A 72,089-nucleotide genomic window follows, 5' to 3' on the forward strand; every position below is an offset into this window, starting at 1 on the left:
AGTTGGAAGGAAGCTTGAAACAAGTGGTAACTTGGGGGAACATTGGGATATGTGAATTTTAATCTATAGAATATAGAATATAGACTTTTTAAATTTTAATCTATAGACTATAGCCTGGAAGAGGTCTTCAAAATACAGAATGTGAAAGTTGGCCATGAGCTTGGAACTCTTGGGGTTCCATGAGTTTGAGAACTGTGGGGGATCTTTGGATCCATGAGTGTTAAAATAAAAATGCAGATTTAGAACTCGAAATTGGGAGGAAAATGGGACATACACGACATGAGCGCTAAAAGGGATCTCAAAACTTAGTAATGTTAGAACTGGGAGGGTCCTTACAATGCAGGTTATTAGGACAAAGAACACAAAACACGGTATTCAAAGACAGAACATTAAATCTCATCTCTGAAAGAGATTTAGAGATGTCATAATATAATCCACTTATTTATCTATAAAAGGAACCGAAACCTAAATAAGGCTACTATCTTCAATATGGCCTTGGTTGAGAACAGGTTCTGGTTGCCAGATATGGGAGGGGACATCAAAAATTGAATTGAATGGAAATGGTCAATCCACCGAGTTACTTATCAATATGATATCAATATGATAAGTAAGTCAATATGACTGAGATGGGGGAGTTTTCTGGTCAGGACTAGAAATTGGGTGAGAGTCTAAATTGGTAATTGGGGGTCCCAAGGATGGATGCTGGGTCATAGCTGCTGCAGTGAGCTGGAACACTCTTCCCATCAGGAACCCCAATCATGTACATGTTTGACAGAAGGTCTGAATGATTCAGGAAAGGGGAAACAGCTGTCACCCTCACTTGTGTGTGACTCGATATTGGAGTCCTGTCACTTTGACTATAACCTCAAGCCATCTATTTCAAAAATCCCAATAATCACAGAGTGACAGGGCAACAGTTTGGAAGTTGAAGGTTCTTAGTACTCACTAAACATTAATTGAGCACCTACTGTGGGCCAGGTACTGTGCTAGAATAGAAAGACAAAAGCAAAACAGTCTCTGCCCTTGGGGAAATTCAATCTGTGGGACCTGAGCCAGCTGATTCCATTCTTGGAATCCTTCTAAGTAACATGAAGAAGCTGAGACAGGTGACCTTAGGTGACCCATTTCTTATCTTCTGTGTTCTAAGATCCCTCCTACTTCTGATGTTCCATGGGAGGTAGCATGCTCAAAGCTCGGATTTGGGTTAAATCCCTCCTGGGCAGTTACTTACTCCCACTTATAATAATAACAGTAATTGCTCACCTTTAGATAGCACTTACTATGTGTCAGACACTATACAAAGCCTTTAACAATCATTGTCTCATTTGATGTTCACTACAACTCAGGGAGATAAGTGCCATGATTACACCCATTTTACAGATAAGGAAATTGAGGCAAACAGAGGCTAAAGGACTTGCCCCATGTTATCCATGTAACTTCGATTCTTCCTGATTTGCGGTTCTGATCCTAGAGGACTTTAGCCATGTCACCTTCTTGCTCCCTCATCTGTAAAATAGGACACTGGACTGGACGATCTCTGGGGTCCGTTCTAGCTGATGACCCTTAGTCTACACTTCTGTCCTAGTGTTCCAGGCCGGGCTGCAGGGAGTCTCCAGCGGCTCCGGTTCTCGGAGCCCTTGCCTTCGGCTCCCTTCCAGCTGGACAAGTGGAAGGTGCTCGGGGCGTGCTCGTGGGAGTGGGGGGAATTCCACCCGGCCGGCTCCTTGGAAGCAGGGACACGGATGCTCAGGACAATGTGTGTCCGTCCCGCCTCTCACTTTCCGGCCTCCCGAGGGATCAAACGGCCACAGTTTCCTCCATTTCAGTTTCGTTTTTATCCCCAGAATCCCCTTTGCTGCTGGAATTCCTAAAAGTTGAATCACTCTGTTTACTGTTCATCAACCACAATGGAAGTCCTATCAGCCAGAGCCCGCTCCTGGGAAAACCACCTAGAGCCAGACCTCACAGGAGGCCGCTCCGAGAGGGGAGTCCTGCTCCTGAAGGGAGGGGAGAAGGGGGGAAAGGGCCCCGAGCTCCTGGGCTGTAGTGGGGCTCGATCTGCATCTGCCACAAACTCACCCCCCGGCTCTGGGCACTTGCCATGCCCTGTCTGACTTAAAACCCACATCTATGAAATAAAGACATGGTAGCGGACTGAACAGGCTGTGCTCCCAGGTCCCTCCCAGCCCAGACGTTCTCTGTGACAGTCTTTGTTCTAAAATACCTCTCTGACATCCTCTGTTCTCAGGCCCCTCTATTCCTGACATCCCCTGTTCTAAGGTTCTAATACGCTCTGTTCTAAGCCCCCTCCCAGCCCTGACATCCCCTGTTCTCAGCCCCCTCCCAGCTCTGACCTCCCCTGTTCTAAGCCCCCTCCCAGCTCTGACCTCCCCTGTTCTGAGCCCCCTCCCACCTCTGCCATCCTCACCCACCAATCTGAACCTGCCCAGTTTGGATCTGAAAAGGGTCCCTGGGCTCAATTTCTATTTTATGTCACACTGAGACCTCAGAATCAGCCACATGGCCAGCCAGCCTCGGCAGTGACTTTGGTCACACGGTCGGACGGGAGCCCTTCCGTGTTCCCACGTGTGCTGAGCCCTCCCACGGAGCTCTCGCAACCCTCTTGCAACACGCCCGGCCTGGGCAGCTCCCACACCCACCGCCATCAGGTTGCGAATGAGCCGGGAGCCACCCGTTACTGGAAGGTGCAGACCTGTCGCTCTGTTTACACAAACCCAAACTACTTCCAGGAAAGGCCTTATATGGATGAAAACTACCTGCCGCATTAGGGTGCAGCGAGAAGCACCCATGGGCAGGGCCGGAATGAATGAGGGAATGAATGGCTGAATACCCTGGACAGAGGGAGGGTCAGCATCAGACGGCCTCAGAGCCGGTGGGTTAAGGGCAGAGGGGATCTCAGACCACCGGGGAAAATCAAGGGGAAGCAGCCTTAGAGCTGGGGCTTCCAACCCGGCTCCCACCATATCTATAATAGATTATGTTATTATAGATATTAGGGGGTCCAGTAACTTCAGTCACATCTTTATCATCATTCACCTTTAACTAAATGAATTAATTCACTAATTAATGCACCAAATTAATAAATTAACTAAAATTCCTGCAAGTTGGAATTCAGGTAGAAGCAAAACTTGGAGAAGGGCATCAGCTTCCCCACAATGCCTGACAGAGGGACAGCACAGGAAGAGACAAGTAACCCTGCCTTAGAGTAAAGAATCCGGGGTCTCAGAGCCAAAGAGGACCTTTAGGATCTCTAGCTCAACTTTTCCATCTTACAAATGGGGAAACTGAGGCCTGGAGATATGAAGTGACGCACTGAATCACAGAGGTAATGACAAAGCCAGCTTCCCCCTCCCCCCTCCAGCCCAAGACTTATCCCACACTTCAGGAGCTTTGAGCCTTCATTCATTTATTAAGAGAATCCTTATTTTAAGCTGAGCAAGACATTATGGTTCAGTCCTAGAAACACAAAATCTCAAGCAAAATAGTTCCTGATCTCGGACGTATTTCTTTTTTTGCTCTTTTATCATTTTGGTTCTGTAACTTTCTTATTTTTAATAGTATTTTACTTTTCCAAATACATGTAAAGATACTTCTCAGCATTCATATTTGTAAGACTTTGTGTTCCAAATTTGTTCTCCCTCCCCTGTTACCTCCCCCCTCCTCAAGACAGCAAGCAATCTAATATTTATATATATATATATATATATATATATATACAGACATATATATGCACATATATATATATGTTAGACTATATATATGTACAATTCAGGTTTAGGTTATTTTTGTAAGATTTTGTGTTCCAGATTTGTTCTCCCTCCCCTTTTACCTCTCCCCCTCCCCAAGACAGCAAGCAATCTAATATATATAGATATATAATATAAATATTATAAATAATATAATATATTATTATATTATATATAATAAGTAATATAAACATTAATATAAATAAATTTATTATATTATAAAATAAATTATATAAAATATTATACATGTGCAATTCAGGTTTAGTTTCTACTACACATTGACAAAGAGCTCCCAAGTAAGAACTAGAAATAATGATAATAATAATAGTGATGATGATGATAACTAGCACTTATGTTAAAAAAAAAAAAAAAAGCAAGAAAACAAGCATCAATTAACCACCTACTATGTGCTGGACTTTACAGATATGATCTCATTGGTCCTTCCTAATGCTTCTGGGAGAAAGCGGCTATTGTTCTCCTCATTCTGGTGTGGTTCAATGTGTCCTTAATTATCTGCGTGCAGATACCCCCCAGAAGTACCTTGAGGGCAGGGGACTGGGCTGTTTGTTTTCCTTTGCACCCCCAGCACCACATATCAGGAGTGCTTTGCACAAAGTAGGTGTTTAACGAATGCAGACTTGAACTGAATGGGAATCTTTTTTGTCTATTTGTTTGTTTAATTATAGTAAGTTTATTTTTAATACACTTCATGAATCATATAAGAAGAACATTCCCAGTAAGATCAGGGGAGAAACAAGGATGCCCATTATCACTATTATTGTTGAACATTGTACTAGACTTTAGCAATAAGAAAAGAAAAAGAAACTAAAGGAATGAGAAGAGGCAGTGAGGAAATAAAACTATCACTCTTTGCAGGTGACATGCCGAATGGGAATCCTGACAAAAGCTGGCCACATTTTAACAACCGGAGTGCAACTGCCTTGTAGGTAGGGAGCTCCCCATCAGGGAAAGTATCCAGAGGCTAGTTAACCACTGGGTGCAGTGGAAGGCCAAGTACAAGGCCGGGCACTTCCTGGGCATGGGTGGCAGCCCCGGTCTTCTGTCTGGGAACTAAGGGAATTAATCCTGATGTGTCTTTTCCAGGAGCCGGGGCCCTCCCCGCCGCCCTCAGCCCGTTGTGACTAGGAGTGAGTCTCCCAACGAGTTGGCCCACTTTCCCTGCCCTGGCTCCCTGCCTGCCCTGTGTTTCCCAATGCGTGGGGACCTCGTTTTCTCCAGGGAGGCCCGACCAAGCCGGTGCTCGTTGCCGGGCCCAGTCCTGGGCCTATCTAGGAATGGGCTCAGCAATGGCAGCCAGCGGGTTCCCGGCTCATCCGTCAGTGGGCGAGAGCACCATGGGAGGGACTGAGTACCCACATAGGGCAGAGCCAGGGCTCCCACATCCCAGCGGGACGGACGCCATGGTCCAAGGGGGAGAACACTAGCACGAGCTCAGATCCAGGACTCAGGGAGCAGCTTTGCCCTCCTGGGCTCCTGCCATGTTCTCATGTTGAGAGAGCTCGAAGGGATGACCTCAAAGGGACTTTTTCGCACGAGTTATTCAGTGCTGGTTAAATCAGGTCCTGCCCCCTAATCCCTCCCCTCCAAAAGGAGGAAGCTGGACGGGGGGGGGGGGGGGCAAATTGGGCGACTTTGAGGAAATCACTTCCTGTTTCTTGGAGTCACCCCCCAAATGAGGAAGCCGGGCACCGTGTGCCTGGCACCCGGCTAAGCACTTTGTGCACGGTCAGACGCACTTTGTAGTTGAGGAAACTGAGGCAAACAGTCAGAAAACAGCAGGGCCTGAGTTTCAAATCTCCTTAGTGAGGGCCCTCACACCAGCCTGTATGAGACCCAACTTTGCTCAGCTGGGAGTGAGTCCGAACTGAATCCAGGGCCTTCCCACCGACTGTGAGAAGTATCAGCCAACACGGCCCTCGGGAACGCAGCGGATGCTCCCAGCATTCAAGCCAACTCAACACCCATCTCTTAGCCTTCCTGGACCCAGTCTCCTCATCTGTAAAATGGGAGGTTTGTACTCTAGGTTTATGATCAAAGTCCCTACTATGTGCAAAGCACTGAGAAAACAAAATACTCTCTACAATCTAAGAGCTCACATTTTGCCAGAGAGGATACAGGATACATCATTCAGGTTGGAATCCTGGCTCTGCCCTGACACATGCTTCAGCTCGGCCCCCGGAGACCATTTCTCCATCTGCAAAATGGGTGGGACACTACTTACCTCGGGAAATGTCTGGTGGAACCGAGAAGGTCCCGAGTGTAACGTGTCCTGGACCTCTCATTTGCTGTTACTGTTATTTGTGTCGTCATGATTCTCATTGATTTCACTGTTACAGAAGTGCCTTCCTTTTGTCAATCACCTGCTTCTCCTCCTGTCTATTGATTAAGAGCGTGCTGAGGGACAAGGGCCTTGCCCCTCCTTATTCCAAGGTTAAAACAATTTAGAATTAGAGGAGCCAGATTCATACTGACTCTGCTGCTAACTTCCTTAAGATCCAGGACCATGGACAGGAAAGATGCTTCCCTTGTCTGGGGATGTTTCCTTATGTGTAAAATGGGGGAGGGGGGGATTAGACACATTTCCAGATCCAACATCCTGCATAATTAGACCATTCCCAACCCAAATATCATTTGTTCTCAGGCCCCTCCCAGCCCTGATCTCCCCTGTTCTAAGCCCTCTCCCAGCCCTGACATGCCCTGTTCTAAGCTCCCTCCCAGCTCTGACATGCCCTGTTCTAAGGCCCCTCATAGCTCTGACTTCTGTTCCTTTCCTGCTCTGATATTTCCTGATCTAAAGTACTTTCTGGCTCTAGGATTCCTTAGTCTGGGGTCTCTTCTGTCACAGGATCAGCAGTTTAGAACTGAAAAGGACCTGAAGGGTAATCTAGTCCAAACTCCTCGTTTTACAGATGGGGAAACCGAGGCCCAGGAAACTGAACTGATTTGCCCAAGTCACACAGTCCACATGGAAACTCGGCCCCTGTGGCTCCGAATGCCAAGCTCTGCCCCTTGCACTGAGAGTTTGCATCCTTTGCCTTCTCCCTTGAGGTGAGTAAATCCAGGGGAGAAGGGGAGCCTTATTTAATGACTTTTAGAATAGCTGGGACACAAGTTCCTAGAAGGCAAGGAAGCCTAGGAAGGGCAGCTCCTGACTGGCTCTGAGGGGTTTGCGCTGTCTCTGGGACTTTCTCTGACCTAAATCCTGGCTCTGACACCCAAGCACCCAGCAGGGAAATGGGAAACAGCCCCACCCTGAGCATTCACACCCCAACTTGCTCTGATGTCAGCAGACCTCTCCCCAGGTGACTTGTGAGGGAGGTGAAGGATGGGGGAAGGGCGGGAATCAACCCAGTGACCTGCTGGGACAAACCTTCGCTGTGAGGGCCGTTATCACCCTGGTTCGGAGGCACAGACCAGCCCGTTTCCCAGAAGGCCTCTCTTGGGACATGGCCAACGCAGAACATGATCTGGATTCAAATTTATGGCGCCCCTTCACACCCGGGCAAAATCACCTCATCGGGCTGGGCACTGGTCTCGGACTCTGGAACACGGAGCAGCCGACCCTGACATTCTGTGTTCTGAAATCCCATAGTTTAACTATTGGAAATGCTCCCAGTTTTCCCATCTGTGCTGTCCTGAGTTCTAGCTCCTTCTACCTGGAGCTGCCTCTCAAGAGCTGATTGTGAAATTTTCAGCACAAGCATCCGCTCCTTGCGAAGCTGTTTCTGCTACAAATCAGGGCTGGAGTTGCTGTGTTGTTCCTTGCTTAGACTTACGAAAGCGATGGCGAGAGCGTTAATGATGCTAATTAAGCTTCCAGGTATGTCATATACATTTTTTCACAGAGCTGCTTGTTAAAACATTCGCTGCAGCGTTAGCTTGCAATCCTAACATTCAAAACTCTAAGGCCTCTTCCACGTTTACGCTCAATATTCTACATTCCTCGGTTCTAATTTCTGTCTCTTACGTTCTATATTCTATTTTCCAACAATGAGTTCTCAAAGGCCTCTTCCAGTTCTGACGTTCTATGTTCTAGGTCCTCTTCCAGGTTTATTAATTATTATTCAAAAAAATAAAAAAAAATTATTCTGTGTTCTAAAGACTGATTTCTGACAGTCTATATTTTAACAGTGTATGCTTGAAAGTCTCTTCCAGTTCTGACAGTCTATGTTCTAGGTCCTCTTCCAGGTTTATTAATTATTATTCAAAAAAAATAAAAAAATATTATTATTCTATGTTCTAAAGACTGACTTCTGACAGTCTACATTTTAACAGTGTGCTTGAAAGTCTCTTCCAGTTCTGACATTCTATGTTCTAAGTCCTCTTCCAACTTTAACAGTTAATTATTATTCTATGTTCTAAAGACTTCTGACAGTCTACATATTAACAGTGTATGCTTGAAAGTCTCTTCCAGTTCTGATATTCTGTGTTCTAAGTCCTCTTCCAGGTTTATTAATTATGATTCAAAAATTTTTTTAAATTATTATTCTATGTTCTAAGGACCTACTGACAGTCTGCATTTTTAACAGTGGATGTTTGAAAGTCTCTTCCATTTCTGACATTCTATGTTGTAATTCATTTTCTAGGCTTAACAATTAATTTTTACTCTATGTTCCATTTTGACAGTGTATGCTTGAAAGTCTCTTCCAATTCTGACATTCTATGTTCTAAGTCCTCTTCCAAGTTTAACAATTAATTATTATTCTATGTTCTAAAGACCTTCTGACATTCTATATTTTGACAGTGGAGGCTTAAAAGTCTCTTCCAGTTCTGATATTCTATGTTCTAAGTCCTCTTCCAAGGTTAACAATTATTATTTTATATTCTAAGGACTTTCTGACAGCCTACATTTTAACAGTGTATGCTTGAAAGTCTCTTCCAATCCTGACATTCTATATTCTAAGCTCTCTTCCAGGTTTAAAAATCATTATTCTATGTTCTAAGCATCTTTTGATATTCCCTATTTTATTTCCTAACACTGTATGCTCAAAAACTCTTCCAGTTCTATTCTATATTCTCAGGTCCCTTCTGTCTCTCACTTTCTGTGTTCTAAGGTCTAAGACCTCCTGTAGCTCTAACATTTGACTCTTTTGCCATGCTAACATCCTACGTTCTAGCATTCTAGAGTCCCTTATGGTTCGGACAGTCTATGTTCCCCTTTTTTTACGTTTTCTGTTCTAAGATCTCTTCCAGCCCTGATATTCCCTATTTCTCGGACTCCTCCTCAGCACTGTTTTTCCCTTCCCATACACCGTACTCCCAAAGCTCTTCATACTCTCCTTTCATACCCCCTGGAAGAGAGAGATGACAAGATGTTAGACTATGTGACTTATGGGAAGCGAACCCCCAGAGAGCAGGACAAGTAGCAACAGGCTCTCCAGCTTCGAGTTGTCTCTGCCAAGCGAACCATTTAGCAATTAAGCAGACCCTTGGTGCGGGAGCTCCCTGCCAGTCAGTCTCCCCTTCAGAGAACCATTCACACCTGCCAGCTCATCAAGCGCCGAAAGAGCCACTCCGAGGAGTGGGAGGGACGGGTAAATGACGATGAAGTGCTTTCGGACCCCCGGCTCTTTTGGACATTCGAGCACCAAACACCTGGTGAGTGCCAGGCCAGGGACTCCACAATCCCAAACACAACACCTCCATTTCTAGCGACCTTCTCCTCCTCCAAGGCTGACATGTGGCTTATGAGGATGGATTGTGGGTATTTTCCCCAATATCTGTTTCCATTTTAGGTGAAGGAGATTCGTCCAGATGCTATGACCTTGTGTGTTTCAGAAGGTCAGGAGGGAGAAAGAGACCGACAGAGTTCAGGAGTCTGGGAATTAATCCACGCCAGCTTTTGTAAGAGAGCCAGCATTAGTGCCCATGAGGAGGGTCTTGCAGGACCCAGCCCAGCAGGGCAGGGATGAGGGCTCCCATATCCTGGATGTGCTATGTAGACTGCTGTTCGATTGGGGTCCACTCCCCCCCAGGATCCGTGGTGATTCAGGGGAGAGTGTACCCCTGAAGTGCCGGAGGCAATTGTTCCTCCTTTTGAGTCTGCTAAGCCTTCCAAATAAAGGCTACCTGACATTGATATGTTCCATGGAACTCAGAATGGGGCCTTGAGGGAATAGCGATAGGGAAAAAACACCCTAAACACCCTTGGAGGTACCCCTAGAATCCAAAGGGGGAAATTGCAGCCAGTTCCTTCTGGCAGAAAGCTAGAAAAATAGTTACAATGTGTAAAAAGTAAATGACCTTGAAGATGTTTCTTAATTTCTCACCCTATTTGCAGCAGTGTGAGACACTGGACAATCTCTCTGAGCTTCAGTTTCCTCCTCTGTAAAATGGGGTGTAGAAGTACTATAATAGGGTACTATAAGAATAGTACCTACTTCAAAATTAGGATTGCAGTGAGATTCAAATGAGATAATGGGTCCAGTGCTTTGCAAATCTCAAAAGGCTCTATGGATGGGGCAGGGATAGTGTTACCCATGGGAAAGGCCAAGAGGCCGGGATTCTGAGGATCAGATGAGAAAATGGATGTCAAGTGGGCCTGTACCAAGTCAAGCACTGAGCAAGGAGTCAGAAAAATCTGGGTTTAAATCCAGACTCAGATACTCCCTAGGTCCATGACCCTGAGCAAGACACCGGTTCTCCATTATCCCAGTTTCCTCCAACAGAAATGTGAATATGAAAAGCACTTACCTCACGGAATTGGTGTGAGAGTATATTTGTAAAGAGCTTAGCAGAGTTCCTGGCACATAGTAGGTACTGATGAAATTTCAGTTACTATTATTAAAGTCATAGACACTCACTCACTTGTTGACAAGATGTCCCACAGTCTTATTGTAGTTTTGTTATTAAAGTAAATAGTTTATATGCACACGTGCAAAATTATAAGTCAGAGAGAGACAGAGAGACAGAGAGAGGTGAGAGGTGAAAGAATCAGAGAGATGACTTTAAATCTTTTCTATAGTCATGTTTATAGTTTTTGAATGGCCCTATGATGGCCTAAGATCCGAGATCCAGGACTGGACTGGACCTTGGAGACTAGCTCTAATCCACCTCATCATTTTATAAATGAATAAACTGAAGCCCAAGAAAATTGAAGGTCCTGCCCAAAGTCACACAGATAGGGCAGCTGGATGGGGCAGTGGATAGAATGCTGGCCCTGGGGTTGGGAGAACCTGTGTTGAAATCTGCCCTCAGATACTTCATACTTACTAGTTGTCACTTAACCCCAATTACCTCTCAAAAACAAACAGAAAAAAAACTATATAATTTTTAAAAGTCACAGAAATGTGCTGGGGACCCCCAGGACACAAAGTCCCGCCTCCCACCTGAGGCTTAGTTTCTTGGAGCACTGACCTCCCCAGTCACACAGCTAGGAGCTATCAGGAGGCCTGAATCAGATCTTCTTGTATCTGAAGCTGGTTCTCTCTCTACTGCACTACACTGCCCCAGCCCAAAAAAGCCACATCACTTAGTGATTATCAGCACAAGGGTCCTGGAAGCAGCATTGCCATTTTTCCAAAGAGGAAACCGAAACCCAGGGAAGAGTGCTCGGCAGAGAGGGAACAGGAAGGCAGGCTTTCAAACCCAAATCCAGAGCTCTTCCAGGAGCTCCATGGGGACAGAAACGGGGACCCGGAGAAAGGCCAAGGAGCCCTGCCCCTTTATAGGCGGCCTTCCCTTGGGCCCAGCACCAGCCTGGTCCTCCAGGGCTGCCCCCAACAGCTGCAGGGACACAGGGAGGCAGCAATCTTGAAGAGGAAGCCCAGGGCCTTTAAAAAAAAAAAGTCCAAACAATGAATGGTGAGCAAATTGTCCCCTTTCTGGGACCATCCCCAAGTGACTTGCAGTGGAGATTTTTATTGTGGACAGTGGAAAAAGCAGGTATCAAAACAGTAATAGAAACTGACTCTTTTCCCCCAAAGGAAGGGTGGGAAGAACAGCAGCACAGCAAGCAGAAAGAACAGGGGGTTCCAAGTCCGAACCAGTTTGACTAAAATTCTAACGATATATCACGATAACTCACAGTTATACAGAGCATCAAGGAACGACACTGTTCACTTAACCATCCCCATCGGCCCCTCTGTTGGTAAGAACTGCCCATAGCTCCATCCCCGTTTTACACATAAGGAAACTGAGGCTAAAACTTGCCCAGTCAGAGACTAGAGTTGAATTTATTTCTTCCCGACTTTAAACCCGGCACCGTTTGCTTCCTCTCCTGAAAGAGAATCATTGGCCCTTCATGGGCGGTAGTTTCCTGCCCCTTAAACTGAGGGAGCCTTGTGAGGGGAGGGGGAGAAGAAGGGGGGCAAGGGAGAGACTCATTTTACAAGGTATGAGACTGCTCTCCCAGAGGGACCAGGGGCTCGCCTGCACACACATGTACACAGAGAGTTCTGAAAGTCTCGGTCCGGTTCTAAGCTATTCAAGCTTAATATGTGGGTGTGTCTTTATTTCCTTTATGGATGTGTAATATATGTTACACATATGTGTAAGTATTGACATGTGTCTATATGTGTTTATTACAAGGGATACACACCCAAGAGACTTGTAATTAATTTACTGTATCATAATTACTCCATATCCACCCAAAAATAAGTCTATAAGTCTTCATATTATATAAAATGTATGTGCATATATTACATATATATGTGTGTTTTATATATATATATATATATGCCGTGTGAGTGTGTGTATGTGTGTGTGTGTGTGTGTGTGACTCTAAGGCTTACAGAGTACTCCATGCACATTATCTCATTAACATATTATCTCTAAGTCCCCTTAGGCTCCTATTTAGGGCTTGCACTTAACAATGTCCCAAGAACAGATTTCACATCAGAAGGGACACACTTAAAGCTTGAAGCCTTTTACCTCACGGAATTGTCATGAGATTGTATTTGGAAAGAGCTTGGCAGAGTTCCTGGCACACAGTAGGTACTGCTGAAATGACTATTATTACTACTACTATTATCAAAGTCTTCAAACTTTTATACTAAGTATAAAAGTTTCAGTCACTTCACCTCTGTGGCCCTGGGTGGGGGGGGGCGATACCTTGCGGGGGTCCCAGAGCCGGCAGTCCCCACGGCCGAATGCACGCTCCCCCGCTCCTTCCCACACACCCAGGAGGAGAGTCTCCTGGCAATGTGGGAGACGCGGAAAAACTGCCAGGTTTGGGACACCCTGGGCAGGCTGTTCTCCCAATGCTCTCTTCTGGCCACTTGTCAAAAGACAGACAGAGAGACAGGGACGGACAGACGCAGAGATGCAGACAGAGATACATAGAGACAGAGCCGAAGACTGTGGCTGCCCCCAGCCCCAATGCACTTGGATGTTCCTTCCTCTCTGTCTTTTACCTGGGCAGCAAAGACACGATTTAGTGACTCTCACTGATATTCAGAGAAGGAATTCCCTTTGCCCCAAAGAGAAGAGCTTTTCATCTCTGTATCATTCTCTCTGTCTCTCTTTCTCCCTCTCTCTGTCTCCCATCTCTCTGCCTCTGTCTCATTCACTCACTCTCTCTCTCTGTGTCTCTCTTCTCTTTGTCTCTGTCTCCCTGTTTCTCTTTCTCTGTCTGTCTCCCTTCTCTCTGTCTCTCTCTCTGTCTCTGACTCCCTTCTCTCTGTCTCTCTCCCTGTTTCTGTCTCTGTCTCTATGTCTCTGTCTCTGTCTCCCTGTCTTTGTCTCTGTCTCTCTGTCTCTGTCTCCCTGTTTCTGTCTCTGTCCCTACATCTCTGCACGCGTATGTTATCTCCCATTCCAAATACAAGAGCTCTGACAGAGTCTCTCACTCATTTGATCGACATCCATTTACTAAGCACCTACTATGTGTAGGTCTGAACCCAATGGCCGGGGCACAAACCCACAAGTGCAGCAGCACCCTTTGGTGAATAACAGACACTGGAAGGAACTTGATTGGGGTCAGAAAGCCCTGAACATACTAACCTTTCCCCTATGGATGTACAGCCCTGGGCAGAACATTTCATTCTCTCACATGGGCAAATCTTCAGGCAAAAGTTTTATATAAGAATACGTTCCAATTTCATGTGAATGGGGAGTTCCCGGTGCCAGGGCCCCGTTGTTTAGGGAGCCTGGTGCTTGGAGGCATTTACCCGAGGTCTCCAAGGCAGGACTCAAAACTTTCTTGATTCCAAAGTTGGTCCGGCCGCCCCCCCAGCACCACCTCTGAGAGATCGGTACCGTTGGTTATTAAGGGGACTGACCTTTGAAGGATGGCCTGGATTTTCCGAGCCAAAGGCTGAAGGGGAAGGCATCCCCGCAGGAAGGAACAGAGTGAACAAAGCCAAGGAGGGAGTCACCGGGAATGTCTGGAGAGGGTGAGTAATAATGATAACAGCTCACATTTCTATAGCGATCACAATCTGCTCCCCTCCAACTACACAAAGAGAGAGAGGGAGAACAAATATTTATGTTCCCTTTTGGCGGCTGAGAAAACCGAGGCTAGAACAGGTGGAATGGTTCCCCAAGCAGTGGCAGGGCTCAGAAGCAGGGCTCGTTTAGGGGATGCCTCCTGGAATGCTGGGGAAAACCCAGTCCCAGACCAAAAAAAAACCGAATCTAACTTTGTCACTCAATAGTTAGGTGGCTTCAGATAAGGCAACTCCTCAATCTAGGAGCCTCAGTTTCCACATCCGTAAAATGAAATGGGCAAACTGCCCACAATGCTGATAGAAAATAAATGCAAATATTCAGAAAAGAGAGAGATTCTTTGGGAAAAGGGAAGATCTGGGAAGGGAGTGTCAGCGGGAGAATAACTGACTCTGGAGTTTCTGGATGTACTTATGAATTCCACCTCTACTGTTTGCTACTGCTACGACCCAAGGCCCCTCCTTGGGTTACTCCTCAGGAGAATGTTGGGATTGGACTAATGGCTTCCAAGGTCCTTTCTGTTGATTTCTGCCTCCGGTTTCTCTCTCCAGCCCCCAGTGACTGAGTAAATCATCCTTTACCCTGAGAAGTGGAGACAAGGCCATAAAGAAATCCTACTGCTCAGTTAGCCATGATGCCCTTAAATTCAGGAGCAGAACTCAAGGACCATGAAAAGCCACAGCCCAAGCCTTTAAGACCCAAAGAGTCACACGATTAAATAAATAATGGTAGAGTTTAGAAGTCAGTAGTCCCCCATTCTCACTTTATACACAAGCTAGTTGAGGCTGAGATTTGTCTGCTATCGCACAGCCGGCACGTCACCCATAGCAAAGTCCAGTCTCCCTTGACCTTTAACATGCTGCCTCCTTAATGTATGTCACAGATAAACTAAGTCATTTCAAAAGCTACAGGGGGTATGGATTAGGATCTCTCCTTTCTCTCAGGAAGAAGGCCGCTCACCTTTCAAGTCTCCAGCCCTAAGGCCGGGTTTGGCAAGAGTCCCCTGCTCTACCCAAGTCTTCCTGGGTTCAAGGACGGCTCTCCAACAAATCCCCACCGGGATATTCCATCCCCAGCTCTGCGCCCCAAGAGTGGTCAAAGACCAGGATACTCCCAGTCCTCCCCTTCCCTGGCTGTGCGATAGCAGACAAATCTCAGCTTCAACTAGCTTGTGTATAAAGTGAGAATGGGGGACTACTGACTTCTAAACTCTACCATTATTTATTTAATGGTGTGACTCTTCAGGTCTTAATGGCTTGGGCCGTGGCTTTTCATGGTCCTTGAGTTCTGCTCCTGAATTTAAGGGCATCATGGCTGACTGAGCAGGAGGATTTCTGTGGCCTTGTCTCCGCTTCTCAGGTGCAAGTACTTCTCATAATCCATCACCCCCTATATTCGCCTCCCATCCCCAGTTGCACCATTTATATTTATCTGAGTACACAAGGTTCCCTCCCTCCAGGAGACTGTAAGCTCCCTGAAGGCAGAGCCTGTTTGGATTTTGTTTTTAGATCCTCAAATGCTAGAACCTTGGTTTTTTGGGGGAAAGGGGATCTGAACCTGTGTTTTTATGGGAATAGGGAATTCCCAGTGAGGAACCTCCATCTGCTGCTACATATCAGAAACTTAGCCATAATTTAGATTCTTATAGAGCTTCCTAGAGCACAGAGGGTTAAATTGATTGGACCAGAGTCCCATGATTAGGATGGGTCAGAGGTCAGGCCTAAATGAAAGTCCTTCTGGTTTCACTGATACTTCCCCCCACCGATTGCACCATCATACCTTGCACATAATAAGCTCTCCTGGAGTTGGTTGAGTTGAGTTCAGTTCTGGCCTTTGGCAAAATGGACACGATCCAAAGATAAGAACTTGCACCGTTCTGCAAAGTAAAATAGAAGACCACACATTGTCCAGCTTCGGGCATCCAACTGGAGTGACAACGAATTGAGTCACTCTAGCAGCGTGTCAGCCCTGTGAATTCACAGGACCGTGCATTTCGGGGAGGGGAGTGGGGGGCCTTGGATTTCACCGGTCCGATAACCTTACTTTGGAGATGAGAAATTAGGGCTCAGAGGCAGAAAGCAACTGTCCCAGCTCTCCCTGCCAATATATCAGAGACACAATTGAACAGAACTGACTTGAAAGGCCCACTTCTCTCTACACTATCCTTACTGTCTCTCAGCCCATCACTGCATATATCTTGACAAGGAGATCATGTGTGTACAAATGAATGGATGGAGGGATGAAAAATAAAGTAGTTATTAAGTACTTACTCCATGTCAGGCACCATGCTCAGAGATGAGGATTAAAACATATAAATAATAAGCACCCTCTATTTGAGAAACTTACATTTAATGAGGAAGATATAGATAGATAAGGGAGTGGTGGCCAGAGAGGGATATTTGGGATGGGAAGTCACAGAAACAGCAAATAGGATCATGAGGCCATTGAGGTGTCCTTGAGTGGGAGTATTGCCTTAAGTTTCAGGCTCTGTGCTAGGGGCTGATGCTACAAGGACAAAAATGAATGATCCCTGCCCTCAAGAGCTTACATTCTATGAATTTACATCCATAGCCTACTCTAAACAGGAAGAAGAAATTGGGCAAGATTAAATTTGGAAAATCGACCAGTGCTTGCAACGATCCCTTCCTGTTGCAAAACTCATCTTCATCTTCCCACCCTTCTCCCAGAGTCACAGGAGTACAACACGTGGAATACTAGGAAGTTTCGAAGGACTGCAGTTTTACATGGCGGGGTTCGGTGGACAGCAGCAACATTGGGGACAGAAGCAGGCTGCACAACATCCTCACTGAAGCCTTCGTCCCAAGAAGAAAAGATAGAATCAGAGACACGTCTGACTAGAAATGGAGGTGAGTCATCCAGGTAATGATGGAAAAGGACAAAAAGAAGGCCACCTGAGAGCTATGCTGGGATCCACAGAATGATTTAAAAAAAAAAAAAAAAGAGGAAGACTCTGGGAAATATCCCAGAAGAGACCTGACAGAAAGACACAGAACAGAATTGCACAAGCCGAGAAGGCAGTTCATAGCTATGAAAAGCCAACTGCCATCTAAAGAATGGGTCTCCTGAGAGGCAACATAATTGAAGGTTAAATTTGGTATCAGGAAGACTTGAGTTCCAATCCCCACTTCAGCTCCATGAGCAAAGTCCCTTTCTCTCTGTGTCCCTCAGTTTCCTCACCTATAAAATGATAGGGGTGGACTCAGTGCCATCCAAGGTCACAATTCTATGACAAGTACCAAAATAAGTCTAAACTCTACCCATTCAGGATAGAAATCACCTGTTAGTTGGGAAATGCTCTTTTAGTTGAGCATCATAAATAATATCAATTGCCTCATCTTCCCAGAATCTCGCAGTTGGAAGGAAAATAAGGGGCCCGACTCAATTTTATTTGATCAGTGAGGTATATCTGCCCGATCACCTAATTCATGGTGGGTTACCGGGTGGCTAGCTGGGTTCTAGCTAGGTGGAAGATAATTTCGTTCCCTTTTAGTGTGGCTTATTTTTCTACCACATTCAGAACTCCATCCTATGACTGGTCCGAGGTCAAGAATTGGCTCATCTAGAACCAACAGAAGGCCAACATGGAATACTTTCATGCTGTTCTTGGAATCAGAGGATCTAGGGTGAAATCCTGATTTACTCATTTCTACCTATGAATCACTTAAATTAAGTCAATAAATAAGTATTTATCAAGTGTCCGCTATGTGCTGAACATGGTAATAAGTCCTGGGGATACAGGAGAAAGCTAAACCGAAAATGCTTCGAGGAGCTTAGATTCTAGCGGGAAGACAACACCCAAACAACAACACGTCAAATCAGAGATGATCAACAGAGGGTCGGCACTCCCAATGAGGAAGACTGGGAAAGGCTTCCCAAAGAAAATAGGATTTTAGGAGAAATGTGAAGGAAGGCAGGGAAGCCAGGAGAGAGAAGAGGAGGGAGAACATTCTAAACATAGGGGACAGTCAGAAAAAATGCCCAGAGCCCAGAGAAGGAGCATTTGTGGGGAGAAGTGACAAGAAGGTCACTTGGAGTCCGTGGAAGAGAGTAAGGGGTGAAAAGACAACAAAGGCAGGGAGAGACCAGAATATGAAGGGCCGTAAGAGCCAAACAGAGGGTTTTATATTTGATTCTGGACAGAATAGAGAACCATTGGTAAGCCCCAGTTTCTTCATCTGTTAGATAAAGAATTAGATGAGATGGCTTTTGAGGGAGAGGGAGGGAAAGAGAGATTGGAAGAGACAGAGATAGAGGGGGAGGGAAGAAGGGAGAACGAGGATGACAGAGAGATAGGGAGATACAGAGAGACACAGAGATTGAGAATGAGAGAGGAGAGAAAGACAGAAAGGGAGAGAGGGAAAGGGGGAGAAGAGAGAGAGAGAGAGAGAGAGAGAGAGAGAGAGAGAGAGAGAGAGAGAGAGAACTTATATGACTTGTCCAAGGTCACATAGAATTAAGAGACAAAGTCAAGATTCCACATTCAATGCTCATTCCATTACTACGCTCCCTCTAAATGTCAAGTTTATAGTTTAAAGATAAAATTATAGAACCAGATTGAGGCTGGGGAAAGCCCTTAGAGGTCCCCCAGCTCATTTTACAGATGAGGGAACCGACGCTCCTGAGTTGGGAAGTGAAGTGCACAAAATCCCGCAGATACTAAGCACTAGAACTCTGATCTGAACTCAGGGCCTTTCATCCCAAATCCAATTCACTTCAACAAATATTTCCGGTGACTCTAGCACCCTTGAACCCGGCTACCTCCTGCCCTTCCACTCTGAACCACCAGCTCCCTGTCCCTGAACCCAGCCACCTCCTGCCCTTCTCTAAACCACCAGCTCCCTGCCCCTGAACCCGGCCACCTCCTGCCCTTCCACTCTGAACCACCAGCTCCCTGCCCCTGAACCCGGCCACCTCCTGCCCTTCCACTCTGAACCACCAGCTCCCTGCCCCTGAACCCGGCCACCTCCTGCCCTTCCACTCTAAACCACCAGCTCCCTGCTGACCACACCTCTGGAAGGATGCTATGCAAATCAATGAATCAGCCAACTTCCCACTTACCTGCCTGAGGAGCGGAGGGGAAGGAGTGAGTGGGTGAGGAAGGGAAAGCAAAGAAAGGGTGAGTGAGGGGAGGCTGAGTCACAGCTACGAGGCTTTAGTCCTTTGTGTTCCCATCCTGGGAGGGATTACGTTTCACACCTCGGCGTGACTTTTAATTTACTGTGTTGCCAATTTTAAACTTCAGGTGATCTGTTATTGACCAAAAAAACTCCCTTATTAGGTAAAAGTCATCATATTTTCCAAACTCCATCTCTAAGTCACAGAGCGTCTTAGAGGGCTAGAGGCCCGGTCCAGCTGGATCTCCCCCATCAGCCAGGTGATGGGATCAAGCCATCCATCCCTGGGGAATCCGAAAACAAATTAACTCCGAGAAGAGGAGGAGGAGCTGGAACAAGGGACAACAAAAACAAAAGGAGGGAGAGGAGAAAGAAGAGAAGGAGGAGGAGGAGGAGGAGGAGGAGGAGGAGGAGGAGGAGGAGGAGGAGGAGGAGGAGGAGGAGGAAGAGGAGGGAGAAGAGGAGGAAGAGGGAGGAGAAGGAGGAGGAGGAAGAAGAGGAAGAAAAGGAGGGAGAAAGAGGACAAAGAGAGGAGGAGGAGGAGGAGGGAAAAGAGAAGAAAGAGGAGGACTTCATTCTCCCTTTCTGCTTGTAAGTCTCCAGGTTTCACCACAATGACAGCCTCCTCCCATAAGCCTCCTTGTTTTTCAGCTCCTTTTCTGTTATCTTCCCATTAAAATGTATCCTCTTTGAGGGAAGGGATTATCTTTACCCTTAACATTTAGCACAGTGCCTAGAACATATTCAGCACTTAATAAACACTTGTTGCTGGTAATATTAATCATAATGACACTAATTAATAATGAGTATTCTTGCTAATAGTATTAATAACAATGGTTCTCATTTCTCAAGTTCTTACTTTTTCCAAAGCCCTTTCTTCCCCAAACCTCGCAGTATCGGTCCTGCTTTTCAGGCTAATCATCATCCAATCTAAGAAGGGTTTACCAACCAAGAAGTAGCTGCTGTGCTCAAACAGACCCTTTCCTCTCTGCTCTCCTACTCCCAGCCCCAGGGACTCCTCATCACCTCTCACCAGTTGTTTGCATTCAACTACATCCATTTTCTTCTCTTCCCTCACAGAACCTCAGGACTTCATCCCCTCTTGTGTAGAATGGCCTCCTTATCAGTCTCCCTGCCTCCATCCCCTCCCCTCGATAATCCAGAGCTGTCAACCTTGAAACTCCGAGGTACCTGTGTGCAGGCAACACCCCAGAGTTCTGCTGAAACCAGATTAGAATGTCATGGGGAAATGCTTAACAAAATAAATAAAAATACAATCAAACATAGATAGTGTTCATTTGTGGTTTTCTAAGTTAATATACAGCCAAAGGATATTCTTTTCTATCTGAGTTTGATATCACTGCTCTGATCTACTTATCATACAGCTACCCAAGTGTGCGACCTAAAGCCCAGATCCCACCTTGCTCCAAAAGCTGCTGTGGCTCCCTAGTGGCCCCGGGATGGGAACCTAACTTGTCTGTTCGGCATTTAAACTTCTTCATGACACGGTTCTGTCCTAATTTTCCAAGATTGCAGCACATTAGTTCCCTTCATAGTCTCTATTCCAGTCAAACTGTCCCTTTTTCAGTTCCTCATGGAAAATTCATCTCTCATCTCTGCCCCTTTGCAGGCTGTACCCCTGCCTGAAATGGACTTCCTGCCTCGGCCCTTTGGGACTCCAGCTCCCTTTGTGGCTCAGCTCATTTCCTTTCCTGAGCCCTCCAGCTATCTGGTGATAAAAATTACTTGACTTTTACTTAATGAAAAGTTACTGAGTAACTTTAATGAGTTAGTTTATAGCTACCTTGAATATGCTAAGTATTTGAAAGGCAGTGTGGCCTAATGATAGGACTTCAATGGGAAGAGGAGGAACAGCGGGAGGAGAAGGAGAAAGAAAAAGGGAGATGCTGAATACTTCTAAAATGGAAGAGGTGAAATTTAGGTTTAAACTACAGGGAAGAAATTACAGAGCTTCAGAAATAATGGCACATTGGCAAGCACGAGGAAGGTCTGATTTGCCAGGCTTGGAGCACTTGGGTATAGAATCTCTTTCCACCAACTGAGTTTTTGGGTTTTGTCTTTTTGTGGGGTTTGGGGTCTATTTCTCTCTCTCTCTCTCTCTCTCTCTCTCTCTCTCTCTCTCTGTGTGTGTGTGTGTGTGTGTGTGTGAAGTTCACAAATCACACACACACACACTCAGGGTCTTCACATCTTTGAGTAATTTTGAACTGTAATGATTTTATTTCTTCATCCCAATAATATAAAAGCAAATCCCAAAAAGTCTGGGATGGACATTCTCCACCAGAATCTTTTTCCGATGTTTCATCTTGGCTGGGGAAGGGGGGGGACCCTGAGTTCTCAGAGCTTCTGCCAGCAGACCGCTGCCTCCGGCAAGGGTGTGAGAACAATGCTTAGAGAGGCAAGGTAGGGCAGTAGGAAGGGAGCTCAAATGGGAGTCAGAAGCCCAATGTTTATTTAAATTCTAGTCCTACCTCTTATTCGCTAGTGTGTGAGTGTGGGCAAATCATTTCACCTTCTCTGGGAGCCTTGGTTTTCTCCAATACATGGTAACTTTTTGCACTAGTGGTGAAGGGGCTATCAGCAGCTGGGGGATCCTCGGGCTAGGTGATTCTAAATTGACAATCCTATAGAAAGTTTTTGGCCCCAGGAACTCATCAAATCATCTATCAAGGGGACAGAAGAGTGGAAATCTACATTATTGAGGGGAGCACCAACTATGGACTAATCCCTGAGAACAGAAGATAAAAACTAAGTTGTCCCTGACCCAAGAAGGACAGATACTGTGTTAGGGAGAGGGACCGAAAGCTGGGGATGGGTGGGTGGGTGGCAGGAGGCTGCCCAATCTGGAAGGAATCCCCTGACTCTCTGATGATCTCTACCATCCTTTCAAAGCTCAAAGTCGATGGTTTGATGAATTTCTTCAGCCCCCAAAAACTCATCAAGCCATCTAGTTGTCTGTCCAAAAGGCCGGGAAGGTTTTTAGTCTGCTTTATGGAAGGAATGGAAATGTATTGGACCACAGTTATCCTGTGGCCAAGCCCTGTGAACAGAAGTACAAAACCAAGGGATTCTCCGATTCTACACTGGGGAGACAACACATATGGGAGAGTTTTGCCACACGGTAGATGTGTCGATGGCTGGTGGGTCAAAGGGTATAACAACAAAATAGAGTATAAGGCCCAAAAGACCTTAGAGAACAATGACAAAGTAGATGATAAGGGCCAGTGCAAACAATGTGAGCAGCCACATCCCCTAGTGACTGATAACTGTTAGAGAATACTATTGAGACAGGGTAGTTCAGTGCAGAGAGCGCTCGTTCTGGGAAAATGGAAGTGGGAAAGGGAGACAGCATTCCCCCAGAAGGGGCCCAAAAACTAAGCAACAGGGAAGGCTGGGATAGGGGAGAAAAATAAGGAGGACCTGAGGCCAGCTCCCACAGAGGGGGTTGCAGGCAGGGCAGGGCATGGGTGGGGAAGTTCACACCGTGTTTTACATATATTGGGATCTTATTTCAGATCACCTGACACATGAAATATGTCTGGGATAAGCACTTGTCAACAAGGTAAGAAGAAAATGCCCCCACTGTGCAGACGTGGTCGGACTTCAGAAAATGCTGGCGGATTGTGAAATATTTTCCATCGATATGGAAATCCTGCTCTGATCCCTCCGTGTGGTGTGGAGGTGACCCAGGATTCTCAAAGGCAAACAAAGCAAGCTCTGGCAGATCCCACCAAACTGGAAAGCCTTCCAGGGTGCGTTCAGCCCCAGAATACACACAACTCCTGCCTGAGGGACGGCCATGAGACAGCAGGCCAGGTGCCGTGCCCGGATGGCACAGGCTGGCAGGAGCCCGGGAAGCTGTCCACCAGGCCAGCGGCCTCCAAACGCTTTTCTGCCCATGTCCCCAGCAGCTAAAAAAAACTGTCGCTCCGCAATATTTGTGCATTTACAAACAGCATACACATACCACTATTCTCACAACTGTATGCATTATAAAACATATACATGTACCTTCCAAAAAAAAAAAAAAAAAAAAAAGCTTCAAGAGGAGGGGCAGTTAATTGGCTCAGTGGCTAGAGCACCATCCCTGAAATCAGAAGGATCTAAGTTCAAATCTGGCCTCAGACACTTAACACTTCCTGCCTGCATGACCCTGGGCAAGTCACTTAACCCCAATTGCTTCAGGGGGGAAAAAAAAAAAACTTCAAGAAGAGATAAAAATAAAATAATCTTCTGGAGTCTTGAAGCATCATTGGAGTTTGCTGAGAATACTGGTACAATCAGACCTACCCGCACAAAAAGATGATTTTGGAGGCAACTGGGTGGCGCGGTGGATGGAACACCAGTCCTGAAATCAGGAGGACCTGAGTTCAAATCTAGCCTCAGACCTGGCTGGGTGACCCTGGGCAAGCCACTTAACCCCAAGTGCCTCAGGAAAAAAAAAGAACAAAAAATGATTTGGGGCATTGTATGAATGATGGGTTAGGGAGCAGAGAGAAATGAGGGAGACTGATGAGGAGGCTCTGGCCATCATGAATTTGCAAAGTAACATGGCAATAATCCAGGCAAAAGGCAAAGAGGGCCCAAACGAAGGGATGGCTGGGCCACTTGTGTGTCACCGAAATGAGAGAAATAAAATAAACGAATGAATGAACAATTGTTTATTTAAAACCCTTCACAAGATGCAAAGCAGTGTTCTAAATGTTGCAGAGATAGAGAGAAAAGAGAGTCAGCGATCTCAAGGGGTTCACATTTGAACACAGGGGACAACATGGAGAGGATGGTCCAGCTGCAGGGACGATGGAAGCGCTCATTGATTCTCGGGGTATGACCGCAAAAGGGGGGATGAGAAGAAGCCTTTATTAAGCACCTAGTAATTTCCTCCAAATAAAATCACGTCCACTTCTGGCTGAACCATTTGACAGCCCTCGGAGGCCTTTGGTGAGGAACATTTTCTTTTCCACATCTGAGGAGGTGAGGGTTCCAGTGCTTATAGAGGCCACAAAGGTTACTTCCCTGGAGAGGGAGCAGAGGGCGATTGGGGAGCAGAGGGCAAGGGATGCTCTTTCTGGCTCTTCTAGACCTAGAAACTGATGGACTTCATAGAGTGAGTGAGGATGAAGAGCTGAGGTGATTCCAAGGTCACACCCCTGGGTGACAGGAAGGATGCTCTGGCCATAATGGGGAAGTGTGGAAGAGGCAAGTGTCTGAGGGAAGAAGATCACGGAAAGTGATCTCTCGCGGAGACCCCTGCCCATCCTCGGGCCTCATCTTGGGCACTTTCCTCACTTGTCCCACTCAAAGTGAAAAAGCTGAGAGAAGAAACAGGAAGTTAGCCCACAATCCTCCACAGGCCGCAGACTCAGCTTTGGAAACCACCACACTAGGGTAGAGCGGGGTTGCTACACACGAATGTTGTGTGTCTGTGTACGTGTCGTGTGTCCATGCAGATTGCACATATATGACATGTGTCTGGGCCTATAAGACCATGGGTGTGCTACGCTATATGACAGCATATGATGACTTGAGATGAGCTGAGCTGATCTGTCTGCAGAGAGAGAAGAGCCATACCAGAGCGGTTGTGGAGCCTTTTGCTCAGTGGTTGGAAAACTGGATTTTTTGTCAGAAAAACCTGAGTTCAAATCCAGGCTCAGACACTTACTGGTGCAGGACTTTGGACGAGCTATTTAACTCCTCTTTGCTTTAATCCACCGGAAAAAAAAAATGACAGACTCCGTCAGTAACTTTGCCAAGAAAATCCTGCGGACAGCACTACGTGCCGTGTAGCTAGATGCAACTAAATGGCCACAAGAACAAGGATAACCTCGGGAGTGACCCGTGATCTCCTGGGTATAAGGGGCCCCCAGCCTGGGACCTTCTCTCTCTTTCTAGTTGTAATCCACAGCAAACATTTAATAAATACTTGTTGACTGGTGGATTTAAGATAAGAAATAGTATCGTGTCCTAGAGAGAGACTTGGAGAGTTCATGGAGAGACGGAGAGATCGTGCGCGGGTCCCCTGTTTTCTCAGTGCCCGGTCTGAGCCATAAAGATGCTGGAAGCTGAAAAGAATGTGCTGAGAGGGAGTTTCCTCAGCTGGGAACTTGGTATACCTATGATATCACAGGTTCCTTCTTTATCTCGATACCCATCTGGGAGGAGGGGGCAGGAAGCGGGAGGGAAAGGGGGAGGGGAAGAGACCCAGAGAGAGAATGATGGGCAGATGACTGACAGATATAGAAACTGAGCCTGGGTGTACACACCTCTGTGTATGGATCATAGGTTCAGTCTCTCTTGATCTATATTTAACACATATGAATATATCCACAAATGCTCTATCTACCACAACAGTCCCAGTATCAGACACGACAGTCCTGACACTGGATAAAACTGACCTTGGGGAGAGGATATGGGAAGGGGGGGCAGGGGGCGGGTCCAAGTCCTGGCTGCCATGTCCTGGCTGGGTGACCCTGGATTATTCAACAAACCCTCAGGGTCCCCAGGAAACCCTCAGAGGATTATAAATGGCCAAACGTGTGTGGCTCTGCCTCAGGGAAATAAGTTCACTCCATGCGAGTTCCTTGTACCAATAAAATCACAGCTCCAGCTTTTTCTGGGCCCATGGGTGTATCTGTCTCTCTGTTTATCTCTTTCAGTGTCTCCGTATCTCTCCCTCTCTCTCTATAAATATGAATGATAGCCAAATACTCTGATTAGATGACTAAGATCAATGATATCTGCAGTATGAGTGACAATAAAATAAAATGTGTGGGGCATTTTTACACTTACACACACACACACACACACACACACACACACACACACACTTCCTTCTCCTTCCCAAAAAAAGTTTTTAACTATTTGATACTTTTAAGGTTCCACACAGCCATCCTGTCTGTAATTAGCTCATTAGTCTGATTAATCCAGATGACTGTAATTATTATTAGTCTGATTAATCCAGATGACTTTAATTATTTCAAGGATAATTCCTAAAGCAACAATAACCCATAGAAATCATCGTTTCTCAAATCTCCTCCACCAGGTGCCATGGTAGGTGTTGGGCGAATAAACACAAAAGGGAGCTAAATCCTGCCTTCAAAGAGCTAACATTGTCGGGAGTGGGGCCTGAGGAGGAAGAGGAGGATGCACGTTCCCAGATAAGGCAGCCCAGGGCACGCACCAAAGGCCACACACTTACTGTGAGTATGGGTTGTTCCATTACTATAGTGCTGAGCTCTGAACCCATCTCTGGCCCATTTTTATTCAGTTATTTTCAGTCATGTCTTACTCCCCATGACCCCATTTGGGGTTCTCCTGACAGAGATGCTGCAGTGCTTTGCTTTTTTTTTTTTTTTCCTCCAGCTCATTTTATGGAGGAAATGAAGGCAGCTGGGGTGAAGTGACTTGCCCAGACATACACTAGTCAGTGTCTGAGGCTGAATTTGATGAGTCTCCCTGACTCCAATCCCGAGACGCCACTGTGCCATGTAGCTTCTCCATAGCTGGCACATAGTAGGTGCTTGATAACTCTTGTTTATTGGGGAGGGAGGTAACCATAACTGGGAACCTGAGGAAATAACACACTGAGGTGGCCATCACGATTTAAGGTCTGCCAAATGTTTTACCTCTAATAGGCCATTTGAACTTCACAATAATCCTTCCAGGTCCATGCTATCATTAGCCCCACTTTACAGAGGAAGAAATCGAGGTTCAGCAGGGTCAAATGCTCGACAGCATCTCCCGGCTAATAAGCAGTGTCTGAGGTGAGAGTCAGTCAATTACCAGGATACCATTTTCAAGCAGCTCATTAAAAAGAAAAAGGGGTAAATAAAGACTCAATATTTCCTTGAAGAGATCAGAGAAGGGAATGCCAGGCCAAAAGGAGTCTCCATCACTGACCCGATCCCAAGTCCAGGACTCGTTGAGCACCGTGACCAGCTGTGGAGGCCCCAAAGGGGCTTCTCCTGGGTTGTTTCACTGTCATCTGGACACCAAAGTCATCAGAATCATAGAGGGCAAAGTTCACCCTTGACCTTTGACTTTCAGAAGGAGACTCATTGTCTTCCCGCCGATAATTACCATCTTTGACCACCATGAGAAAGAGGTTGGGAGAAAAAAAAAAAGAGTCAGATTTTTCCCCCTCACCAGGCAGGCCTGGGCATCATTACCAGCTTCTCAGAGTGCTGTTAAGCCACCCACCTAGCCTCTGAGTGGGCAGCAATTAGGGTAATTAGTGTGGTGATGAGTATCCTCTGGAGTCATAAACATGCCCCCAGCAGAACTTGAAGGACTTGCTTATACCACCAAGGTCGCCTCTGGTGCTGAAAGCCGGTTTTGTCATGAGGAAGTCCGGACCCCTGAAACCGCGTCCCTGAGAAATGGCAGACCCGAAGAGGGGCACTCTGGGACAGTCACAGTGTTTGTTCCAGGCACGGGACATGGGAAGGCAAAAAGAAATGGCCCCTCCCCTCAAGGAGCTAACGATCCAGGTAGAAGAGAACAGACTGAGGGATGGATGGATAGGGAGGGAGGGAGGGAGGGAGGTGGATGGATGGAAGAATGGAGGGATGGAGGGATAGATACACAGATAAGCAGATGGGGGGAAAGAAAGAGATCTGATATTGATAAGGGAGATATCAGATAATTCACAGGCAATTAGATGGTGTCTTAGGCATTTTCAAGTCATGTGACTCTAGGCAAGTCACTGCTTCTGTTAAAATGGGGATAATCACAGCACCTGCCTTCAAGGGTTGTGATGAGGATCAACTGAGATGATATTCCTGGACCTGGCATACAGTAGGCACTTAATAAATGTTTATTACTTGCTTGATCGATCATCCTTTGGTTGTACAGAAACTCTGTCCTCCAGAACTGAGCAGAGCTAATCTAATCCTTCCCCACCCCACCCCCTACACTGACTGGTGTAGACTGGAATAAAGAAAAGGGCTGGGGTGAATGAGATTGACCTTGGAGTTGGAGGTTCTGGCATTCAATGCCTAATTTAGCCAGTTACTTCCTGCGTGAGCTTGGAACAGGTCAAATCCTCTTAATGAGCTTCAGTTCCCCTCTCTGCAAAACCAAAGGGCTGGTGTAAGTGCCCTCATCTCACTCCTTAACATTTATCAATAATTGATCGATAATCAATTATTTTCACTTCTCCATCATTTAAAGACAAAGTGCATGTCTCAATACAAGCTCGACATGCTCTTAGCCCTATTTTACAGAAAAGGAAAGAGGTCACAGTAAGTGTTTAAGCCTGGATAGCAACCCAGGACCTCTGCTGTTCAACCCAGCATCCTTTGCAAACAACGGATGCCATTTCCACGGTGCCTTAAGGCCTGTGGGGCGCTTCACGTGGATTTTCTCATCTGAGTTTCACAACAATCCTGGGAGCCAAGTGTTGGTTGTGTTCCCTGTCCCACCCCCAGTGTCTGGAATGCTCTCCCTCTTCAGCTCCTCTACCTCCCAGCTTCCTGCCCACCTTCAAGCCTCAGCTAAAATCCCTCCTTTCCTGCTCTTCCTAAACCTCAGTGTCTTCCCTCTGAAGTTACTCCCCATATAACGCCCCTATGTAACACTTGGTGCCTAAAAGTTTGCACAACTATGTCCTGCCTCGGGCAGCCAGGCAGAACTCAAATGTGGTCTCTAGGTCACAGTCTCCATCTGCCTCAGCTTCTTTAACTAGAAATACATGGCACTTGCTTCGCAAGGCTGTCGTGAAGACCCAAATGAGGTGACAATTCTAGAGTCCTTAGCACAGTGCCTGGCACACAGTAGGCATTTAATCAATGATTGCTCCTTCCTTCCTACCATCCCTCCCTGTTACACTATGGTGTCCTGGAAGAGAGGCCAGCTGGGGCTTTCCTTTGGGTCCCTCACTCGTTGCCTTGCCTGACTTTTGAAAGACAACTGGGACTAGTTTGGTGTGGCTCCCTTCCCACCCAGCAACTCTGGAGTACAGCAAAACCAGCGGGCTCCCCCTTCCCAGAGGGCCTCCTTGTAGAGGCAGTCAGAGTGCTTCCCACTGTCCTCCACGGCCCTCCAAAACCAGCCGGCTCCCCCTTCCTAGAGCTGGGACAAAGCCTTCTCAGAAGCTGGGGATTAACCCCAATTCAACGAGGCAGCTAAGTGGAACCATAGTGCATGGAGGTCAGTATGACTCATCTTCCCAAGTTCAAATCCAGTCTCAGGCACTTATTAACTATGTGAATCTGTACAAGTCCCTTCACCCTGTTTGCCTCAGTTTCCTCAAATGCAGAACGAGCTGGAGAAGGAAATGGCACACTGCTCCAGAATGTTCGCCGAGACAATCTCCAATGGGGTCATGAGGAGCCGAGATTGATTGAAATGACAAAATGACTAACTCAATAAACATTTCTTTAGCATCTGTGGGGTAAAAGACATTAAGAAAATGACTTCCCCTGCAAAGGTGAAGCGATGGTGTGGCCAGTGGTAGGTGTGACAGGTGACAGCTGGAGGATGGGGACCTCAGAGTCCCAGGGGAAAAAAGACTCCAATGGGCTGGAGAGCTTTCTCCTCTGGGAGATTATTAGAAAGCCACAGGTCAGCACTGAAAAGATGAGAAAACATCTCGAAAGGGCCTCCACGTTCTCCTCTGGCCCTGGGTCCGAGTTAGAGATCCAAGGTCCGTTGGTCACCCGTCACTCTACTTATTTATCCCCCAGCTTCTTAAACTGGGGGTCACGGCCCCTTTTGGGGATCTCATAATAATGTGGTTATGATTTATGATTGACCAGCAGCAAATGTTTGATAATATGTCTATTTTGTACATGTAGATACTCCGGGTCACGTCCAAAATTTCTCGGGCAAAAAGGGGTCACAAGTGGAAAAAGTTTTAAAAGGCCTGATCATGTCCCAGAGGCCAGAGAGATCCTCGTTCTGGATCTCTCCACAGCCATAGAGGGGGCCTGATGATGTCCCAGAGATCCAGAACCAGGACATAGACGGTACCCCACAAAGGTATCTTTCAGAGGCTCATCTGGGTTCCAAAGGCGACGAGGGAGCCCTCCCCACCTCCCATCGTGATCTCCTGAAGGTACCAAGGCTGCTGGTCTTTGTTGCCAAAATTCCCCCTTAGAAGCCAGTTTGGAGACAGAGGCACAACCTCACCCCCCAGGGGCTGCTGGGATATTTTAGCTGCCTGATGAGCTGATTCACGAGGATTGGGGGGCATTGCTACTGGAGGAAGAAACCTCGAAGGAAAGATGAGTAAGGAAGAGGAGGAGGAAAAGGAAGAGAAATTGCTCTCTCTGTGTGTACCTACTATTCTATACTTAAGTGCCATATATATATATATATATATATATACATACACACATACATATAAATAGTATTCTATAGTATATATATATATATATATATATATATATATATACACTATACTATGTATGTACTATACTATGTGTATATATATATATATATATATATATATACACACACTATATATACTACACTATATATATACACTATGTATATACTATGTGTATATATATATATATACATATATATATATATATATACACACACTATATATACTATACTATATATACCTACACTCTAAGTGCGTGAGGGCAGGGGTCCCATCTTCCCTGAACTTTAAATTCCCCCCGAAAGGAGCGCAGGTCCCCAGACATTTTAGTTGCTGTTTAATAAATGCCCATTTGTCCCTTAAAATCTCCTTTATAAAATGGAGCTAATAATAGCTCCCGTCTCACAGCACTGTTGAAAAGATCCATCAGCGCGCATTTATTAAGTCCTTACTACATATGTTTGGGTACAGTGCTGTGGGGGAGGGGTTCCAAAGAAAGGCAAGATCACCCCGACTCTGAAGGAGTAGACGTCTAATGGGGTGACAGGAAGGCAGCACGGTGCTTTTCTGTAGTAAAGTTTTTTTTTTTTCCCCCCCCTAGGTCATTAAGTCAGAGAGTCTCAGAGCTGGAAGGGGCCCTGCTGTCTATTTTCTGGGACCTGTGTCTTTCAGGCCCCCACGGGTGCTTGTCCAGTCTCTGCTTGGAGACTGCCAACAAGGGGGAACCTCCCTAGGCCCAAAAAAGCCCCAGCCTTCTGGAAACAAGTGGAGCTGTTGGAGTTTGTTTTCTTTGACAGTCGCCTGAAATCTGACTCTGCAGCTCGGCTCCCAATTCTGTCCTTGGCTTTGGGGCCGAACGAAGCTAACCCTTCACCCCTGTGATGGCCTTTAAGACACATAGACACCATACATAGAAATATACACTCCTTCCGGAAGGAAGGAAGGAAGGAAGGAAGGAAGGAAGGAAGGAAGGAAGGAAGGAGGAAAAGGGAAGGAGGAAGGAAAAGGGAAGGAGGAAGGAAAAGGGAAGGAGGGGAGGAGGAAGGGAAGAAGAGGGGAGGGAGGGAGGGAGGGAAGGAGAAGGAAAAGAGGGAGGGAGGAGGGATGGAGGGAGGAAGGGAGGAAAATCAGCAGCCATTCAGTAAGTTCCTCCTACATGCCCGGCCCTGCACTAACTGCTAAGGATCCAAAGAAAGGCAGAAAGCAGCCCCTGCTCTCCCAAAGCTCCTCACCTAAAAGGGGTGACAGCAAGCAAACAGGATGTGGGGCAGAAGGCAAGCAGCAGCATTAAGGCAGCAGGCAAGGCTCCTTGTAAGAAGCTCCCCCATCTCCTCTGGACGCTCTTCAGCCAACATCCTCATGTCCCACCTTAAGTCCCTCTACTTCTCTGCCTCTGTCTCAGGACCCACACCACAGTCATGGCCTCCACACCAGTCATGGCCTCCACCCCACAGCCATGCCCTCTACTATGATGTAGGGAGCTCAAAGCTGACCACGAAGCCTGCTTCCCACACTAGACAACAGCTAGGGGACATCACTGCAGCCTCAGTTTCTTACATTGTTAAGTGTGGCGGTTGGTCTAAATGATCTCCAAAGTTCTCTCTAGCTCCGATAACCCAGAATCCTTTACTTTCACCGGATGAGGAATGAGAGCCGTCCCCTGGAAGAACTCTAAGTTCCCTTGTGACTCAAAATCTGTGACGCTCTCCCATGGTCTCTTGCCCTCCAGCTCTGGACAGGGATCTTCTCAAGAAACAGGATCTAGATGAGTAGGATGGGGAAAGGGCAGTGAGCTGACCACCCCAGTGCCATCTTGACTTATGCCACCACATTGGTGGACACTCTATTTAAAGAACAAAAAAAGCCACGGATAATTGAAGGCGTATATGGCCTAGTTCAGATACATTCTGAATGTGTGACCCTAGATAAGTCACTTACCTGCTCAGTGCTTAGCTGTTCATTCTCAAAATTCTCTATAGATTAAATTCCAATTCTCTAAAGCAGCTGGTTGTTGTTGCTGCTGAGTTATTTCAGGCCTGTCCCGGCATTGCCAATGGAGACACTGGACTGGTTTGGCCATTTCCTACTCCGGCTCATTTTATAAATGAGGAAACTGAGGCTGACAGGGTGCAGGGATTTGCCCAGAGTTACCCACCTCGTAGGTATCTGAGGCAGATGAGTCCTCCCTGTGGCCAGCCTGGCCTTCTTCTCTACTGTGCCACGGAGCTGCCCTCCAGGGAAGGTGCCACCTGCACTAGCAGATTTCCTTCTGCCAGTACCAGGTACATCCCTCTCTCTACATCTTGAAGGTTTCCAAAACATTTTCCATGCACTTATCTGAGCCTCGCAGTAAGACCAGGGGTTCCTGCTATTATTCCCATTTTACAGATGAGTAAAATGAGGCTCAAGGTCACATAGACAGGTAGACTCCAGGATCTGTACAGAATTCTATCCCAGATCTATAGAATCCCAAGATGTTTGGCCTGGGGATGTGGAGCTCACATAGCTCAATACCCATATTTTACAAAAGAGGAAACCAAGGCCCAAGGGAAGGGAGGAGAAGGGACTCACCCAGCATCAGGCAGCTAAGTCAGCGGCAGGCTGAGGATTGGAACCCAGGGCTCCCGACTTCTCCTCTTCCATCCCCCCATCCCAAGTTATCAGCAGGGCCAGAATTGGAACTCCGGTCTTCCCCGGCCAGTCCAGCCAAGCACTCCAGAGTTCCCCTGACCTCTCACCCACTAACCTTTTCTCCTAATCCCAAGGAAAAGGGACCTTGTCCCCTCCGCGCCACACCCCTTTCTGACTCTGACGGTCACTGGGCGCTGTGGGGATGGACACGCCGAAGGCACTTTGCCCACACTTAGAGCTGAGGGCAGTGACAGAGGAAGAGGAGGAGGAGGGAGGTTGGGCAGGGAGCAGCGCCAATGAGAATTCTGGAGCAAGGCGCCCGCCCCAGGGCCAGATTTTCAGGGTTCTGGGCCCGGGTCTGGGCCGCCCCTAACACCAGGGACTGGCTGCCCTCCCAAAAAGGATGAGGTAAGACCCTAGGAAAGAAAGAAAAAGGGTGGATTCCAGGGTGATCTATCAACAGCTGCCGGCTGGGACACAAAGAAAAAGCAAATAATCCCCTGCCCTCCCAGGGCTTACATTTGAATGCGGAGATAAGGCATTTTAATTTTTTTTGGAGGATGGTAGATAACCTTAAAGGGGAAGGACCTAATGGCTGGGTGACTGGGGGGGGGGGGGGGGGGGGGGGGGGGGGAAGAGCAGCATCTGATTCAAATCCAGCTTTGTCACTGATATCACCGCCTGACCTTGATGGAGACTGATTTCCAGTTTCCTTATCTGTAAAATGACAAGATGATAATAAGGTCCTTTATAGTAAGAGGCTGCTTAAAGGGTGCCATAGTGGCTAGAGCATGGGGTCTAGAAGCAGAAGGACTCACCCTCCAAAGTTCATCTCCGACTCGGACATTCGTTAGCTGGATGACCCTGAGCAAGTCACTTCTGCTCTGCCTCAGTTTTCTCATCTGTAAAATGGGCTGAAGGAGAAACATGCCAACCAATACAAAAAAATCCCCCACAAAACCCTACAAAAGGATCCCTGCCAGGTACATATTGACTTGAAAAACCACAAACTGACAAAATGTATTCTGTTTTTAGTTATTCTGCGAAATAGTTCCCCAGTACATTTTAATTTTCATCTGATTTAGGGTTCTATTAGGAAGCATTTAGAAGCACCCACAGCAGACGGGCTCACTCTTGACACCTCTGACCCACAAAACGGGGTGATTGTGAGGATTACACGAGATAACCCATATAAAACACTGACTGTTCCCCCCCCCCCCCCCCCACTCCTGGCATAGTCTTCCTCTTCATCTCTGCCTCCTGGCTTTCTTCACGTCCCAGACCATATCCCATCTTTCTGCCAGAAGCCCTTCCCGATTCCCACTAACGCTCATGCTTTGTTCTGCGGATTATTTCTGATTTATCCTGGCCTGTCCTTTGTTTGTACAGAATCACTTGTATGCTTCTCCCCCATTCAATTGGGAGCTCGTTGAGAGCAAGGACTACTGTGTGGATATTGACACATAGTAGGCACTTATTTTTGACATAGCGTGACTGCAAACTTGAAAGCAAAATATCCAAGCTAGTTGGAAGTTACTGAGAACGATGACAAACTTCCAGTCCCCTCAAACCTGAGGCTTACAGAAACTATCAAAAGGCAGGAAAAGGGGTTCTGCTCCCCCTTTGAGCCACGGGAAAACTGCTACCCAGAAAGGGAAAGTGACTTTCCCCACCTAAGGATCTAGATTTAAAGCCCCAGAGAAACTCAAGGGTCATCTTTGGCCACTTGGAAGACATCCAGGAACTGTCTTTTGCCTCTTTTTCTATCCCAATCAATTGGCACAGTGCCTGGCATACAGGAGGTGCCTAATAAATGTTGAATAATTAAGTGACTTATCCCCGGTCTCTTGTGTATGGAAAACCACCAGGTCTTCTCCCTCCAAAGCCTCTGCTGTTTTGCCTATATTCCTCCGCACCCACTTCCAATCCGGGTTCTTTATTACCGCCATGGATGGGCAACGCTGAATCTCTACTTCCTCCCCTCTCTCCTCTGCAACTAATCTCATTTTTCCTCTCCTCCCCCCAAATATGGGGACCATCAAAAAGACCCAAGTTCAAATCTTGCTTTAGGCACTTCACTAGCTGTTTCATCCTGGGCATTTCAATTTCTATTTGACTCAGTTTCCTTTTAGAGAGAACAATAGCATCTACCTCTCAGCTGGGAGGATCCAATTACCTGCTATTCTTAACTATGCCTTGCGGACTTTAAAGCTCTCTAGAAATGTTAGTTATTAATATTATTATTAATTAACCACTCGATTTTACACAGTAATGCCTTCCATCCCCACAACAACCCAGTGACAAAAGCTCTTTTAAATCCATCCATATTAATATACGTATATGTGGAGTATATATATACTATATATATATAATACTCTATATATTATATATTTTATATATATATATGCATAGGCACATACATTTACACATGCACAAGTGTACATGCACTGTATGTATGTACATGAATGCGCATGTGGATGTACGCATATATTATATTGTATACATACATTACATATACATATTATATTGTATATATGTACACATATATGTTGTGTTTAGATATGTATACATATCTATAATATATATTACATCTATATCTATATATCTATATAAATAATCTATAACATTATATAGATATTACACATAATATCTATAATATATACATTGTATACATATATATTGTATATTGTGTATATATTGTATATACATATATAGATATATCTAGCTATACACAGATAAATCTAGTGTATATAGATACACTTGTAGATATATTGTATATAGTATTATATAGTATATAGTATGTTGTAGTCTATATAGATACACTTCTAGATATATTGTATATATGTGTATCTATCTACATCTATATCTATCGCTCTCTCTACACCTCCTGCCGTCCACACAGACGCCAGAGAAAGAACCCGGAGTACAGAGAGTGCTGGGCTCCTCCGAGTGGGGAATACTCTGGGTTGCAAACCCTCCTCTCCCTCCCCCTCCCTCCGCCCCTCGGAGCTCCCGCAGCCTCGGGCTGTCCTCTCGTGCGGCCGGCCGGTGGGCGGTCAGGAATCCCACGCTTGAGTCAGTCACCCCCGCGGCCCGAGGGCTGAGGCGGCCCCAACGAGGCGCTGTCCATCCCGCCAGCCCGGGTTCTGGAATCGTGAGGCCCGGGTTCTCGGGGCCATGGGACCCACCCGCCCGCGTGGGAACCCGGGCTCGGCCACCGATTGTCCCCGTGCCCCCAGCCGAGCCACTACCCTCTCTCTCGAGGACTCAGTTTCCCCCGCGTAAAAACGAGGCGGATCTTTTTCTGAGCTGAAAGAGATCTCGGAGGCTCTCTCGCCCTCATGTTATAATGTATCCAGGGAAATGAGGTGAAATGCTGATGTTTCATTCGACAATTGATCCTCTGTTGTCAGTCATATTAATAGACGTTATTTAATAGCCACACGTTATCTCATTTAGTCTCCTACGACCCGGCGTTATTAGCTCTCCCCCGTTTCCAGGCCGGGGACTGAGACGGCCAAAGGGTCCCAGCCCGCAGGCAGCCTAGAAGGGATCGGGAGTTGGCCGGGGGCTCACAGGCCGCCGCGCGCCGGCCCTCTCCAGCCTCCTCACATTTCTGCGGACCAAGAAGCCGGCTGGAAAAGCCAGACTTGATTAAGCGCCTGCTGTGTGCGGAGCTACGGCGGCGCTACCAGGCAAGGTAAAGGAGAGCCGGCCCCTCACTCCCTAACTTCACCGGGCTTCCTTTCTAACGCGTTGGGGGGGGCGGGGGGAGGAGGCGGCACACAAAAGGAAACCCAAGGGGGAAGGGCCGAACGTGGTCAAGGCTCCGGCCCGTTTTCTGTATTTCGGGCACACAGTAGGCGCCTGATAAAAGCACACAGTAGGTGCCTGATAAAGCACACGGCGGCCGCCGCCGAGTTGCTCGGAGTCTAAGAGCAGAGCCCCGACCCCATTCCTCCACTCTGGCCACTGCCCGTGGGCTAGCGGCGTGACCCGGGGCGCGTCCCGAACGGTCCCTCCCAGCCCGCGGCCGGGGGGGGGGGGGGGGGGGGGGGGGTAGGGGGAGGAGAGGCCCCCTCCTCCATCCTCCCGGCCTCAGTCTGCCCATCCGCAGAATGGCCCAGCCACCGCCCTCCCCGATCCCCCGGGGCCTGGCTCGGGCGGGGCCGCCGGCTCGCCCCTGTCCCGTCTGCGCGCGCGGAGCCGCTCCCGAGCCCCAACTTCCCCGGGACCCAAGTTTGTTTGTATTCGCTGCGAGAGACGGGGAGCGGATCTCGCGATACCTCTTTCCCCCCACTCCCCCCGCCCCGCTCTCCCTCCGGCTCCCCGCCCCGAGGGACCGAACCACCTTCAGGACGGTACCAATGGATCCCCGGGTGCGGGGGGGAGACGGCGCGAGTACAGGTCCCCGAAAACTTGAGACCCAGCGCAGCGGGGGAAGCCCCGCCGCCAGTGTCCTCCGACACCAGAGCGCGGTTGAGGCTTGGCTGTCTCCGCCCTCCCGCCGGGTAACGACCCTCAGACCCTCGGAGCGTTCCCGCCTTTCCCTATCCCCACCCCCACCGAACCTAGAACTTGAGCCCGCCTCCGCTCGAGCCGCCAGACCGCCGTCACTAGACAGTCCAACCCCAAGACGTCAGCCCACAATGCACCGGGCGGGCCGGGGCGGGCCGGGGAGAGGAGGGGGGAGCGCGGGGAGAAAGAAGGGCCCGACTGTAGGAGGGCAGCGGAGCATTACCTCATCCCGTGAGCCTCCGCGGGGCCCGGGAGAAGAATCTTCTAGGGTGGAGTCTCCATGGCGACGGGCGGGCCCACCCCCCTGAGGGCGACGCAGGCCAATGGGAAGGCGCGGGGGTGACATCATGGGCTATTTTTAGGGGGTGACTGGTAGCAGATAAGTGTTGAGCTCCGAGCTGGAGACGGGCTCAGAGTTGTACTGAGTGTGGCCGAGAGAGCCCGAGCCTGAGCGGCGCGGGACGGGCAGAGAGCGAGACAGTCAGACAGCAGACAGGCAGGGGTCCCAGGCGGCCGCGAGCAGCCCCCGTCGTCCGTCCCGTCCGGCCCGAGCACTCTCGCCCGTGCAGGCTAGTGCAGCGCGCAGTGCGGGGCGCCCCGAGCCGTCCCGCCAGGACCGTCTGGCTCCCTTCTCTTAGCTGCTGCCCGAGAGCTCGAGCTCGGGGGGGAACCCGGGCTTGTGCCCCCGCTCCCGTCGCCGCGCACGGACAGCTCGGCCGAGGGGCTGCTGCCCCGCACACTACTTTTCCCAGAGACACAAGTGGTTCTCGGAGCCGCCGGAACTTTTGGCGAAGCCCAGCCGAGCGCTCTCGGAGCGGGGGAGCCGGGCGGGCGCCCCGATCCGCCGGCAAGCGGAGGAGAGTGAGTTAGGGGCTGCCGCTGCGGCCCCTGAGCCGAACCGCGCTCCGGAGCGCAGCAGCCCGTCCTCCGGTCGCTGCCAGCCCGCGGGAGGCGGGGGCCGCCGCGGTCTAGGATTTCGGGGGGCTCCGGCTGACCTCCCGTCCTCGCTGCCCTCGACCCCGGCCGGGCTTCCTCGCCCGCGCCCGGGACAGCCGCTGTCACCCGCTTGGGCCAGCCGCCGGCCACTCGCCGAGAGAGGGACGCATCCAGCCGGACGCACCGTCCCCGCCGCCGCCACTTTTTAAACGGGAGCCGAGGAGCGCGCGCGGGACCCGAGCGGAGTGAGCGCGCCTCGTGGCCGAGCCGGGAGAGGGGCCAGCGAGGCTCGCGACCCCCTGGCTGAGTCGGGGTGCCGAGCTCTCCCCAGACCGACTCGAGAGCGCGCCGCTAAGCCCGCCTCCTCCCCTGACTAACTTTGTCAGTCGCGGCCGGCGGGCGGACAGACAGCCAGACAGCCCGACGTCCACGCTCGTCCAGCTCGGAGGGGACCTGCTCTGTTCTATGACTACAAAGATGGAAACTACTTTCTACGACGATGCCCTCAACGCCTTCGTGCAGCCCGAGAGCGGCGGCTACGGCTACAGCCACGCCAAGGTGCTAAAGCAGAGTCTGACCCTGAACTTGGCCGACCCGGTGAGCAGCCTCAAGCCCCACCTGCGCAACAAGAACCCGGACCTGCTGACCTCGCCCGACGTGGGGCTGCTCAAGCTCGCCTCCCCGGAGCTCGAGCGCCTCATCATCCAGTCCAGCAACGGGCTCATCACCACCACGCCCACGCCCACTCAGTTCCTGTGCCCCAAGAACGTGACGGACGAGCAGGAGGGCTTCGCCGAGGGCTTCGTGCGCGCCCTGGCCGAGCTGCACAACCAAAACACTCTGCCCGGCGTCCCCCCGGCGGCCGCGGCGCAACCCGGGAACGCCTCCGTGGCCGCGGGCATGGTGGCTCCCCCCGTGGCCGCCCTGGCGGGCAGCGGCGGCGGCGCCGGGGGCTTCGGCGGCCTGCACAGCGAGCCCCCGGTCTACGCGAACTTGAGCAACTTCACCCCCAGCTCCGCGCTGGGCTCCGCGCCCGCTTACGGCGGCCCCACCGGGGGGGCCGGGGCCGCCGCCGGCGGCGGCGGCAGCCTGGCTTTCCCCCCGCAGCCCACGGCCCCGCAGCAGCAGGCGCAGCCGGCCAACCCGCAGGCTCCCCTGGGCCCGCAGCTGCCCGGCGTGCAGCACCCTCGGCTGCAGGCGCTCAAGGAGGAGCCGCAGACGGTGCCCGAGATGCCCGGAGAGACCCCGCCGCTGTCCCCCATCGACATGGAGTCCCAGGAGCGCATCAAGGCCGAGAGGAAGCGAATGAGGAACCGCATCGCCGCGTCCAAGTGCCGGAAAAGGAAACTGGAGCGCATCGCCCGGCTGGAGGAGAAGGTGAAAACTTTGAAAGCCCAGAACTCGGAGCTGGCGTCCACCGCCAACATGCTCAGGGAACAGGTGGCCCAGCTGAAGCAGAAAGTCATGAACCACGTGAACAGCGGCTGCCAGCTCATGTTAACGCAACAGTTGCAAACGTTTTGAGCGGCCCCGGGAGGCCGGAGACGGACTCGGTTGGACTGACGCGTTGGTTGCATTTGGGAGCGAGACGGTGACACGCGCAGCAAAGCGTCAGAGAGACAGAGATCGAACTGACCCGTGTTGAGCCCCGGGCCGCCCCCTTCCCGGCCCCCTCCCCCTCACGCACACGTGGGGGCAGGACTGGCCCAGCTTTCGGCCTCGGGCTGGTCCGGAGTGGCCGGGCCCCCCCCCCCAAAAAAAAAACAGTACCACTGGGCGGAAGGGATGGCCCCACCCCCACCCTCCCCGCCGGACCTGGAGGGCAGAACCTGTCAGCTCCATGTTTACCATTGACCAAGAACTGCATGGACCTCTAACATTCGATGATCATTCAGTATTAAAAGGTTGAAAAAAGAAAAAAGTTAAAAAAAAAAAAAAAAACTTCCATAGAGACTGTAGTTTGCTTCAGTAGTACTCTTAAAAAAAAAAAAAAACTGGGGGGAGGGGGGGGGAGGGAGGTTTCTTAAGAGAAAAAAAAAGGGGGGGTGGAAGGGTAAAGAATACCGTGGACTCCACTTGCCTGCCTTTCAGTTAACTGTGTATGTATATATATATTTTTTTTATTTTATGAAAGCTGATTGTCAATAAACAGCTTCATGCCTTTGTAAGTTATTTTATGTTTTGTCTTGTTCCGTTTGGGCCCTTCCAAGCATTGTTTGTAAATAAGATTTGGAACACTCTGGGTAGATTTACCCTTTGTAATAAAGTATATAATTTTTTTATGCTTTTTGTTTCTGAAAATTCCAGAAAGGATCTATTATATTTAAGAAAACACAATAAAATGTTAAACTATTCTAACGTCCCCCCCCCCCCCACCTCTTATGCATTGTACAGTTTTAGTAGTCCTGGGTGGGGGTGGGGCAGAGTTTCCCTAAATTTCCCTCTTCGGAAAAAGTGTTACCTGATTCGAGGGAGGGGGAGGGGGAACCGGCGGCTCCTTTCCCGGTGTAGGACGTGGGCCCGATACGTTAAGTGGTCCCCAAGTATTCGCTTCCCCTCCCCCAAGAATCGCCACCCGATTGTTTATGAAACTGACAGCTCGGAGCTTTCAAGGATGCAGCCTTGAAATGTAGGATTGTATCCAAAGCCATGTGCTGGTACAGCTCCTAACGTGATTGGCTCTTGGACAAAAATAAGCTGCTCCTCTCCAAGCCGCTCCTAGATCGGGGAAGGTGGGGGATCTGCTCCGACCCGCGTCTCCTTTTTGTTGAATAATCCCTAGGTTAAAAAAAAAAAAAAAAAAGTGATCTTTGCTTATGAATATTTATGACAATGCTGTGTTGTCACAATAAAAGCATTCACTAACCCTTTAGAGGTTGTGACTTCCTTTCCCTTTGATATTTTTTTTTTTTCATTCAAGCGGCTAATTGAATAACGACTAGATAAGGATTAGGAAGAGAGGCACCCTGGCCAATTCTTACCTGGAGACGAGAGGTGAAGAGCTTCAGATAAATCCCGGCAATAGGGAGGTAGTTGTAAACAGGGCCTGCGTGGAAACTGAGGCACATCGAGAGGAGAACTGACAGGGCCAGGGTCACGGCTTAAATCCTAAACCAGAATGCTAGCGCTCTCTTAGCCGGGCCAGCTGTGTCTCGAAGTAACGTTAAGAACATAGCTCACCTGACCTCGTTATAATAAATTTTAAAAGCAACATTTTCAAAGATACCTTAGCAGTTCCCCTAATTGGCCAAATTCTGGTACCCGAGAGAATTTTTTTTTCTCCCTGAAACAATCACCCATGATATCTTGGGGGAAATCTATTTGATTTGCTAGTAGTTTAGAGATTTCCTAAGAAACCTCTGGATGACAATGAAATTTCTCAATTAGCTTTGTTTACTCTTGTATTATTGAGGAACTAATATGCAATAATCATCTGAATGCCCTGGAAAGATAAGCTGGAGAATCACAAAGCAAACAGATGATTAGGATGGAAACTGAAACTCAGCCTTGGGGGTTGGGGCCACTCAGGTTTTGTCAGCTGGGAGATAGATGGTAGAGCTGACATCTACAGAGGGGGCTTGAATGTTAGCAAAGTGCTTTATTTATCTCATTTGAGCTTCTCAATTACCAGAAGATCATGGAATCACAGATGTAGAGTTAAAGGGACCTCAAAGGCCACTGAGTCCAATCCTTTTATTTTTTGAGTGCAGTATTATCTCCTTTTTATAGGTAAGGAAACAGACTCAGAGAGGGTCACAAAGCTACCAAATGCAAGGTGGGGGATGCATGAAATACCACAAAGAAAGGGCCTTCTTGTCCTTTTCCCCGCCAAGACCCATTTGGATTATCTCAAACTGGAAAAGTGATATAGAATGGAGATGTATTTTATAAACTAGTTGAGAAAAACAAGCTGGTACTTTGGATACAGTGGTTGGTTAGAGCAGCACAATAAACCTTGTGAAGGAGCTTGGGAGGTGGGTAAATGTGTTATCATCCTCACTTTACAGATAAGGGAAAACCGGCTCTGACAGAGAAAGAGAGAGCCTAGCTCTGATCACATGACTGGAAAGTATCAGGGAGCAGGTTTCCAACCTCTCTTGCCTGGTTGTGATTCTAGGACCCTTTCCATTATAGCAACAGACAAACACTTCTGTATCTCTTTGAGGTGTACAAAGTATTTTCCCTTGGATAGGGGCCCTAATAGATAAGGTAGGCATGTAGACAAGACTGATTTTTACAGATGAGAAAACTGAGGCTGGAGAAGTGTGCTTGCTACTCCAGAAATATTGAGTTATGGGTCTAAAGTTAGAAGGGACCTCACTGGGCTATGCAATGCCAAATCCAATTCATTTTTAAATGGAGGAAACTGAGACCTAGGCAGGCTAATTGAGTTTCCAAAGGTCACACAAGTCAATCAGCAAACATTTATTAAGTAATTATCATTCCTCAGACACTGGGCTAACCCTGGAGATGCCAAGATAAGCAAAAACATAATCCCTGCCCTCAAAGATCTCATACGAGAAAGGGAGAGACAATATGCAAATATTATAAAGGAGGGTGCGACGAGATTTGAACCTAGACGCCTCTGATGAAATCTGGAGCTTTTTCCTCTATCCCACACTGCCTACCTCTATCTGCTACTCTTGTAAGTAAGCAAGACACCTCCTATCTTCGGGTCTCGATTTCCCCATCTGTAAATAAGGATCACACTCCCGACACAAGAAGGCAATAAATAATTTTATCAAGCAACTGGCTTTGCCAATGGGAATATTCCTCCTAAACAGCAGGAGTGAAGGTTTGAACTCATGTCTCCCGACTTCAGCATAAGCTTCTTTCTAAACCACGGGGCTGGCTCCAAGAGGCCCGGGATGACCCCCAAATTCTCCCTTCTTTGTCTGAATCTTCCCAGTTGCGGTTCCAAATCCAAACAGGCCGAGGGTGGTTTCTCTGACGGTCGGGGATGCAGACGGTACGTGTACTATCAGATGCGCTGGATTGTAACAACATTCCCCAAACAAAGGGTTACTGCGAGACTGCCGGTGGCTGCCAACAGTAAATTTGCCCATGTCAGCAACCCGGAAGGTAAGTTGATTTTGACCATATGTAGGAATAGTCAGGCGAGGGACAAATACTACCGCCGTGGGGTGGGGCTTGTGGAAACCAAACAAGAGTGGACTAGAAAAATAAACAGGCTGAGCAATTAATTACCTGCAAAGGTAGACGAAACCCCAGACAAAACTCTGCAATGCTGAAAGGTCACGCCACTCCCCAATCTCTTCTAAACTCCTGTTTAAAAAAAGGTTCTGAAACTCAGCCTTCCAGTCCCAGCTCTTGACTGTTTCAGGCCCTGGAATGCCTCCTTCACATGGCTGACATTCTTTCATAAAAGCCAATAGGAATGAAGAGTGAATACCTGGAACGGCCAAGTGAGCACACGGGGTGGAGGGGGAAGGGAGTTCCGGGACGGCGAGCCGAGGGGCACCCGGACCACTAGGTTATCTGCCTCCTCTCTGAAGGGGCACTCCATCAGGAGGAGAAGAATTTGAATGAGTTCATCTATGGGTCTGGTAATCATTAATAAGCCGAGAGTTGGGCCTCAGCGAGAGGCAGCCAGGTGTGGTAGAAAGAGCCCTATATAAATGCCGGGTCACCTTGGGCCATTTAGTTCACCTTTCAGCCTCAGTTTCCCCGACTGAAAAGACAGCTGGGGTGGAGCAATGATTGAGCCTGGAACGTCTGAGTTCAACTCTTGAAATCAGATACTTACTATCTAGGAGACCCTGGCAAGGCCTTTGATTGCTGACTCAACTGAAAAATGGGGAAACCAATAATATCCATTTCTCAGGGTGAGATGGAAAACAGTAGGCACTTAAGAAATGCTCGTTCCCTTCCTTTCTTCCTATAAAAAGGGGATAATGCTGCTTGCACTGCCTACTTCATAGGGTTGTTACAGGATTCGACCCAGAACTAAAAGGTACCTTAGAGCTTATTTCATCCAGCAGTCCATAATATATGTGCCCCAAAGCTTTTCAGGGAATCCATGAGATTAAAACTCTTTTTAGAGTAACACTAAAACCTTTTCCTGTCTAATTTGGTAAATATCTATGGCTATAATCCACTTAAACAAAAGCTATTTAGGAGAGCTAAATAATTTTTAAGGCTCAGGGAACTCCTCCTGAGACCAAAAGACTTGAGAATTGCTGGTCTGGTTCAAACTCCTCATTTTGTAAATGAGGAAACCAGGCACAAGTGACTTTTTCCAAGGTCATCCTGGCTGCCTGAGGTCTCTCCCCTGTCCGCTGCCAAAGGGATTTTCCTAAATTGCAACCTGACTGTCACACTCCTACTCGGTCAGCTCCAAGAATGACTCCTCATTAGTATCAAACGCAGCTTCTTTACCTGGTTTTTAAATCCTTTTCTAGCTTTTTTATCTCGCTCTCCATCATTCCCCTTCCCCAGGTCTATGATTCAGACAAACTAGCTTCTGGCTGTTTTAACACAAGACCCTCCTCCCAGGCCAGCCCATCCTCCTTGCCTGGAATGCACTCCCTCTTCACCTCTGCTTCGTGGTATGAAGGTTTTCCTGCCCCTCCCTGGCTCCTGGTGATACCTCTTCCCTACCTTTAGCTTCACCTATCCTCACTGATTACCAGAGGCAGACGTGATGAGTTGAACACACACCAGCAGCGGTAGCTTTGCAAAGTCCCCTCTAAGGTCATTCCCACTTGGTGATAGTTCTCTCTCTTCCCCTCCTCCATTCTCCCAGTTTCTTCTACCCAAAGATCCTCCGGTTCCTTCCCCCAGGGGCTGTCCTCTTTCCCCATGCAGTTCCCAAGAGTGCTTGGAGACCACCCCAGAAGGTCAAACCTGACCCACCAGCAGGTTCCACGGCCTTGTTCCAGGGGAAGGAGGAAACCATTAGCTCAAGTGTCCTTTTTTTCATCTGACCGTGCCGTCCTCTAGGCTCTCACACAAACCGGCAATTGTATGAAGCAGAAGCCGGCCGAGCGAAGCCCTGAAGGGTGAGGCTGGGGAAAGATAGCATGGACATCATTAGACATGGGACAAAAATCATTCCAGATGTTGTTCTTCTTGATGAGAAGAGAGAAAGAAATAAGAACCTGCTGGTAATGACACAGAGAACCCCTGCTCTGTAAAAACCGAACAGATCTCAGGTGACCAAAAGCTTGTAGCCAACATGTGCTCGGCAGCTAGCAAACAAGGATATGGTGAACATCTGGGTCCCCACCAGCGTCTAATCCCTTGGGCCTGGGCTTTAGACAGCTAGCAATCAAATGAACCAAAGGACGGTCTCTTCATGCTACCCGATCTCTTTGGTGGGGTCCAGGTTGGAGGGGCTAAGCTGTGGTGTGAACATGTCCAGGTGAATATCAGTACCCTTCAGCACCTCCCACGGGCCCTGGTAAATAGTAGGTGTTTAATAAATGTGTGTTGGTCATTGATTCCAAAGCATCAGGTGAAGGTTGCTTTGAGGCAGGTAACTAGGATGAGAGAATGTGTGCTACATGAAGGGAAGAACTCTTCCAATTGTTTCCCCTGTATTTACAGGGCCTGCTACCTCATAGTTACTTAATAAATACTTGTTGATCAATTAATTAATTGATCACAAAGTACCCGGTAAAAATGATTCTGAGCAAAGGATATTTTGTATTTTTTACTCTCCAATGTCTGGCACACAGCTGGCTCTTAATAAATGGTTGTTGTTCAATTAATTAATTGATCACAAAGTACCAGTGAAAATGATTCTGAGCAAAGGATATTTTGTGTTTTTTATTCTCTGATGTCTGGCACACAGCTGGCTCTTAATAAATGCTCAATGATTTATTGAGCAGTCTATTCGGTCTCGTGCCTGGGAAGCTGTTGATCTGAAATAACAGTGCAATAGAAAAAGCCTGGGGCTTTGCTGTGTGGACCTCTGGGAATTCAAGGACTTCTCTGCTCATCTATTTTCCTTCTGTAAATCCAAGACAATGGCCCCTTCTGGTCTCCCTCACAGGATTGTCATCAGGATTGAATAGTACCACATGTGAAAATTGACAGTGATAGATATTCAAAGTGGAGTTGGACTTAAAGGCAGCGGGGACAGTAGAATTCTAGTTTCTCCTCTGAGTCATAGCAGCAAAGGACTCTGGGTATGTCACTTAACTATGCTCCAGGCAAATCTTCAAGAGCTTAAGTTACAGAAAGGTTGGTAGTAGGTGCCAGGGGAGCAAGATTCCACCCTGGAAGTTCTCAACAACAATCAATCTAAGATATGATTTCAAACTACTGCCTTCCCATCTCCCCAGTTCTGTGGCCTCGAGGAGAGAGGGGTAACCTGAATAGTGTCCAGGGCTTATCTTTGAAAGCCTTATCTTCACATCCACACTCACCAGCAGGGATGGGAGACAATCAGATTATGAATCCTGCTGATTCTCTCCCCTTCATTTTTATCTCACCCTTCATACAAACACCTCCCTGTCCCAGTCCCACCTCGTCACTCGACAGGAATGTATTGCCTTCTAATTGATCTGATTGCCTCTAGTCCCTCCCTTCTCCAATCCATCCTAAAGCACAAATCTGCTATCATTCAGTTGTATCCATGACCCCACGAGGGTTTTCTCAGCAGAAACATGGGAATGGTTGCCATTTCCTTCTCCAGCTCATTTGACAGATGAGGCAAACAGGGTAAAGTGACTTGCCCAGGATCACCCAGCTACCATGTATCTGAGGCTAGATTTGAATTCAGGTTTTCCTGACTCTAGGCCTCTATCCACTGAGCCATCTAGCTGCCTATAAAAAAGCCAAAAAACAACAATAACAAAAATCTGACCGTATCATATAAGCTTCAGCTGCTCTTTCTTATTTCAAGGATAAAGTAAAGTCCTTTATATTATTTTATCGAAAACCCCTCACAGTCTGACTCTCTTTCCAGATTGATTTCATAGTAATCGTAGAGTAGTCTACCTCGGAGATGAACTGATTTCCTTGACGTTCCCCATATACAATATCCTCTCCCCCTCTGCCTTTGAATGAGCCCCCCCCCCCCCACCATGTTGTTTCCAGACAGTGCCCTGCCTGTGATGTCAGAGCGCCTCTGGATCAAATCAAATCAAATTTTGAATTGAACCGAATTGAATTGAGAGAGCCAGTTGTGCTGCAACTCCCTCTGTGGTGCACCTCACACGTTTGCATAAAGGATTCCCTTGTCTGCTTCTGCCAGAAGCAGCCCCCCGGAGCCCCCACCTGCTACATGTTGGGGTATTGACAGGCCGTTCCCCGCACCCGGAAACCCCACAAGATTGGGCCAAGGAGCGCACATGAGGCCGGCGGTCCAAACTAACAGGCCTCCATCCGGGGCTGGGGGCCTGGCCGTGGAAAGAATGGTCAGTGTTCTTGGAGGGGCCCAGAAGTGTTTTGTTTCCCCAGCTGTGCTTGCAAGGGAATACTTTGAAAACGCTGCATCGTGCAGATATATTGTGCTTGGCCCAGCCTCTTGCCAGCTCACTTAGGAAGTGAAGTCAGAGAAGGGCAGGATTTCAAACAGAATGGGTAACCCAGAAAGAAATGCCCAAGCCGTCCAAACGCTCATCAAAGCAGCGTGGGGCTGGGGAGTCAGTTCCTTTCTCTCTGTCCTGCTGAAGTGTTGATGGGAAGGGAGATCTCTATTAGAAAAAGGAGCTTCCCCAGAGGGAGCATGAAGGAGTTCAAGAGACTGGGCTGAATCTGGCTTGTGTAAAGCAGCCCAGAGGCCATTCCTACCAGGGTTCTAGGCCATGGCTGAGGCCTGTAGATCTGGGATGGAAGGGACCTGATCCAAGGCCCTCATTTACAAATGAGGAAACTGAGCCCCACCCAGCTGAGAGACTTGCCTCCGTGGATAAGAGGGAATCAGAATATGTAAGAAAGAGCAGTTTAGTGCTACAAGAAAAGGCCACAATGAAGCCATCGGTGACTAAGTGTCCAGGAATGCTCCAGAAATTCTGGGGAGGAGAAGGGTGTTAGTTTGGCCAAAAGTGCAGGTAATTCACAGGAGCTCAAGGGCAGAGTGGACCTTAAAGTCTCCATGGGCCAACAACAACATCAATCAGTACTTATATAGCACTTTGCAAATACTGTTTCATTTGATCCTCACAGAAACCCTGCAAGAAAGCTGCTGTTATTTTCCCCATTTCACAGATGAGGAAAGAATTGTAAGCAGCTCACACAGCTAGGAAGCATCTGAGGTCAGATTTGAACTCCAGACCTGGCATGCTAATTTTCTAATAAACATCAGTCTAGGGGTCCTCAAACTACAGCTTGTGGGCCAGATGCGGCAGCTGAGGACATTTGTCCCCCTCACCCAGGGCTAGGAAGTTTCTTTATTTAAAGGCCCACAAAACAAAGTTTTTGTTTTTACTATAGTCTGGCCCTCCATCAGTCTGAGGGACAGTGAACTGGCCCTCTATTTTAAAAGTTTGAGGACCCCTGAATTTTAGCCAATCCACACTTGAAGACCAGGACCTGGGTCAAATTCTGCTTCAATTTCCACCTGTGGGAACTTAGGCCTCAACTTTCCCTCTAAATGTGAGATCCCATGTTGCCGGGAGCCTAGAACTGTAGAGTTGGGAATCCCCCCTTTTCCCATGAGGCTGCTGTTCTGGACAGCTCTAACCACTGGGAAACCATTCATTATATTGAACCAAATTACGTGTCTTTGCAGTATCCACCTGTGGCTTCTCCTTTTCATAATAAAACCCTAATTCCTCTTTCTTTCAAATACTTGCAGACTGTCATTACCTCCCCTTCCCCCTCTTCTCTCCTCCAAACAACCGCTCCCAAATTCTTTGGACCCATCTTCCTGACTTGCCCAGGGTCACATGGATTGGAGGGGTCTGAGCCAGAATTCGAACTTGGCTCGTCCTGATTCCAGACCCAGGCCCAATCAGGCCCCCATCTGGCTACCTGTGTTGGCCCATAGGGCAGGCGGGCAGCCAGGCTTTGTGTAGGGGCCTCCAGAGTGGGGGAGCCAGACCCTTACCCTGGGGGGGCACCGAGGGTTAGCAAGACTCCTTACAGCAGAACTTGTTGATTCTCTCCCCCTCCCTCCCCCCTGCTGCTCCTGGTTCTGGGCAAGCACACTCCCCGAGACTGCACCTCCCTCCTAGGTGAGACACTCAGCATCTGGGCCCAAGCATCTCCCGGGGCTCCAGCTCCTAGCAACCGGCGCCTCAGGGCTCCTGGCTCCACCTGCGGCAGGTCCCCAGGTGCGTCCTTAGAGCTGCCCTGGAGCGCATGCTGCCATTCTGCTCAGCCTCCCTAACCACCGCGCCGCCCGGCCTCCGCGGCCGGCCTCCCCTGCGGGCCCCTCGGCTGCTGCCCCTCTCTGCCTCTGCCGAGAGCCCGGGCTGGCCAGCCCGCCGGCCCTTCTCTGCTGAACTGCTGCTGCCATCTGCTGGACGTGCCTGTCATCTGTGCCCGGGACTCCGCTCGGGGGCTCCAAGTCAGCTCCTCAGCCTTTACCAAGGGGCCCAGAACCCCCAGGCCTTGGGAGGGAAGCGGCACCCTGGGGGAGCAGCCCTCAGATCACCCTGGTCTGCCCAGGAGCTCACACCCCCTGCCTGATCCCAGCGGGGATCAGGACAAATCCCCTTCCCCAGGGGCCAGTCTGGGCGCCCCTCACACGGCCGGTGACCCCCGAGCTTTCCAGCCCGTGGAGATAAACACAGACACCCCAGCTCCTTCCCATGACTTCCCACAAAGTCCAACCCATTCTCTGCAAGCTTCATGAGCATCAACAGGGGGAAATCAGGGAGAGCTGGAGATTTCTGCATCCTGGCTGTCAAAGCAGGCGCATTCTATCTACATATATATACACACATATATATAAAATAGCTCATAAATATAATATGGGTACATAATCATGTGCCATAAATATTTGATAAATACATATCACATATCATCAATATTAAATATGTATGTATCATAAATATCACAAAGAGGTATATATCATATGCCATAAATATGTAATAGATATATATCATAAATATTATATATGCATGTATTATACAGGCATATATCAGATCATAAATATTTGATACATATCATGTAGCATAAATATTCTACATGTATTGTCATAAATATTATACATAGGCATATGTCATATGTCATAAATATTTTATAGATATATATCCTATATCAGCTATTATATAGGCATAAATCATATGTCACAGATATATAGGTATACATCACATATCATTATTGCTGTGTATAGGTAGTTCATCTTAGATCCCTTCTAATTTTAAGCATATATGTATCTATACATATATATATATATATGATATATGTCTGTACATGTATATATAAATATATCTTCTCCTTAAGAATAGAAGGGTAGATATTATTTGACAAAATGTGATATGATATAACATGATATAATATAACATGTGACATGATATGATATGTGTGTATATTCCTCCTTAAGACTAGAAGGTTGATATGAGATATTATACGACATGATATGATATATACGTGGAGCTAGCAGGGTGATCTGGGACATTTTATGACATGACATGGCATCATATGATATGTTACCATATGGTAAGTGTATGGATTCCTTCTTAAGACCAGAAGGGTGATGAATAATATGATATGATATGGTGTAATATGGTGTGATGATAAATATGATATGACATGATATATGTATGAATTCTTCCTTGAGACTAATCTTAAGAGATCATAAGATCATGGAATCAAAGCTGGAAGGGCCATCCGGTCATTGATTGGGGACAACAGGGACCCCTGTAACCATCTAGTCCTACTCCCTCATTTTTCAGGTGCCCAGAGGGGACAATTGACTTGCCCAGGGTCATCCAGTGCATGAGTGCCCGAGGCAGGATTCAAACCCAGGCCTTCCTGGGTCTGGGAAATCAAGAAGACTTCCCTGATTAGCCCCCTTTAGAGGACCCCCCCAGCAAAGAAAAGAGCATTGTTAACAAAGTACTTCAAAGGCTTAGGATCTGACCCCCAGTTCTCTTGCTCACTGACCATAGGATTTCACAGAACAACAATAAAGATAATATATGTTTGTGTTTTAAGTTTGCTAAATGCTTTCTGTGCCTTATCCCATTTAAGCCTCCTAAGGAGCCCATAGAGGGCTAATAATGACAAGAAAGCTGGTCTCAGAGCCAGGACCGAGTGCCAGTGGGCAGCCATACTGGTCGTGAGACTGTGGCGGACCTCTCTAGCTCTTAGTGTTCTGAGCAATATATTCCAAGACGGCTAATGGCAGCCCCGGGAGGGGAGCTGGACAATCCAGTGAAATCAAAAAGCTAGACAAAATAGCCACAGCCTCCATCCAGGGGGTTGGGCGAGAACCAGAGGTCTGATGCACCCATTTTAGAGATGAGGACAGCAGAGCTCTGAGTATTTTCAGTTTTCAGTTTCTTGCCCACAATCAGTAAGTATCAGAGGGACGATTGAAATCTATCCACTACAGCCCAGCTTCTTAAACTGTGGTTCACAACCCCACGTGGAGTCTCATAACTGAATATGGGATGTTTTGACTTATTATCTATTTCTCAGGCAAAAAGGGTCATGAGGAGAAAAAGTTTAAGAAGCCCTGCACTGTCACATTGCCTTTCTCAGCTCTCGGGGCCTCAATTCCTCATCCATTAATGAAGATGTTGAGCACCTGATCTCTCCAGGCATTTTCCTAGGTTAAAACTAGAATCTCACGTTCTCTGAAGGTGGTCATTTTATTTCATCCCTAGATAGACCATTTTCTTTGTACTGGAGGCTCCGTGGTCCCAAAAAGCAGTCAGAAGTGGAAAAGAGGATGAGAAATGCTTGCCTTTCCCTCTGGGTGTGCACCTAGTTCCAAAAGAGTTCTTGTGTCCAGCCCTGTGTGGCCCAGAAACCCTGGAGATCTTGGAATCCTCAGAGGGCTTATGTCAAACCAAGCCCCCTGGAGTTCTTGCCACAACAGACTGGGGCAGCTTGCTATTTCTTCTCCAAAGGGAATCAACAGCCAAAAGAGACACTAGAATTCTCTCAAAGATGACAATTTGGGGAGAGGGAGGGACAAAATAAATTCTACCTTTCCTATTATCATCCTAGATCATTATTCTTCCATTGTTGACCTGGTACTATACTGTTTTAATACTGGTTCAAGGGGAGCTGAAAGGTACACCCCTAAACAAAGATGGCTGGATTTATTACTGGCAAGCCCAATCTGGAAGAATTCAGGATTGTCCTTAATGGATCCAATATTTCAGACCCAGTAGATTTCTGTGGCTTCCCCACGCCATGGCAAAGGAACAGAACATACAGTTTTCTGACAACTTATAAATAAGCAAGGACGCTGAGAATTATTGGAAAAGGCCGGAGGAGAAGGAGCATCTGGTTTGGATCTGGCAAGTATCTGTCCAGAGATGTAGCCCATTTCTGCGCCCAAGCCCAGGGAAGCAAACCCCTTCTACAGGAAATCAAATCCTTTCAGCAGAGCAATGATGGTCTACCAGTACATGAAAGCTTTCCTGGTGGACTCAGTCACCACTCATCCATCATTTTTGCTTAATTTTGACGCAAAGCTTAGGAATGGGGAACAATGTCTGGATATGATGGAGATGTCAAAGCAAAAGGTATCGTAGAATTTAAAAATCATCCAAGATTTCTGCGACCATCCAGTCAGCTCCCCACACAAAGCAAAGTCTGTTTTCACAAGGCCGACAAGTGGCCACCTAGCCATATGAAACCTTATTTTCAAAACAAACAAGAAACTTCATGGAAAACCTGGCAATGGCCAACCTTTGAGGAATCCAAATTACAGATTCAAATCTAACAGGACCCCTAGACGTTACTGAGTCCCCAAACCCTGTCATTTTACAGATGAACTAGAAATAGTATTCTCGATACTGGCTGAACATTCTGCCCGTCTGTTTGCACAGGTGCTTCTCAATGCTCCGTGCCCTTCTCTCTGTACAATAACAAAATAAATATTTTTGAAAGGAAGAGAGAATCGAGACGAAAGGCGGGTCCCAAGGAAAAAGAAAATTAATAAAAACACCCCATGTTCTTCTTGAATTTTCCATTTTGATTGACTCCGTAGCAGACTGTTACCCTTCAGAACCATACTCTGAGGATGTGGGGGCCCTTCTTAAGTCTGTCCCAAAGCATAGTACAGAAAAACAGACATGGGACTCCATATCAGTGTTTGGATACTACCTACGTGATGCTGAACAAGTCGATTAAAAACTTCAAGGCATAGGACCTTAGACTAGAACTACAAGGAGTCTTACAGGTCATTTGAGTCAATTTAATGGTTGAGAAAACCAAGGTCTAGAAAGTCAAAATGACTTTTCCAAAATCACATAATAATAATAATAATAAGTAGAATCACATAATAATAATAAGTAGAAGAGCTGGGATTTGAACCCAACGTCCTATAATTATAAATAGAATGATCCTTCACACTGGGCTTCATTTCTCTCACCTGTAAAATGAGGATCAATATTTCCACTACTGTACACACACAGCTACTAGAAGGAAAGTACTTTGGAAACTTTAAAGAGCATAGAAATGTGAGTTGTTTATATTTGCTTATTATTTTTTATAATTAATTATTAGTTTATAATAATAATAATAATATTGAGTAATAATAGTAATATTATTACAATATTATAATTGGTGTCTTGGTTCCACAGAAGATAATAAAACTCCTTACTTCCTTTGCAAAGGCAAGGGATTCAAGGTCTAGAATATCGAGCTCAGTGGACTTTCAAACTCAATCGACACATTGATTTATTTGGCCAAACTGCTTTTCCAACCTCCTTTTCTCTCTAATTCCTCATTAGAAGGGATGGTTCTCTGCCTAAGGGAAAAAGAAGGGGCATATTTAATGAAAGTGACTTAAAAGCAAAATCAATCAATAAAATGTTCTGAAAGAAAGAAAAATGTCTGCTACTATAATTCCCTTTTGTTGTTGGTGTTTATTCTTTGTTCTCTAAGAGGACCATGGCATCAAGGAAGTAATGGGATGATATGCAAGTGAATTGGATTTAAGCCAGGGGCTCCTCAGCCTCACTTTTTCTTTCAAGGCCATCTAGATCCATTGGCCAGATATAGGATCAGATATAGATCAGGATAAATGGAGATGGTCCTGTATGCAGTAAAACACCTTGGCCTTTTTAAGCTAAGATCTTTAACTGAGGCAAAACCTGCATTCAGGGATTAATGCTAGATAAGAAATAAAGCAGAGAATGGTCTCTTTTACATAGTCAAAAACCAAAACAAAACCATCAGAGAGAGATAAGCTCCTTGCAAATCTCCATCTGCAAACCTCTTAGACCTCAGTTTCTTTGCAGTCAGTGATTAATGCTAGATAAGAAATAAAGCAGAGAATGGCTTCTTTTAAACAAAAAAAAATCAACCAACTAAAATTCCCATTTTCATAAGAGCACAAAATAAGAAATTGGAGATTCAGACCAGAGATGTGCAAATTTCTATCTCCAGACCTCTTGGACCTCAGTTTCTTCATCTGTCAAACTGGAGTTGGGGAAGGAGGAGATTAGTCTATCTCTAAAGTCCCTTAAGAGAGCAGTCGCCTAATATTAAGAATCCCAAATGTGGAAGTATAAGGCATGGGTTTGACTCTTACTATATATGTAACTTTGGATGAATCACTCCCCTTTACTCCTCTGTCATTAGTGCTTCATGGATGATGAACTGGAAGGCAAGCCTCTCATTTCCAGAGAAATAAAGCAGATCCCAGCCCATCCAGGTAAGTGATAACTGGCAGACTGGACTTCAGACCCAGGTGTCCCTGACCCCCTCTACCTCCCAGTCAAATGAAGAGTTTAGAGTCAACGAGCCTTCAAGTTTTCAGGATCCAACGATGCTGGCTCGAAAATGGGGACTGAGCTCAGCGGGCTCTCCTTGAGGGTCTCGGAACAAGACCAGTAGGTGGAGCCAGAGGGAAGGAGCATGTCCCCAGCTCTGGACCATTGGCAGAGAAAGGCCACAGGATGCTCTTTGGCTGGTCAAAAGATGGGCGTGATCCATCCATCATCAGCAGAGATCCAGGATAAACAACTCCTTCCTCGAGTTCCTACTGGAAATGCACTGGCTGCATCCCACCCAGAGCCGGGAACGGAGCTAGGAGATCTTAGGGGGCCAGCTCTGAGCTCAGCGCTGGAGTCTCCCCAGCTGTGGGGAACAAGCTCTTGGGAATCCACTCTCACCTTCCTAAACCAGGGCTCAGGAGGCTGATGAAGCCTGCTTGGCTCAAGATGTCGACAAGGAAATACGAGAACCTTTTAAAGTGTCTGGTTACATAGGGGATCTAGCTCCAGAGCCAGAAACAACTCTCATGGTCAACCACCTTATTTCACAGATGGGGAAGTGAAGAGACCAAGATGACATAGGCAGTAAGCATCAGAGCCCAGCCATGATCTCTCTGTTCTACCATACTGCCTCCCATTTTAAACCTTAAAGGATCATAGCAACGCCAGCGATAAAAAGTCCGATATTATATAATCATAGTTAACATTATTGTTATGGCTACTTAGCCAACCAGGTGAGCAGATGAGCAAAGAGATGGACATTTTTACAGCACTTTTATGGCTTGGAAAGCACATGAGGTCATTTGAGCCTCCCAACAAGCCTGCTAGGTAGCCATCAGGGGTATTATTATCTCTTATTTCACAGATGAAGAAATTAAGCTCAAGGAGGAGGTTAAGTGACTTATTAGCCCAGAATTACAAAGCTAGTACGTGTCAGTGACAAAATTTGAACATAGGACTTCTTAGCTCCACCTATGCCATGCTAACCTGGGCCTCCCTTTCTTACTCCCCAAGAATCAAAAGGCTCCATCATCCTATAACTAATAAAGAAAACTTGAGTTTTAAGGAAGGAATCAGCTCGATGCATCCTGAAAAGAATTAATGAGCAAATGCCAAGAGATTCTAGGTTCTAATCAATTAATCAACAAACATTGATTAAGCGCCTTCTATGTTCCAGGCACTATACTAAGCAATAAGGATTTTAAAAAATGAAAATACCCTCAAGAAGCTTCCAATCTATGATTGTAATAACTACCACCATCCTATCTCGGCTCCTGTGTAACCTTGAAAGATATGAAGATAACCTTATCTTCATAATGTGTCCCTTTTCAATTCTATGCTTCCTCTCTAGACCTCAATTCCACTTCCAGAATGAAATCACTAGACTAGATCCACCAAGCAATCCTCCTGTCCCCTATAACTAACAGAGGTTTCTGTGATTTTCTTATATAGAGTTGATTGATCTTTATAATAATATTGCTTGAACTCTTTAACTAAATGTTTCTCAATCTATCTAAGTTTTCTTAGCAATACTTAAAAGCAGTGATTATTATTCCCTGCTTTGATTTTGTACTTAATGGACATTTATATCTGTTGTACATCTTATTTGCCCTAAAAGACATGGATTCTTTCATTTTTGTGTTTTCATGGGGCCTGGAGTTTAATAAATACATCTTGATTCACGAATGAATGAATAAAGATGAATCAAAAATTCTAAGTCTTGGTGAAAGGGAAGCAGATGGTGCCATTTAGAGAAAGATGGCGGTTAAGAGGAAGAGTTGGTTCTAGGAGGAAGACTTTGTTTGAGTCCAATCTAAGGGGCCTCTGTAAGACACACAGCAAAGCTTTGGAAATGTGGGAGTGGAGTTTAGGAGAAAGCAATGGACTGCATCGATTGGGGAGTCAGTTCCTCAAAAGTGAGAGCAAAAGCCATGAGAGTGGATAAAATTAGCTAGGTTGAGAGTGAAAAAGGAGAAGAGAAGGCTGAAGGTATTTATGGAGTGCGAAGAGAAAGATGGATAAAGATTGTCTGGAGCAGTGCGAGGAAAGCTAACACAGGGTTGTCTGAGAAACTAAAGGAGAGATAGCCTCAGAACAGCAAGGATGAGAAGAACAAATGCTGAGAAAAGACCAGGAGGTCATTGGTCAAAGGTGATTGATGACCTCAAGAGAAGACCCTTGATTTAAAGGTGAAAGGAAACTTTGAGTTCATTGAGTCTAACATCTTCAATTTACATATTAGGAAATAAATTCCCAAAGTAGCAAAAATTAGGATTTGAATCCTGGTCCTTTTATTCTAAACAATCTAATTTAGTCCCTTTCACTTGGACTTCGATAGAGCCTTAAAACTGGTATTTTTGACTCTCCAATTAATCTTCCACACAGTTCCCTAGGGATATTCCTAATACACAGGTCTGAACATTCTTCTTCCCATGCTCAACCTCCCTAATTCTCCCAGGATCAAATATAAATCTCCCATTTAGTCTTAGAAGCCCTTCACCACCCATCCTAACCTCTGTTTTCAGGTTCATTCTTCACTAGGCTGCACTCCCAATTCTCCGCAGGATTTTGCTGGCCATCTCCCAGAAATCTCTTCATCCAGGAGGCTACATCCGGCCCTGGAATTCTCTCCTTTTGTTTTCCATTTTTGGAAGGTAAGCAGCTATATGGCACAGTGGATAGAGCACTGGGCCTGGAGCCACAAAGACTCATCTTCCCACTTCAAATCTTGCCTCAGACACATAGTTTGGGCAAGTTATTTAACCCCATTTGCCTCAGTTTCCTCATCTGTAAGATGAACTGGAACAGAAAATGGCAAACCACTCCAGTATCTTTGCCAAGAAACCCCAGATGGGGACATACAAAGTTGGACGCCACTGAACAACATTAAAATGGACGCTCTTTGAGAACAGGGACCATCTTTCTGTCCATGTTCATATTCTTTTTTTCTTTCTTTAGTTGTTTGTTTGTTGTTGTTGATGAGGTGATTGGGGTTAAGTGACTTGTCCAAGTCACACAGCCAGGAAGTGTTGAGTGTCTGAGGCTATATTTGAACTCAGGTCCTCCTTTCTTCAGGGCTGGTGCTCTATCCACTGCTCCACCTAACTGCCCCTATGTGTATATTCCAAGCCTTTAGTTCAATATCTGGCAAATAGTAAGTGCTTGATGAATGTTTGCTGATTAACAGATTCCCTGTCTTACCTCCTTCAAAGCTCAGCTTCAATTCCTAATCTCCCCTCAAGTGCATCTGTCCTTCTTCTATTCATTCCCCTCTCTCTAAAACCCGGCACATAGTAGGCACTTCATTTCCCCTACCATTCCCACAGTAGTTCTTCCCCTTTCCCAGGCAGAAGGAAGTTCTGTTATTTTCTCTATCCCTCTGGACCTGGCTTTCGGGCACTCGGTCCGGAAGAGCCCTTCCCTTTGGCGGCCATTCTGAGCATACTTCCATCTCATCCCAATTTGGGTCCTGCTCTGGAGAACCATCCTCTTGCTGTGAGCCACCCCCCTCCCAGCCTCTCTGCCAGGCTGACTTATTTACATCTAATCCTTCCCAGATGAATCACTGGAAGCCGGCACCCAGCTTCTCCCTGTCCATAAAAGCCTCTGAGACAATTACTACCATTCTGCCTGAGATCTCAGAAGTAACAGCCTGCATTTAAAACAAGACCGCCTTTAGGAAGCTCTCTCCGAGTTAGGGAACAACTGCCATCCTATTGGGGGGGGGAGATGAAGAGGGGTCCAAACCTCCCACTCTCTCTCTTGTTGCTATGAACTCTAATTTCTCTCTTCCCAAGATCACTTGCAGGCTTTGGGCCTGACCAACATGCTTTAGGAACACAGTTTCTAGCTCTATTACCTTCTGTTTTTCAATGCAATCACTTCTCATTAAGATTCTTAAAACCCACGAACAAAAAGGGATGGATTCTGGGGGTAGGGCTGGTGTTTGTCTCCAAGTCTCAGAGACCAGACCCATGAAAGCAAGATTGGGGAGAGATTTAGGGCCCTCACTCAAGGCTGTGTTTACTTTGAATGGACTGAGATTTATATCGCCCTGTACAAAGGACTTTCAAAGAAATTATATGCTTCATAACCTTGCCAACCTCTCAAGAGTGGGGGAAGGGGGGAGGGGAGGATGGAGCAAGAGAGGGAAAGGGAGGAGGAGTCCAGCCCAACCTGTTTCTATCTCCCATTGGAGCTGGACCTTTCCTTGTTCATCAAGGCCAATGGGGAGCCGAGGCTCATTCAAAAACTACTGGATCTGGAGCTCTCAGGAGACCAGGGTTCTAGACTTGGCTCTCTGGTAACTTCCTGTGTGCTACTGGGCAAATTACCGCTAACCTCTCTGGCCCTGACTTTGCTCATCTATAGAAGAATATATTATATATATTCCAGCCTAAACATTCTGTGTTCAACTAGGTCTTTCCCATCCAATACATTCTCCTTCCTGTGCTCTAACCCAGAACCTCCCTACTTGCAACTGGCTGGTACAATGGCTAGAGTTTTAGGACTTAGAGTCAGGAAGGCCTGAATTCAAATCCTGTCTCATAGTCTTCCTAGTTGTTTCATCCTGGTCAAGTCTCCTAAGCCCTGTCTGCCTGTTTGTTAATCTGCAAAATGGTGGTAATAATAGCACCGATCTCTCAAGGTTGTTATGAGAATAAAAGGAAGTATCTGCAAGATGCTTATCAAACCCCGAAGCACCGAAACCTATAAATATTATTGTCATCATGATATTATTATTTTATTTTCTCTATTCCGAAGTCATTCCCATCTCTAACATTCTGTTCTAGTGTTCTAGAGGCTAAGATTCTTTCCAATGCTAGCCTTTAATGGTCCAAGGTTGCCGTCATCTCTAAAATTCTAAGAGCTTCCTTCTCCCTTCTGACGTTCTACGTTTTATGTTCTAAGATGCTCTTCCAGCTCTGTCACTTTAGGTCTTTACATTGTGTATTCTAAAGTTCCAGGCTCAGATCTCCCGTTCTCTGTTTTATGTGCTAAGGACTCTCCCAGCTCTGATAGTCTAAGTTCTAAAGCCCCTTTCAGCTCTAATGGTATACAAATCAGAGACTCATTTTCCTCATCTCAAAAACAGAGATAATAATAGCAATTTCCTTCCAGTGTTTTGAAATTGAAATGAAATCATGTATGTATAATAGTGGGGGTTACCAACCTGACTCCAATTAATATAATTATAGAAGGCACAGACACCTTAATTGAATCAATCAGTCATAACAGAGTAAACTAGGTATTCAGTGTCATGATATTCTGGTCTTAATCTCTCAGAGCAAAGCTGTATATATATATATATATATATATATATATATATATCTTCCCTTCCCTGAGGATCCCTATCTCTCCTACAAAGCTATTGGCTCAAACCTTTATTCCAGTACATTTCCCTTGCCTGGTTACCTGCAAGTGATTAGTTCCATTTAACAAATTAACATAAATTAGCTTTTACAAAAAGATATTCACTTTTTCTATCTTTTTTTTGCCTACCCCACCCTACCCATTTAGTGTCTCTTTCTCCCCTTACCTCCTCTCCCTCTCTTTTCCCATCTCCACACTCTCATATTCATTCTTTCTCTCTCTCTCTCTCTCTCTCTCTCTCTCTCTCTCCCTCCCTCCCTCCCTCCCTCCTCTTTCTCTGTTTCTCTGTCTCCCTTCCCTTCCTGACCATGTTATCATGTGGAACAATGGCAGCCATTGAATCCAAAAGAGACCCATGGATAACGAACATGGGCCCAAACAAAGTCCAAAATGACCCCCCCTGAGGGCAGAAGGAGCTCTGAGATCTCTGGGAGTGTGAGCTCCAAGGGAAAACAGCTCAGCTTCAGACTCTACAAAGTTCTTTTTGGAAACCAGAAGGGATGAGTTTGCACTCTGTTGGTCACTTCCTCTCTCCAGTGCCCAAATCTACAGCATAAAGGCTTTGGATCACACGGTATTGAAGTGGGAAGACCTGGATTCAAATCTCAGCCCTGCCGTCTGCTGCTTACATCAAATCATGTCTCTGGCCCTCAGTCTCCTCATCAATAAAGTAAGAAGGCTGGACCTGGGGTCCATTCCTACTCTGAAGCTCTGCTCCCTGACTAGAGCCTCCCACCTATGGCATTTTCAGCCCCCCAGGTGCCTCTGACTGCCCCCCACCTGGACGCATCACTGCCATCTGCTCTGGGTCACCTATTGACTTGAGATTTCCAATTGTCCACTGCCCTTCTGTTTTTTTTTTCTTCTGATGGACTCCCTAGTTTCCCTGAACTATTAATTGAGCCTTTTTCACTCTGGGTTCAGGTGACCTTAGCTCAGGGGCCGCTGGGACTCTCCCAGGTGAGCTCACATTCCCTGAGGCTTTGCCAAAGGTGGCTCTCGGCTGCTCTCTACCGAATGGTCGGTTGGTGTCCTTTATTCTTAAAGAGCACCCAAATGACATCACTCTGTTAGCCCTAGTTCTTGCACACTCTTCTGGGGAGCTATATTAACCAGGTTTAAGACAGACCAATCAGGAAAGGACCCGGATGTTGACAAATCAATCACCTGTGGTGTACTCACCCCTGCCCCTTCCAGCTCCTTACATACCCCAATCCCCTCCAGAATGAGAACAAAACTGATTTCAAATGATGAAGAAACAGGTTAAGGAGGGCTAACTCTCCAGCATAGATTTCCCTTCTCCATCTGTAGATTTTCATTCTCTTCCTTCATAATGAGATAGTAAATCACTTTCTTACAAGGTCTGTTTTATGTTAAATCTACTTCTTAAAACAGCTTTCAAAAAGGAATAGCGAGTTGGGGGGGGGGAATTTACCCCCCTTCTCCTTTCAAAATAGAGTTCTTTTCTGTCACCCGGGACCTTTTTTTTTTTCCAGGTTTGCTGTAGAAGACTTTCTTCAAATCATTGGCCGTTAGTGCTGGAAGAGACCTTAGAGCTCAGGAGTTTAACACGAGCACTTTACAAATGAAGAAATGCAGGAGAGGAGATTATATTATGGCCAGTGACAGAGAGTGTTTACAGTGGAACACAAATCCAGGGCCTCTGTTTCCAAATCGGTGTTTCACACTGCTTCTGACCCTGCTATTTCCCACCTGATCCAAAATCAGTCTGAATTTATCTTCTAATTTATCTTGTTTTAGATAGGAGACACCCAAAAGCTTTCTCACTCAGACAGTCTCTGCCCTAAGGCCCTTCCAGCCCTAACATTCCCTGTTCTGAGCCTTCCAGCCCTGATTTTCTATGTTCTAAAATGTTTCTACCTCTGAAGTTCTCTCCAGGCTAAGGTCCCTCCTATCTCTGACATTCTAGGATCTAATATTCTATATTTTAGGGTCACTTCTATCTTTAATGTTTTATAATCTAATATTCTTGTTCCATATTTTGTATTCTTAAAGACAGTCCGGTTCTAATCATTCTATGAGCCCATATTTTCAATTCTATTACTTTTAATTATATATAATTACAATTATATATATTTATATTATGTATATTAATATATATAATTATAATATATTACAATTAAAAGGCACCTAAAGGCAAAGACAGCAAGATGAGAGCTCTTCTTCCCTCTCCCACCTCTCAGCCACACACAGTAAGGTCCCAGGGAGCCCTAAAGTTTTCTAATTTAAAGAGAGAGAGTTTGCAAAGCAGATGGAGTACACAGCCAGCTCAGCCAAGTCCAGAAAACTCAATACCTTCCATTTGCTGCAGCTAAGTCACACGGTTCGGGCCCCCACCCTCGTCATGTTGAAATGAGATATTATTAACTCAGCCACCTCATGTTCTCTGTCCCCTGCTCTAAGCCTAAGACCTTCATTAGGCACACATGAAATCCATCTTTGTTTCGTTTCCCCTACGGACAAATGTGTAGTTAGAGGCTAAACTTCCATTTCAACTTCTGTGTTTTTCTTCATGAATAATGCATGATGAGATAGTCATGGGGGTTATGTGGTCCAATTCTGCTCCCTTCCCATTTTCCAGAGGAGAAAACTGAGGCACAGAGAAATTAAATAAATGAATTGCCCTATGTCACCCACAGCAGCACAGTTGGGAAACAAGTGGAGTCTGGAATCAGGATGTGGATTTGAATTCTGACTCATCTACTGTGCCATCGAAAGCAAGTCAGTTCAATGGATAGAGCACCAGCCCTGAAGTCAGTAGGACTTGAGTTCAAATCTAGTCTCGGATACTTGTGTGACCTTGGGCAAGTCACTTAACCCCAAATGCCTTAGGGAGAAAAAAAGTGAGTTTTCTTCTCTATGCCTCAGTTTCTATATCTATAAAAAGTAGATTTAAACTAGGAAATCTCCATAGTACCCCTCAACTCTGAATCCTTTAAGTAACAAAGTTGATATTCAAATTCAATTTCTAGTTGGAAGGGATCGGAGATTCCCAGAAATCCATAAGAAATTAAATCCAAGACAAGAGCCAGCAATCAGATCCACAGACTTAAATGTCCCCTTCTCTCCATGCAGAGCCGCCACTCACCTCTTGGCCACAACCTGGGGATGTCCACTTGTGGGTCATTTATAGATCTAACTGACCACTGAAGTCTCAGACTTATGATTCTAACATCTATGGATCTCTGCCTGAGATCTCCCCCTCCGATCTTTCTCTCCATGTGGCTGATAAAGCGATATCACTAAAGACCAACTCTCTCGCCCAAGAAACTCCAGTGGCTTCCTCTGATTTCTAGGACCCAGCCTGAGCTCTGTTGCTTAGCATTTAAAGTGCATCACAATCTGTCTTTCCAGTTTAATCATAGGTTATTGCTCTCCTTCACACACTCTGGTTCAGTCAAACCATCCCACTTTATGTTTCCTATAAGTGACAATCCATCTCCCAGCTCCAAACCTTTGCTCTGAAGGTGTCTCTGGCTTGAAATGCCCTCCTCGTCCTCTCTTCCGTGAATCCTTAGCTTCCTTCAAGACACGGCTCAGATCTCGCCTCCTACAGAAAGCTGACCTCCCTTCCTACAGAAAGCTGGCCTCCCTTTAGCCATTCCTCGGGAGCAATACGGCATAACTGAGTTGATCTGAGTTTGAATCTTGCTTCTGGCCCTTGTGGGATCCAGGATAAGTCACTTGATTTCATTCAAACTCAGCTTCTTCCTCTGAAAGATGGAGATGATAATAGCACTGACCTTATCTGGCCATGAAGATCAAATGAGATCATATGGGGAAGCTATCGGTATTCGTTTTACAGAAAAGGAAACTGAGGCCCTGGAAGATTGATCTCCTGTCTCCCTGTCTGTGAGGGGAGACAACATGGACTCCCCCTTCCTCCATGCCGCCTCCCTGTTGTACATCAGGATGTGTGTTCCAAATTATTGAAACTCACCTTTAAGCAACAGAATGTTGTTCTTTTTCATTTTAACCAAATTAATGGAAATCTTTCTAAATTGTATTGTACGCTTCCCTCCCTTCATGACTCAGGGGCTCATTAGGAAGATCAATTAGTATACTGTGTGGACATGCTGCGCTCTTCTCAGGGGCTAGTCGTGACAGACCCTGCTGTTATGGGTGGGAGGGAAATGTTCTAGGGATGCATATGGCTGTTTAGGGCTGCTTTCTAATTGTAAGTAAGTGGGGGTGGCTTGGTAACAGTCCCTGTGGGATCTAATGACTCCTCTCCTGAGAAGGACGAGAGGAGAAACTGAGGGCAACTAAATATTCAACCAGTCCCGGGAGAGAAGTCCAGAGTTCCATGAGATGGTGGGGACATCTGTCTCTGCGGCTCAGTCAAGGAAAGGGAAGCTAGGAGCAGGTCATAAAGGATCAGAACTAAAGTATCTCATTAAGATCGGAGAAAACTGGAAAGAGTACCTTGGACAAAACATTTAACTTCTCTAGGTCTCAGTTTCCTCATCTGTAAAAGAAAAAAAAAGTGGGTGAGCTAAAGTTGGTGAGCTTGGTCTCTTCCTAATCTAAACTTATGATGATCCTGTTAAATTTTGAACTGGGAGAAGCTCCAAAAAGATGTGGTTTTGACCCACAAACTGATAAGGAAAATTAACCCACAAAGAGCAAATCCACCTGCTATAATCCAGATAGGGGATTAAAACAATTTCCTTAACAGGATCATCAGATGCAGAACTGGGAGGAACCTAGGAGACCATCTAGTCCCACCCTTCCCTTTTTTTCAGATGGGGAAACTGAGACCCAGAGAAATCAAGGGATTTGCCCAGAATGAAATAGATAGCAGAGCTGGAATTTAAACCAAGTTAATCTCTAAGAATTGAGGACTCAGGGAAGCAGATTCCAGAAGGGTGATCCATCAACAATTGGGATAAACCAAATTCTCCACCCAGACAGGGCGAGGGCCAAAGATGCACCTGAGGACAAAAGCTGATTGAAGAAAACCAGTCCTAAAGTAAGAGAAAGAATACCAGGCGTGGAATCTACAGATTCAAGTTCAAATCTCCCATCTAATTATAGCTCTGACAAATGCTTTTCCCCTATATTGGCCTTAGTTTTTAACCCATAAAATGAGGGAATTGGACTGATGATCTCCAAGGTCCTTTCCAAGCATGTAAATCTACTTAAGTCTATACAGACTGAACAAAGAAGAATTCCCTGAAGATTTTACATAAGACCAAGATTTACTCTTTTAAGAAACAGGTATTTTTAGCATTCTTTTCTCTTTAAATGTTGAATTCCAGATTCTCTTCCTCCCTCTCATCCCTCCCCCACCCACTGAAAAAGCAAACACTATAATATCAATTATACATGTGAAGTCATGCAAGACATATTTCCATATTAGCCATATTGCAAAAAAAAAAAAAAAAGAACAAGAAAAAAAAAAGATTTAAAATAAGAAAATTATACTTCAATTTGCACTCAGGGTTCATCAGTTTTCTCTCTCTTGAGGTAGATAGCACTTTTTCATTCAGTCCACTGATATTGTCTTGGATCACTGTCTTGATCAGAGTAGACATGTTGATCGGCATTATAACATTACTGTTACTATATACAGTATTTCAGTTCTGCTCATTTCATTTTGCATCAGTTCATATAAATCTTGCCATGTTTGTTTGTTTGTTTATTTTTTCTGAAAAGACCCATCCTCCATCATTTCTTATAGGACAATAGTGTTCTATAACAATCATAGGTGAAAATCTGCTCTGTCATTCTGCAAGCGATGAGCATCCCCTCAATTTTCAATTCTTTGCCACCGTAAGAAGAGTTGCTATAAGTCTTTATCCACATCTAGATCATTTTTTCTTGTTTTTGATCTCTTTGGATCTAACAATGGTGTTTCTTAGTCAAAAGTTATGCACAGTTTTATAATCTTTTGGACATAGTTTCAGATTATTCTCCAGAATAGTTGGACTAGTTCATTATTCCACCACAATTTATTAGTGTGCTTATTTTCCTTCATCACCTTCAGCATTTGTTATTTCTGAGAAGTGTAAAGTGACTACCTTGTGTTTCTTTAATCAATAGTGATGTAAAGCATTTTTCATATAACTATAATTTTTATTTCTTCTTCTAAAACTTGCTTGTTTATATCCTTCAACCATTTGTTCATTGGAGAATTGTAGAGAGCTGGAACTCTAAAAAGATATGCTTGCATCTATGAGGTCCTCCAGTGAGCTAGTCTGGACTTTATAGGGAATGATTCTTATTTTTATCTATTTGACTCAATTCTCTAAACTTGTAGTAATTTTTTTAAAATACTACTTCTTGTCTACTGTAGTTTTTGTTTGTCTTTTTAGCAAAAATTTAGTTTTTTTCCCCCCTACCACTCATCATTTTCTATAACTCTTCCAGGAATTCCTGCTGGCCTTGGGTACAATTGGTAATTTTCTTTAAGCCTTTACTTTTACACTGTTGTCTTCTTCTACAATTTATGTCTTGGTCTTTCCTGCCACCATAGCAGTCTATTCTTTCTCAGACTCAAGTCCAGATCAATAAATTGCAAATTTTAGACGAAAGTAGAAAGCAATCAGACTTTGCCCTGGATGAGTTCACTTTGAAAGTACTGAAAGTTTGTGGTTTCCCAGACTGTCCCCAGTATCCTGAATTTCAGAGCTCAGAACTCTCAGTGCCACAAAAAAGCAGCAACAAGATGAGCCCAGCCCTTCCATGAAGAAATGTGTCAGAGCCCAGTCCTAAGATCAAGTCTAAGGTCAGGAAGTAGGCTAGGAAAAAAAAAGGACAAACAAAAAATCCCACCATAATGAGCCATCCTACTGGCAGGGATATTCAAGAAGAAGAAAATTACTCCAAAATATCTATGAGCAATGATTCAGAGAAAAACAGAACTTGGTCACAGACTCAACTAGAATTCCTAGAAAAGATGAAGCAAGAGAGAATTTTAAAACGTTTTGTATATGAAATGAAAACACTTGAGGGAAAAAATTTTGTGGAAAAAATTAGAGCTATGAAAAAAAAAAAAGAATTGGAACAGGAACAGCTCAGCACAGAAAGTACAAACTTCAAACTCTCAGAAAATTAGAATGGATCAAATAGAAGCCAATAACTTCATGAAAGAAGAACAAAAAGTGAAAAGGATGGGAAAAAATAGAAGAAAATTTTAGACATCTTATAAGCAAAAGCAATTACTTGGAAAAAATAAATTGAAGAAAAACAACTTAAGAGTCATTGGACTCTCTGAATGTCTTCAAATTGGCAAGAAGTCCCCAGCGGAGGGTTTCAGAGATCAACGTCTGGCTCTGTGCTGTTGAACACTTTGATCAATGATTTGGATAAAGGCACAGATTGTGTGCTACTTATCAACGTTTCAGTTAACACCAGGCTGTAGGGGAGCTCACCAGGGTGGCTGATGGGCTAGAACCTGGGACAAGTGAATCTAACAAGTGAAATCCACTGGGCATAGATGTCAAGTCTTATAGATGAGTTCTCAGAACCAACAACTGCACGAGATGAAAGAGGCCGGGGAGGTAACAGTGCTTCTCAAAAAGTCCTGGAGGTTTTAATGGGTGGCAAGCTCCTTGAATCAACAAGGAGGCAGGGTAGCAAGCCCACATTTCATTAACAGAGGCAAGAAATACACCCTGCATCCTCTTCCCCAATCAGAGCTCAGAAACTCTTGTGTTTAGTTCTGGGCCCCCAGTTGGCGAAGGACATTCTGAGCCGGAGCGTGTCTGAAGCAGGACTGTGAGGACGATGAAGAGTCTTGAATCCATGTCTTATGAGAATCATTTGAAAGAGCTTCTTATTAGAACTTCTTCTCTTAGCCTGGAGGAGAGAAGACTGAGGGAGTGGGGAAAGGGAAGCAATAGTTGTGTTCAAGTATTAAGTATTAAAAGGCTGTCTTATAAAAGAGGAAGTAGATAATTCTTGTTGGCCCCCAAGGTCAGAACCTCAAGGTCAAGGGCCTGCAAAAGAGACAACATTGGGCTGATATCAGGGAAAATTTGGTAACAAGAAGAGCTGATCAGAAGTGCTTTGGGACACCTTTGGAAGTTAGTGGTTATTCTCTGTCACTGAAGGATTTCAAGAAGAGAACCGATGACCACTTGTCAAATGTGTGGCATGGGAGTTTCTCTTTCAGGTGCATTAGATTGGATGATATTGAGGTCACATTCAGCTCAAAAAATTCTGTGATTAAGGGGCAGCTAGGTGGTGCAGTGGATAGAGCACCAACCCTGAAGTCAGGAGGACCTGAGTTCAATTCTGACCTCAGATACTTAACACTTCCTAGCTGTGTGATCCTAGGCAAGTCAGTTAACCCCAATTGCCTCAGCAAAAAAAGAAAAAAAGTTCTGTGATTTGATGTTCTCTTGGAAGATCATTAACTTCCCTGTGCCCCAGTGTCCTCCTCCATAAAATGACAACAATGCTGTTTCTAGAATAAAATACAAATGCCTCTATTTGACTTGGAAAAACTCTTCCATATCTCTAACCTCTTCTCACACTCCATGTTAGGAATGGAATCATCTTTCTCTGTTCCTACCTTAAATCCCCACACTGGAATGTATTCTTCTCCTCCCACCTCCCTCATCTCCACCAATTGGTGGGACAACCAATAAGGAAACAACATGGCGCTCCCATTCCATCTCTCTGCCTTTGTACTGATGAGTACATTTGTTTGGAATGCCCTTTCTCACATTTGCCCATAGAAATCCTTACTTCCTACAAGGGCCGGCTCAAGAAACACCATTGTCCGCATTAAGTCTGTCCTGATCCTTCCCATGACTAGAACCCTTGTTTTGATTTGACAAAAATTCTATACGTACTTGTATAAAGAAGGTGGGCCCAGGGAACCGGGCAGAGTGGCCTTCTGGGTCTTAGGAAGCTTTGGGCCTACTTTGGGCGTGATTCATTGCTAAAGGCTTGGGCTTTGATGTGAAGAAGCCGTTCCCTTATTAGCTGTTGGGCCAAAAGAATCAAGGATTCATGGGACCTTGTGAAAAACGGAATATCCAGCTAACACTTGTGAGCTTGTTTATCTTTCCAATTAATCAGACAATAAACATTAAGCACCTATCTTGTGTTAAGTAGTGTGCTAAGCCTTAAACATAAAAAAGCAAAAACTAGTCCCTGCCCTCAAAGAGCTTACAATTGAATGACAGTAAATAGTGCTCACTTTCTCTCAAGACTACAGGTGGAGGGGAGGGATAAGACATGCTCTTTCACTGGCCCTGCTACCATTTCACCCACCTAGAATGGGGACTAAACTAGGCAAGCTCATTCTGCTCTGCAGTCTCTTTTTGACTAGGTGATATCATGTCAGTCTCAAAAAGGACACATCCCAGATTGGGGTGACCTTGTGAGTCTGGGGAATCCGGAGGTCCCAAGGCACAGAAAGGGGAGGCTAGCCGCTAGTAGGAGAAAACTTCTGCATTGAAGTAAACAGGCAAAAAAGAGCATTACTGGTAGTTATCCCACCAGCAGACATGAGCCGGAAATTAGTTGGACAGTGCACAACCGTGGTGACATCCCCAAATTTCCTTAACTATTCTGATAGGCTATAATAGCAATTAGAAGTGAATTAATCCTAATTTAAATCTGTTTTTTCCCCAAAACTTGCCAGTGCTTTGTATTTAATGTTTCTTTTATGTATAGGAAATAAAAATTTGTCCCATACCTAATTATATTATACAATGAATACAATTTGATTTTACCTTTTAAGGAAATCCTAGACAAGAGCTGAGATCTAAACGCTAAATAATTTGCCTACAGCATTCCAGATTGGGGATTCAAATCTTAACCTTACTCGTTTGAGGTCAGGATCCCCAGGACTAAATCCAGTCCAAATCAGAAGTCTGGATCTGGAATAGAGGAACTTCTGAGGGGAGAAAAGAGGGGCCACAGAACCCTGACCCCAAGGGTAGTCCCAGAAGAAGTTCCTCGATGTCACCTTTACATTCTATCCATTATCTTTCCTGATGAATGTAAACTCCTTGACAGAAGGAATTATTTTTTTCTTTTCTTTTTTTCCCCCTTTAATTCTAATATCTAACACAAGCTTAATAAATATTAATTTGACTGATTGAGACAGAGTGATCGATTTGTCATTGGGATCATGGAGAATCACTCCATAAATTGCAGTTGTTATTAGAACCTGGTGAGTGAAGTGTTTTGTGAACCTTGAAAAGCTATAAAAATGTAGGTGTTTGATAATAACTGTCTCCATTCTATAGATGAGTAAACTGAGACTCAGAGATTAAATGACTTGTCTAGGGACACACAGAAAGTAAATATCAGAGGAGGGCTATGAACTCAGGCCTTGTGACTCGCAGTGCAGTCTCAATGTTAGCCACAGGTTAACATTATATTTATCTCTGGGGGAGAGCTCCCATATAAACCAAGGGCTTCCTCAGAGCTGGGGACAGGGGCAGGGGTGAAGAAGAAACGGGACCGAGAGCACTTCCTTGGACGTGTTTTGTGCATGGAGAGCCCAGCCGGAGCGGGCCAGCTTCCTGGCCACGGTGTCCCGAGCTCCTTTCTTGTGACTCACACAAATGACATTCCAGCCCCGGGGCTGACACCTGGCGGCCGCAGAGCAGCAGGTTTCCCTTTCAGAGCTTCACATGCTCTAGGTGACTGATCTCGGCTCACGTGGCTCCCCGGCCCCTGACCAAACGTGACTTGGGGGCCTCCTGCTGCTGGGGGGAGGCAGCCAGGGCCTCCCTGGCTTGGAGGTGAATCACAGGAAGCCCTTCCCTCCTGTCCTTTGTTCGAGCCGGTTATCGGTGCCAGGCCGGGGCCGCTGTGTAGAAGCCAGTCCCATGTCCCCTGTGTGTAAGCTGCTGGGAAGGGGAGGCCGGCTGAAATGGAGCATCAGCTTGAGCCAATTCTAAGAGGAAGCCGGGCCAAGGTCAGAGGGATTTGCCCACAATGCATATGGGTGCTGCCAGAACCTCAGATGGCTGAGCAATGGACTCCACCACTGGGAGCCACAAATCAGGCTTCACTCAAAGGGTCTAGAGCACTTAGTAGGCTGGGAGTCTCATTAAAGCCCCCCTGGAGCTTAAGGCTTTATTTAACACTTGGAAGACCCAGGCGGATTACTGGGCAAAGAGATGAGAATACCTCTGCTTTTACCTTCCTGTCCGGGGAT

At 46.4% G+C, this 72,089-nt stretch overlaps 1 protein-coding gene and 1 long non-coding RNA gene across 3 annotated transcripts; one reads left to right on the forward strand and one right to left on the reverse strand.

Moving 5' to 3' along the window:
* Window positions 1–13,731: 13,731 nt before the first annotated feature.
* Window positions 13,732–35,654, reverse strand: LOC116423738. Of its 2 annotated transcripts, XR_004234256.1 has the most exons (4): window positions 34,109–35,654; window positions 31,892–34,007; window positions 15,954–16,050; window positions 13,732–14,181 (listed from the first exon to the last, which is right to left on the reverse strand). It is a non-coding gene; the product is annotated as an uncharacterized LOC116423738 (long non-coding RNA). The 2 variants fall into 2 exon arrangements; XR_004234257.1 differs by lacking the exons at window positions 13,732–14,181; window positions 15,954–16,050 and adding an exon at window positions 23,870–24,642.
* Window positions 35,655–39,055: 3,401 nt separating this feature from the next.
* Window positions 39,056–41,098, forward strand: JUN (Jun proto-oncogene, AP-1 transcription factor subunit). Its single transcript, XM_031969021.1, has one exon. The coding sequence runs from the start codon at window positions 39,210–39,212 to the stop codon at window positions 40,266–40,268; it is 1,059 nt and encodes a 352-aa protein (XP_031824881.1). The 5' UTR covers window positions 39,056–39,209; the 3' UTR covers window positions 40,269–41,098.
* Window positions 41,099–72,089: the final 30,991 nt, after the last annotated feature.

The sequence above is a fragment of the Sarcophilus harrisii genome, chromosome 4 (genome assembly GCF_902635505.1).
Source record: "Sarcophilus harrisii chromosome 4, mSarHar1.11, whole genome shotgun sequence".
Taxonomy (NCBI): Eukaryota; Metazoa; Chordata; class Mammalia; order Dasyuromorphia; family Dasyuridae; genus Sarcophilus; species Sarcophilus harrisii.

What these genes read in the sequence shown, in the direction of transcription:
- JUN (XM_031969021.1), top strand. Translation starts at nt 39,210, where the DNA reads ATGACTACAAAGATGGAAACTACTTTCTACGACGATGCCCTCAACGCC.